The sequence below is a fragment of the Podarcis erhardii genome (genome assembly GCF_964252035.2).
Source record: "Podarcis erhardii genome assembly, chromosome: 3".
In the NCBI taxonomy this organism is placed as follows: domain Eukaryota; kingdom Metazoa; phylum Chordata; class Lepidosauria; order Squamata; family Lacertidae; genus Podarcis; species Podarcis erhardii.
This window is the reverse complement of record NC_138507.1, coordinates 54,545,039-54,617,127: the sequence shown is the minus strand read 5'-3', so window position 1 is coordinate 54,617,127 and position 72,089 is coordinate 54,545,039. Positions and strand designations below refer to the sequence as shown.

Here is a 72,089-nt window from a genome sequence, read left to right as displayed (position 1 = left end):
TGGTAGGGCTAAGCCCTGGTTGCCCTACTGCCTTGGTGACCCACAAACCAAATGCAGCTGCCTGCTGCTTATACAGTAGTGTCAGTGGATTAGAATGAAAAAACAGTGTTTACATCACTTGCATTAAGCTACCTGAAGAGGAGGGGGAGCCCATGGTCCAGTAAATAAAAACGTATGTGCCAAATATCTACTCAGTCCTTTATTAGAAGAATCTCTTTTATACTTTTGTCAAACATGGTGATGGTCAAAGGCTGGTTCACGCTCCCCCCCCCCATTCTTTTTAATGCTTTTTATCTTCTTTCCACTTACAAAGCTTCTGCAAAGGAGTAAAATGAAAGCAAGCATGGCAGAAGACACAAAGGCAAGATATCAATCAGGACAACCAGCCAACTGCGCTCTAGGCAGTTTCCAAGCAATTTCAATGGAAGGCCAGGCAAAAGCAAGATAAAAGACAGTGGAAGCAAGACATTATTTTCTACAATCAAGTGACCATGAATGCTGCCAGTTACCAGGATATAGAGTGGCCATCATGAGCACTTATTTAAGCATTTCTGTGAATACAAATGAAAATTCCATATAAAGGGGGACTATCAAATTTGAGTGAGAATGTTAATTCCAGTGATATGTGTGCATAACCACTCAGTGAGAGAGATTTTTAAACAAATATAAGTCAATGACTTAGAAATATCATAATAACCCTTCCCATATTTTCAATAATTGCCCTCAGATGATCTCAAAATATCAAATTAATGAATGAGGTGCAGGTACCCATTGCTATGGTTTCCACTGAATTGAGTCAGATGTTTGTAAGGAAGATGCACACAGGCAAAGTGAATTTTTCAGCCATACATGTGGAGAAAGGAATTCCACCCATTTACCCGTTTCAGGTTTTCTCTTTATTCTTTAAATTCCCCCACCCACAATAATTTATATATGTCAAACAAAACACATAGAGTAACTGGCTGATTGTTCCTATTAGGTCATAAAGGTGATAAGTATCCCTAGATCCTGAAGGGCCTGGTTCATATTTATCTTCTTTCAGATGTAATTTATTCTACTTATTTGTTTAATTCATACTCCTCCCTCCTTCCATGGAGTTCAAGGCAGTGCCCATGGGAGTTCAAGGCAGTCTTCCACCCAGAAACTGATCAAATTTAGATTTGCTTGTTGTTGTGGTTTAGTTGTTTAGTCGTGTCCGATTCTTCGTGACCCCATGGACCAGAGCACGCCAGGCACTCCTGTCTTCCACTGCCTCCCACAGTTTGGTCAAACTCATGCTGGTATTTTTGAGAACACTATCCAACCATCTCGTCCTCTGTCGTCCCCTTCTCCTTGTGCCCTCAATCTTTCCCAACATCAGGGTCTTTTCCAGAGAGTCTTCTCTTCTCATGAGGTGGCCAAAGTATTGGAGTCTCAGCTTCACGATCTGTCCTTCCAGTGAGCACTCAGGGCTGATTTCCTTCAGAATGGATAGGTTTGATCTTCTTGCAGTTCATGGGACTCTCAAGAGTCTCCTCCAGCACCATAATTCAAAAGCATCAATTCTTCGGCGATCAGCCTTCTTTATGGTCCAGCTCTCACTAAGATTTGCTTAGCTTCTGCAAAATAGCTGCATCATGTGCCATCAAACAATGCCTTTGGGTTATATAATTATCTCCGGCCATAAAGAAGAACAGATGGATATAGTTATTCCATACCAAAGCCATTTCTGCAAACTGGCGACACAAGCAGAAGTATTTCAGCGGTGGCATCAACAGAGTGTTACTTGTTGGCTGATGACAAGCAAAGAACAGATTATATAATAGCAGAAATATTGTATCCAATGCTGGATTTATGGGTTGTATCCAATAAATGGTTTCATGCTGGTGGAGGGCACTTCAGTTGCATAAGGTGTGACACTCAATTCTTGCTGACCCCCTGCTATCTACTGCACTTCTCTGCACCAGAACTCATACTGTTCCAGAGGGTTCCCCAGCCTCCAGGAGCAGTCTGGTACAGGAAATATCATATCATAAGAAGCAACTTTGTCAGTCATCTTTTCAGTTCTGTTGATTTTGTTTAATCAGTACAGGATCTACTATTGAAGTGTGTGTATGAGTAACAAAGCAAACGGGTGATATTTTAAAAACTGGGAAGGCATGCTTCTCTTCTCACATTCATGGACCTCATTTTCTCTTCTGCAGATAAGAAGAGATATTTCTAAGTTAGTCTTTTGTAGCTGCAGATAAAATATCTTGCTCTGACCAGTCAGGAAATATCGATTATGGTGTATTTCCTCTATTTAAATGTTTGATTCAGTCAAGGATTAAAAGAGCTCCAGAAGCTGGCTAGGGTTTTGCTGCACTAATCACCTTCTGCATTCTGAGGAAGTCTTGTAAATGGGATCATATTGTGAGCACAAGAGCTCCAGCCCAGCCAAGAGAGTGATTTCAGGCTCCTAACAGCAACAGAGTGTTTAGTCAAGCCACAGCTGGGCATGCTGTAGAATGAAAACTAAACCTGTAGCCATGCACTGACCTTGGCAAAGCGGACCGTCTAAGCTCATCATCTGTTTTAGATTTACTTTCAACTCCCTTGGGAAATATCTGTATGTAACAGCAATGAGTTTAACGATCTACTGGGCTGGGCTAAGAAATAAAGTTTTAACCAGACGTCACTGTGCTCAAGGACTTCATATAGAACTGTATGTTTTTCCAGAGAAAGAAGGAGCTCAGGTCCATAGGTAATCTGGCAAATCTGTAACCTAGGGGATTAGAACATTGCTGCCAGACGAAAAACTAGGTTTCTGTTTTTGCCGAACTCCTTGACGCACAAATCTGAGTGGTACATAGGCAAGGCAGCAATGCGTCTGAATTCCAGTTTCTGTTAACCACAGGAGAGTGCTCTTGTGCTCAAATCCTGCCTGCTGCTTGCACCTGGCTGGGCCCTATGAAAACAGGATGCTATTGGTCTGATCCAGCAGGCTCTTCTTACATTCTTAAGGCAAGGGTTAAAGGCAATGCAGGGGAACTGCAGGGCTAAGCATGAGCTGAGACATCGATCGAACAGGTACTATGTTCCCCACCTCTTCCTTTTGAAAACTGGGGCAGCCAGAAGCCTTCGTGTGGCAAACAACAGGCATTTCTGCTCCAGTCAAGCCAATGGGTGCTTCTACAAACAGGCTGAGCCTGTGAGATTTGTCCCTGTCAATGCTGACTTCTGCAGGTTCTTGGGGCAGGAGCCGCCAGCACAGCATCTGACTTCCTCTAAGGCACCTCCCCCAGAAGAATCTTCCTGACAGGAGTGACAGGAGGCACTTGCAGTGAAGGCCGTTTAGAAGGTGCCTGACTAGAAGTTTTTATTACGGGGGGGGGGGGGCACTTCTCTGACAATCTACTTGAACCTTGACTCTCTTGATCACTGGTGGCCCTCTCCACCAGCCTCCCTCATCCCACTTGGGGTGTCTCCCAGGTTGGCCAGCTCCCTCCAAGCCTCAGATTTCTTGCTTCACCTCTTTGGAGTCCATGCATCCTCTCCAAGATGTTTTCACGGAGCTCATGACATGGAGGAGATTAACTGTGAACACAAGAAAAGGGTACCTGAGGAATAGAGCTGTGGGAATGGGGAATTTCAATCATTTTCCACATTCTCTATTTTGAAAGTTGGATGAATGTGAAAAGACCCAATTTCACCACCTATTGGCAACTGATTGTTGTCCAGAAATTGGTCCTACCGCCTTAACAATATCATGATGGGAATAAATAGGACAATATTTGGAACGATTGTATACAAAATGTGGTACGATATTAATATTTAATATTAGTGTTAGGATAATAATATCAAATTTATAAAATAATGTATGAGTTAAGGTATTTTGGTATATATTCATTTATATATTTTCCCCTTTACACAGTTTTGTGTCTTTTTTTCTTTTTCATTTTGCATCACTTCATTGCTTTATAATTGAAAAATTTTAAATAAAATATCAATATTAAAAACAATATTATGATTGGTGGATATGGCCAGTGGCGGATCTTGGGGTCTCAACATCAGTGCCCTGTGTGATGCCATAATTTGGCGCCCCTACCTCTCAGGCTGCTTTCTAAATAATAGTTGCAGTGCCCCCAAGGCTCTGCACCCAGTGTGACTGAACCAGTTGCACTCCCTTAAGTCCACCTCTAGATGTGGCCACAGTATTGCAGCGAGAGAAGAAGCCACGCCTGTTAAACGTCCCCTGCCATGAAACTGTAAAGGCAACAATTAACAGTGAAAACATACAGCCAGGTGTTGGTAACCCTGGGATTAGATTGCATTGCATGTTAATGGCAGAATTTACGACTGTACAGTCTTGGCCAGCTGTTAGGCAGTCATAGAGAATGATGCCGAGTCTACTTCTGTTGAGATGATTTTCCATCTGCAATGCATACATGTACTTTGGACCAATTATTTTCTTGCATTTCTTTTTTGGTTCAAGCACTGCTTTAAGGGAAGCCATTTGTTATATACACATAGTACAGTGCTTTGCTCCAGTTTTGTTGTTAAACTCCCCTTGGGCTAAATGCTGAAACCATTGTGAATTTGGGAGAGCTTTAAGAAGTGGAAGAAGGTTCTGAATAGGAAGCACATGAATGCAAGCATCTGTGCTCCCTAAGATTGCCATACTATTCTTGTGCTCCCACACATTATTGTTACCAGTCAGCATGGGGAGGCCAGCAAGCATTCTTCCTCTCATCTCTCTAAGGGCAACCAGAGAGACACCTGCACAGAAAAGGTAGAGAGAGAAGACCCAGCATGAAGAGCAGCCATGCTCATAGGCTCCAGGCTCCTTCATATACATCATCCTCATATTCTGCCTCTCTTCTTTTCCCTCCCCGCAAACTAGCTCCTTTTTAGAATTCTGCAACAAAAATCCCAGAAATGTTATTTTGCTGGAAAACACATACAAATGATAAAATTCCACAATCCTAAGGCAACCTTTCAAAGAGTGGGACTATGACGAGTCCTAACTCCATGATTTTAATATTTGTAAATTTGACATTCCTTTTCTGAGTTGGAGAGTAAATGGGTCTATTATCAGTTCCAAGCCAGATGTTTTAGTTTACTGAGCCTGTTTGATCCCTGCACCTGTCTAAGGCCAGCAGTTGCTGGATTAGCATAAGGGACTGATTTTTTTTTTTTAATGGACAACTGTTTCTGAACAAGTGAGCAGTGTGAAAATGAGCAGACTTTTGGTATAAAGGCTTGCCTGTTTGTGCCACAAGGCAGTACATATCATTTATGGTGCAAAACAGGCATGCAACATTAGCCCCGTAGGCTCATGTGCTGGAATATACATTACAAAGTGACAATTACAGGAACTGTCAAAGAATGGAAGAAGAATAAATGATGGTTGGGCGGGGGGGAGGAGATGTATTACCCACATCCATCTGTGAGACAGCCGTGCATTTACTCAGAATTATGCATTGTTTATGGTGGATTATGATGATTAGAAAAGGAAGAACTGGCTCCCTGCCCCTACAGAGAATTTCATCACGAATCTTAAAGGGAAGCAATAGCTTTTTGTTAAGAACAGCCCATTATCATCTTATATCGGGCATGTCCAAAGTCTGGCCCTGGGGCCACTTGCAGCCCCCGGGCTGGTTTCAAACGGCCCCACAGGCAATTTTGAACAAGCAATCTCTTGTGGCCCCTGAGTGCCTGCCCACCAAAGCCATTTCCTTTTTGTGGGCTCGTCACAAGCTCTCCCCTCTGTGCAGGGGGCATGGCTAGCTCCCACACCATTAGGGAGTCCCCGGCTGCATCACTCCTTGGGTCGACCAATCTGGTTGGCCGGGGGGGGCGTGGCTAAATAATAATAATAAAATAATACAGTACACGTTCAGGACGCTGATGCTGCAGCGATGGCGGTGGCAGAGGGGCAGCTGCCGCCTTTACCCAGTGCCGGATTTATGTATAGACTAAGTAGGCTGAAGCCTAGGGCCTCTAAATCTAGGGGGCCTCGCCAGCCCTCCCGCTCCCCAGCGGGCAATCTCCCTTCTCCCAAAATTGCAAACCCAAGACTTCATGTGAGGGCAGGACAACTCAGGCCTCTAAATCTAGGGGGCCTCGCCAGCCCGCCCGCTCCCCAGTGCTGCTGTCTCCCCTCTCCCAAAATTGCAAACCCAAGACTTCATGCAAGGGCAGGGCAACTCAGGCCCAGCAACTATTAGACTCGGCTGGCCAGTGGGGCCCAATTTGAAGCAGTGGGGTGCAACTTGGATTTTTTTTTTTTTGGTAGGGCCCCAGTTCACAGCCAAAGTCTGCAAAATCTTATAGATATAAATAAAATCCATCTAGATTGCCCTGGTGAGGGGGCCCCCTTAGGAGCGGCACGTGGGGCCCAATTTGGCCCAATTGCTCTAGTTGCCTTATGGTCAGCCCTGATGAGTCTGTGCAGGGGTGGGACTGACAAGCCCTGCACCTTCTAGGTCCCTGGTGTCACCATTTGAGTATAGACTCAAGGACTTGTTATGGAAATAAAGGAGGGCACTTACTGGAAATCAGTTTTGTCACCTCTTCCCTCCCAAACCTCGAGACAATGAGCCCAGCCACCTTTTATTTACAGTCGCATAAGCACTACACTTCAGCATGGCCATAAAGCTGTACGTTCAACCGCTGAAATATACACCAATATGTAGCAATGGAGCAATGTTACTGCTTCATGAATGAACACTGTGTTTTATAAATGGACTCTGTATTTTGTGAATTACCTAAGAGACACCAATAGGGAGCTCTAGAATCTGACAGCTAACCAATTGGGTACTACCAACAGCGACCCCTGTTGCTGAAAGCAGGTAACCGGCAGGGAATGCTTCAGCTCAGCCTTTGCACTGTTGGCTGAACACCCTCTGCTGTGAAAGCTCATAAATTGTATCCCTTCTGGCATCCTGGCCAACTCTATTACGCTGGTGTAAACCCTGGTGCACCAGAAGCCCAGAATAGCAGCAAATAAAATCCACTCATATGTCAGCAACTGATAAGACTTGTCAACCAGTTCTTCTAAAGTCTTCCTAAATTATAAAGCTCCAAAATGCAGGCCAAAAGAGAGCAGGACTTGGAAGAGCGAGCCATACAATGGGCACCACCAGTGAAAAGGCCCTGCTCCGTGTAGCTCCTGCCCTGTCATTTGATAGGGTGCCCACTTGCCCTCCTTCTTGACATGGAATGCTCTCTATTGGAGTCTCCAGGTCCAGTACAAAGACCATAAGAAGGGAGGGCAGGGACCTTGAAGTTCCCAACAGCTGTTAAGCAAGCAAGCAAGCACACAGGTCACCTTTGTCACAGTCAGGGTGCCTATGTCCTGGCCAGGCCTTCACCCAATCTTGTTTCTGTACACTCTTATTTGTCCTCAGTAACCAAAATTATATTATTAAGATATACAAGCAGAAAAGTTGTTTTCCTTCATTTGCAAGTAATCGTACAAAACAAAGTGGCACTAATAAAGAAAAGTTCCAGGGTGGCAACAGAAAGCAAATTAAAAATGCTTTTGCAGTTCATCAAAACTATCCAGCAATATCAAGTTATAGGAAAACTGGTGCTATTAACAGTAATCCTTCTAGTTGGTAAATTGGTTTGGCAACTTCCATGCACATGATGTGTGATGCTAATTATTTCCCCCAAGAATTAAATGATAACTAATTAGAGGCAGCTTCAGTTGCAAATGGTAACAAAATATCTGTGAAAGGAAGAGGAGCAGGTTTGCTCAAGTGTGTTGCAGGTAAAAATACTGTTTGTAATGAAGTGAGAGCAGTAGTTCACTTGCTCGAATTAACAAATAAGAAAGTTTTGAGAATTTAAATTCTAGATTAAAATTGATTACTTAATTGAGAAGGGGATTGTAACAAAAACACTGGGGCCTAATTTGAATAGTAGAGTGCCTAGTATCTGGTGGGCAGACCAAAGCACTCGTCAGGAGAGCTATGAGATTCAGGTGAGGGTCTTGTTAATCCCAGAAGGTATGTAACAGGAAGACCCAGCCTGCCCAGGCCTTGTGATTTTAAATCTCTGCTGAGGCTCTCCCCTCAAGACAATATTTGCCCCAAACCTGGATCTAGGCATCGAGGGAATTGTTCCTTTTATTCTTTATTAAACTATTAAATAACCCACAGGTTGCACTTTCCCCTGCTTCTGCTCCTGACAATTGGTGGTTTTAATTTCCTGTGGTGCCTTGGAAGGCCACCATTGTGGGCACCATGGGAAGTTGGCTGGCTGGTGGTGCCACTGATAGCCCAGTGGCCCAGCAACATAAGAGGCTCACTAATGTAGGATAGGGACCAGAGACACTTTGCTGAAGTGCTCAGTAAAACATATCCACAAGCATTAACACTTCATCATAGAAATTAATCCCTCATTTGTCAGGGAAAGGAAATGAATGCATTTAAAATGTGATCATGGGAGAGTGTTATCTGACCTGAAATAAATATAAATGAGGTATTTATTTACTGACCCTAAGGCATCTGTGCAAATGCTTCCACTGAAGATGAATTAGCCACGTGTCAAACAAGTAAACCTCCATTTGTCCTTATTTTGAGGGACATGGTTTAATTTTTACCATCGTTCTTCTTCCTGTATAGCCTGCCTACTCATGCTTCTTTAGGCCTCTCAATCTCTCACCACTTGAATAGCAGCTGGGCTTCTGTCAAATGGGAGTTGACCCTCAGAGGGACGGAGAAAAGGCAAAGGTATGCAGTGCTGACAGCCACATAATCTTGTTTGCATGAGAGAAATTTGCCATCATAAAAACTCTCCCCCGTCACCCCTGGAGTCTTCATGAAACACTGGAGAATGTGTGTTTTTCACTGAGGGCCCATGGGCTCTAAACATGGCACTTCTTCTCAATGTCTTCAGAGGATGGATTTTATACAGTGCTCTCTCTCTCTCTGTGTAGAGAGAGATACCTCCCATACATGTCTGCTGTGACTGCTACATTGCATCTGGGAGATGGTAGGCTCAGGCTGAGAGAGGGGGGTTGCCATCTTGCCAAATGAGTCCACATCAGAGGCAAGATTTCAGCTAGAGACGACCTGGTCCAGAGTTTACCTGCTGCAGTCCTATACACACTAAGAGCACAATCTAAACCCAAAGTACGCCAGTATGAGAGAATTTAGATTGGGAAGATTTTGGGCTTTTCTGGCTCAGCTGGGCTCAGTGTTAAGTCCCTCACTCTGGCTCAGCCAGCGCTTAGAAAGTGGAACTTAAGCCAGTAGACCTCCTGCCAGTGCAAATCCCCACAAAAGGGGTGTGGTGGAATGGGGCAAGGAGGGGCTTACACCTACTCCAAAACTTGTTCAGTTCAATCATGTGACCTAGGGCCCAATCCTGTAAGCTCTGGCCCACACTCACCTGCTGGTTCAGTCATCATCAGCCCCTCCCAAAGGTTCCTGAATGGAGTTTGGAATTGGGGTAACTTATACTGATGAAATTATGGGATGCTAGCTTCCCATAGTTAGGATTGCTCTTTAACCTGGAAGTAAGTCCCATTGGGTTAAAGCTATGGTTTTCCCAGTAGTGATGTATGGAAGTGAAAGCTGGACCATAAAGAAGGCTGATCGCCGAAGAATTGATGCTTTTGAATTATGGTGCTGGAGGAGACTCTTGAGAGTCCCATGGACTGCAAGAAGATCAAACCTATGCATTCTTAAGGAAATCAGCCCTGAGTGCTCACTGGAAGGCCAGATCGTGAAGCTGAGGCTCCAATACTTTGGCCACCTCATGAGAAGAGAAGACTCGCTGGAAAACACCCTGATGTTGGGAAAGATTGAGGGCACAAGGAGAAGGGGACGACAGAGGACGAGATGGTTGGATAGTGTTCTCAAAAATAACAGCATGAGTTTGACCAAACTGTGGGAGGCAGTGGAAGACAGGAGTGTCTGGCGTGCTCTGGTCCATGGGGTCACGAAGAGTTGGACACGACTAAACGACTAAACAACAAAACAAATCCCATTGGACTCACTGGGTCTAATTTCTGAGTTAGCATGTATAGGATTTTGCTACATTAGCTTAAGGGTTTTTCCCTTCTTGTGGCAATATCATTGCATTATTCTTCCTTACTACCTGCATTTTGAGCTAGGGAAATGTGTTAAACACACACCAACTAATAGAAAGGAATTTCACAGCAAAGTAATGGAATTCACGGTAGATTCTAACAAAATGCCTCTACAGTATGTAACATGCTAGTCTTACCACAGTTGTTGCACACTGATTCGTATCAGAGCAATAGATGAGTTTCAGATTGACCACTTCCCATGATAAAAGGGTTTCTTGTGGGGAAGGAGAGTTATGTTATTTTGTGTTTGGGATTAGGATTTAGAATTCAACGAGTCTGACATTCTTTTGGTGAACTGGAGATTATTATTTTTCTGTATTACTTCTTAAATTATGACTTTATTTGAAGACCTACCTCTTGATTGTATTGCAAAATGAGTGCAGCAGATAGTCACAACTGCTTTTAATGATTTCAGATAGAAACGTGAGGAATATATCTATTGAAAGAAACTGACAACCCATTCCTGTTTCCTAGAAGTCAATTTCTATGGGTAAGTTCTACAAGCCATATTAACCCAGCACCATAATTAGAGAATTAGGAGTAAGTTTAAATATACGCTACTACACAATATAGATATTTTAACTTACTCTTAATTCTCTAGTTATGGACCATAAAGAAGGCTGATCGCTGAAGAATTGATGCTTTTGAATTATGGTGCTGGAGGAGACTCTTGAGAGTCCCATGGACTGCAAGAAGATCAAACCTATCCATTCTGAAGGAAATCAGCCCTGAGTGCTTACTGGAAGGACAGATCCTGAAGCTGATGCTCCAATACTTTGGCCACCTCATGAGAAGAGAAGACTCCCTGAAAAAGACCCTGATGCTGGGAAAGATTGAGGGCACAAGGAGAAGGGGACGAAAGAGGGCGAGATGGTTGGACAGGGTTCTCGAAGCTACGAACATGAGTTTGACCAAACTGCAGGAGGCAGTGGAAGACAGGAATGCCTGGCGTGCTCTGGTCCATGGGGTCACGAAGAGTCGTACATGACTAAATGACTAAACAACAACACAATACAGTGGTACTTCAGGTTACAGACGCTTCAGGTTACAGATGCTTCAGGTTACAGATTCCGCTAACCCAGAAATAGTACCTCGGGTTAAGAACTTTGCTTCAGGATGAGAACAGAAATTGTGCGGTGGCGGCAGGTTAAGAACAGTTTCAGGTTAAGAATGGACCTCCAGAATGAGTTAAGTTCTTAACCTAAGGTACCACTGTATAGATAATGCCTAGAACCCTGCAAGCATTTTCTAAAGTTATGGCATTTTACGAATAGAAGGTACTGTAAACAATATTCACCTGCCTTCATCAAAACAGTAAAGAAAATAAAGAAAGGAATGAAATTGCTTAAATATTGGCTTGCTAAATTACAATATAACAGTTGCTTGCTTCAAGTCAGAGGTCAATGTCTTTTCCCTTTTGCTAAACGCTGGCTTAGGTGAAAGACTATGTATACTGAATTTACTCAGAACAAGGTTTCCATTAGCAGAAATGTCATTGTTTCTACAAGATTCTTTTGCAGTAGTATATGGCAGCTATGCTTACTAGCCTTAGATCTTTCAAAGTGTGTAACTCCCCTTTCAAGCTAAAGTTGCCTTGAACTTAAAATGTCACTGTACATAAATAGAAACTCTTCCTTTTTAACTTGTGGATTTTTATTACTTCCCCCATTTACAGATTCCTGTTCTTCATAATGTCTGTAACACTCTTTACTATCACATGTGGAATAATAATAATAATAATAATAATAATAATAATAATAATAATAGATTATTATCTGTACCCCGCCTATCTGTCTGGATTTCCCTAGCCACTCTGGATGGCTTCCAGCATATATAAAAACATAGTAAAACATTAAGCCTTAAAAAGCTTCCCTATACTGTGCTGCCTTCAGATGTCTCCTAAACGTTATATAATTACTCATTTCCTTGACATCTGAAGGGAGGACATTCCACAGAGTGGGTGGCACTATCAAGAAGGCACTCTGCCTACTTCCCTGTAGCTTCACTTCTTGCAGCAAGGGAAATTCCAGAAAGTCCTCGGTGCTGAACCTTAGTCTCTGGGCTGAAAAATGGGGGTGGAGATGCTCCTTCAGGAATACAGGGATGAAGCCATTTAGGGCTTTAAAGGCCAACAATTTGAATTGTGCTCAGAAACATATTGGAAGCCAATGTAGGTCTTTCAGGACCGGTGTTATATGGTCTTGGTGGCTGCTCCCAGTCACCAGTCTAGCTGTAGGGGCATGCAGATGCTTACAAAGTGTGTATCAGCCTCCTGTATCATGCTGTTGTGGATAAGCAACTGTGCAGACCTAGGATGCTTCTAGACTGTTAGTATTTTTGGGTGGGATGCAATCACATGCCAGCAAATGTAAGTTGCAGAATTACAGTTGATTGGGAGATCTTGTGCATCAAATCCACTTCCCCCGAAGACTGATCTTTCTGCCATTAGGAAGGTAACGGGGAAATGCACTGGATAACATGTAGGATAACATTTGCTTTGATGCAAGATCATCTAAACTCGGTCACCCTGATGGATGACCTTTATCAGGAGGAAGGCGGTGTGTGTTTGTGTGTGAAAAGTGTGACGCTGTTATTCTTTCCTGATCTCTCCATGGCCTTTGACACCATTGACCATGGCATCCTCTAGAACCAGCTCTGTGAGATGGGCATTGGGGAGAAACCTCATTCCTGCAAACAAGTCAGAATGAATGTTTGTTAAGTGGCCAATATCATCTAATCTCCCTACAAGAAAACCTGGATGGAGGCTCAGTAAACAGGTCATCTGGAAGTGCCTTCTGACTGATAACTGTAACTTTCTTCCTGTGTTTAATTGATACTTTCCCAGAAGGTGATATACAGCCAAAATTTAAATGCAGATATATTTTTGGTGGAACTTACACTGAACTGGCAGCTGTACCCACATGTGCAGATGTTTGATGGGGAACTCTACCTGAATAGGGGTGCTGTGCTCATAATAGCTGAGTACACTGCTCACCAGGTGGTCAAATGTTGCTGGCTCTGATAGCGCTGTTCAGCAGACTGACTGACTGAATTCAGGGCATGTGGCTTCTTTGTTCCTTCCCAAAAAGTGAAGAGAAGGGAAGCAGGTGTGCATAAGAGCACCTCTAGATTGTAAGCCTTGTGTTTTCTCCACTCAGTGTTCCCTGAATGACACTTTTAAAGCAATGGAAGCACCAGTGGGAATTGTCACTAGTGTAACTATTTTTTAAAATAATCAAATTCATTTCATACATGAAAGTAAAATCAATTTTAAAAAATTACTAAATAGACAAAAGGCAAGTAGAATTTAAACTTCCTTTGCTGCACTGGAGGGCTTGGGTTGTTATGGTGTTGTTGGGAATCTTTTCTCCTTGGTAACAATGTAAGGGTGTATGTTTCTGACAAAAGCTTTCCCAACAAAATGTGGAGTGATTCAAAGCCAAGGTAAAGGGGTCTTATGTCAGAGGGAGCTTTCTTAGTTGCTAGATCTCTGCAGTCACAGTTTAATTAATTCTTTCCATTGAGAAAAGGATGCTATTCATGTTTTAGCGTATTGACAGTGACAGCTCCAAGTGCAAGTATTCAACACATTGTGTGGGAGACCACAGAATGAGATCTGCTCCACTTTTTATGAAAAGCAGCACAATACCATGAGGATAAAAGAGCTATGAACCTGATCTGTCCTTGTGGATGTTGTTATCAAATCAAACTTGTTTACACATTCAGTATATTTATGTGCATAGATGGTATCCTTTTATAACTCAGACACTAGGTGGCACTGGACTTAGTTGTACCTAGGTTGAGTCAGGAGTTTCTTGTTCTACACTTGTTTAGGAAAGTTATTGTGCAGTTAGTTTCCTGACTAGTGTGCTTCCTAAGCCTTCCATGACTCCATGCATATTTTGTTACCCCACCCCAAATATCTAAGTGAGAGATTCTGGGGGTCCCAACACATACCTTGGGTTTGCTTTCATTGAAATGAAGGTGGCTCTTAGGCTCTGATGTAGCAGGTGGTGGCTTCCTTTTTTCTGTCGCAGCGGATTTGCAGCACTCCAAATCCAGCTCATTTGAGAGGAAAGAATCACCGGGGAGGCCTGTCACACTCCACAGTCCCACTGGCATACCATGAAAGTTCTCACTGCACCCGTGGCATTGAAGAGGTTTCAAGATGGCAGTATGTGCCTTGTTCAAAATGGTGGTATTCTACAGGAACCAATGCAGCTATGTTCAGAATAGCTGCATTGACTCCTGGGGGGCAAACCAGTTGGAACAAGATGGCTCGTTTGTGAAATACCAGTTAGCAACTGCTCTAGGCACCTCCTACCACTCAGTTAGTTTCTTCTGCTTCAACCGCCAAAAAAAGAAAAGAAAAGAAGTGACGGTAGCAGTACAAGTGGGAGGACAGTGGCCAGAGTCAGGAAGGATGGAAGAAGGAGGCAGGAGGACATGAATGGCGTGGCAAAATTAGGGCCAGACTAGCCACGAGGTGAAGTGAGACAGTTGCCTCAGGGTGACAGGCTTCAGATAGCTGGGAGGGGCAGCCGATCCAGCACCGCCGGCCACCTTTCTGTGCTTGTTGGCCTCCTCACCCTGCATGCCCACTGTGTGTCCACTGCCCTGTGTCGACTGCTGCTGCCGGCTGGGAGCAGACGGGGCATGAGACAATGGGTGTGTGGGTGGGATGCAGTGGGTGTGCACAGCAGAGGAGGAGGTGCGGGGCTGGGGGTGGTGGTAAACAGTCCAAGGCCAGCCCTGGATGAAATGTCTCCTTCTGGATGAGTACTGTACTGTGTCAGCGCATCTCAGAAGGGCTCACCTAGTTTTAGAACTTCTCCCCTGTCCACTTTCCTGAAAACATTATCCTCTCACCCAATGAGAGGGTGATTTTCTCCTGGTTTCTAGCAAGGGGAAGGAACCCATCTGATCTTTTCGGGGGGTGGGGGGTTGCTGCTTATTTTCCTGGATCTCGCAGGAAATGTGCGTGTTGGTAAACTGTGGATAGAGAGCCAACTGCACTTCCTGGGCTGCCTCCCTGAAAGAGGAGCTTGCTTCCAGGATACACAGGCTGATGGGAAACTGACCCACAAAACCACCCCTATTTTTTATTACTACTAAAAATTGGCTCAACTCTAGTTTTTAATTAAGCAGATGAGGGCAATGGATTGCTTAATAATAATAAAAATGCTGCAGTTTATGCAAATAACCCTCCCTGATTTCTTACAGTGCAGTCATTTTCAGTAATTCTAAGCTTCCACCATAAACATCTTTTCCTTCAGGTCCAACAATCAACACTTGTTATTGTTGGGTTGTTTTAACACAAGACTTTGCCAAAGAAATCTTCATTTTAGTTTGCTTGTGATAGTATTATTACCCCCTAAGAAAACAAATAGATAAAACAGCAACACAGTTAGTGTTTAGATCTCCCCATACACACCACGCCAATTGCAGTTCAGGTGCCTCAAGGTGTTGAGAGGAGAACACACTATTTTTGTAAGTGGCAATAGCAGGCAGCAGACATTAAGCCAGAGGAAGTCTAGGAAGATTTCCTCCTCTGATCAGAAGGTGAGATAAGCTTGAAACTCTACCTGTCAGGAAGGGTCTTTATCCCAGTAGAAGGATCCTGAATACAAACACATCTAGCTAATGAATCTTCGCCTTTTCTCAAAAAGTGAAAGGTTTTAAAGTGTCATCACTGTGAATAAAGCCAATATGCCAATATCAGAAGTCATGCATTGTTCATTAGACTTATAGGAGAAATAGCTCTCTCCTGACTCTTTCTAAAATAAGTAATGGTGACTTGTAGGGATAGACAAATCTGTTAAGTTTGGTTCTCCAAGTTTCTCATTTTTTTCAGTCTTAAATTGAAGTCTTGGGATATTTGTTCAGGGGCAGTTCCAAGAGTTTGAGTGTTTTTGTGTAAACACAGAACACTTATAACTGAACCCTCACATAAGATGTGATTGTCCAGTAAAATGTATTTTATTGGGTATTTGTGTGCGCATGGTTTCTCTTTCTCTCTGCAAAGCTTGGGCTGATATAACAATGGAGACTGGTGACAGTTCCATAAATTGCATTAGGATTGCAGGGGGAAGCCTTCCTCTTAACAAAGGGATAATAAGGTAGCAGTTTAATAGGTTGCCCTGTGTTCAGAAATACCAACAAGCTTTAAGTACATGCTTAAGGACAGTCCTGAGAATAGCTGGATTTAAGCATGTATTTAAATTAGGCTGGAGTGGAGGAGATGCCGGATTATATAGTGGACAGAAGCTATTTTTATCCTTCTGTTGTGGAGACCAACTTGATATGTATGGCCCATAAATTCCAATGGAATGTCATTTACAGCTCTGGAATTCCAAATGGATCAAAGTGAACAAGGGTGCAACAACTGATACAATTTAAACAATAAGATAGGCAGATGCATTACTGGCTCTAAAATCCAAGTTCTGTCGCTATTTATTTTTTTCTCCTTTCCATGTTCTATAAACCTTAAAGTAATGTTTTGTTTTTTTTAAAAAAAATGATACTGCCATTTTGATGGGGCTCTTTCTCTTGTTTCCCTCCCTGTCAATAGGTTTCATGTCCTATTAACATGGCCGCTAATCTTTCTGCCCTTTCACTAAGCATTGTAAGTAAGTCCCACCACAGCTGTTCCATATAAGTTTAATCTACCTTACTATATATACGTACGGATGAGAAACTCCAAATGCCAGTTTCTGCTCAGATGTTAGCAGAAAGACATAGTGGCCTTGACCTTTCACGTAACTTTGTTGGACATGAAAGGTGGCAATCCCAGATTCTCAGCCACATAAATTTCATGCCTGTTACATCAGCTGCTCTAGTGTAGAAGAGTACATTATCCCTTCCTTCTGACATCTTCATTTGCCTACAGAGCTATCCTAGCCTGGCTTCAGGCAACCAGGCTTTTCCCAAGAAAAGCTTTCCCACATGGAATCTCTTCAGAGAACCTTGTTCCACTGCATTCATCCCATTTGTAGGTTACAAAAGCTACTACATACAGTCTGTATCTACCCAGTACAAGACTCCATGTGGATGTGATCCTGCAAAAACTGGTACTGGGTAAAGTAGTAATCGGTCCTGTATGGGATGAGAGGCCCCTCTCTCTTTACCACATCTACACTTTTGTCCTCCTCCCTTTAATTCTTTTTTTTGGGGGGGGGGAGCCAGCAAAAAAGGCAGAGGTGGTTGCCTTAGGTGGCAGGTGCTAAGGGTCAGGTGCTAAGGGACAGGGGACCAGTAGTAAGTTGTTGGCAGACAGAGCTGGGTTTGCCATCTGGCCCCTAAACCATCCTATTGCCCTTCGCTTTGGTAGTGGATGCTGTGCTGTCCCTAGTGCTGAAGTTAAGTTTCAGTATCAGTCCAGCTGGCTTCTATATGTGGAACGGGGAGGAGTCTCTATCTCAGCCTTTGCCTTCTGGGCTGTGCTTATCTGGAAACTCCCACTTTATGAACTTTCCCGGGAAGACCCAGGCACAGAAGGTGGATTTAGATGATGAACATGTAAGGCAATGCTTGTTGTAGTGATATCTCTCTTTAGAGTGGTGATCTGTTATTCAGTGCTGTGTCATCTACTGCCACAAGGCAAGTATGCAGAGGTAGCTTAGGAAATCTGTTCTAGAACCAGAAAAGTCTAAGCATCCATATGATTGCCCATTTCCTAGTAGTGCCACTACATCCATCACCAACTCTATTATTTATCTGAAACCTTCTTGCAAAGGTTGCTGCTATGCAAAGTTAGATTCACCACCACAACGTGGGCTCCAGGAGTCCTAGGGAGTGTGCCTGCTTCCGAGCCAGTGTGAGCCACATCACTTTGACTGAAGCGCGTTGGGCTTGAGAAGTGGTCAGAAGCCAAGTGCAGTGCCGGATTGAACCCTGTAGAGACCCCTCGGCAGTCAATTATGTAGTTCAGCATGCAATTCTGTCTTATATTTTAGCCCCAGCAACTTGGGGGTATGATATACAAATTACATTAGGAAAACTCATTTGGGTATTTTCTATCTCTGCAAAGTTCCAGGAGCATTGTGGGAGGTAGCAAAGAGGAGGTCTCTCTATCAGAAATTTATTGACACAGCTAAGGCTGAATTCTCACACTAGCCTGTTCTTCTTCAATGGGCATGACAACTGATGCCACATAAGTTAAGCCACACATATATAATTTTTAAAGTATGATCACACATATTTTTAATCTGTGTTATATTTAGATTTTCTCTCAATCCCTATAGGGAGATGCAGTGTGATGCAATTTTATGACGAAGAGTTACTTTTGATTTCTTAATCCCTTGAAATGTAGTACTGTATGTGTTAGATGGTTTACATGTTTGATGTTAATTGAGGGGAAGCAGATGGAATCTGTCAACATCAGAAAAGCACTGTGCTAAAGCCTCTGAGCCAGTAAAGAGATTCTTAGCCTGTATAAAAACACTGCATGTAAACTATTATATCAGGACTGCCTTTCTCTTGCAATTTGACATAACACAGCCTTAATCAACTATGTCATTAATAGCAGCATGTTTAAATGCATTATAACTCTCTTGCTAAGGTGCCAGTCATCAGTAAAACATTGTCAAAATGGCCCTTCCCAGAAGACCACCTGGTCATTCCAACATTATGGTCCTGTCCATGTGCAAGTCATATCTACATTACAGTCTTTTGATTGGCTGTTGTGGTGACAAAGAATCATGCAAATTTTAGTTATGTGGAAGGCTGTGAATTGTCTCTAAGCCACGGTTCCCTGAGAAGTGGGAGTAACCAGTTCAAATCTGTAGTATGGCTATGCCCAAACTGGTTTTGTGGCTTTTCTTGGATCATGGTGGTACCAATGATCACAGGGCATAAAGGGGCTGAGGACTGGGCTTAACATTGATACATCATTGAACCTATTCCTGTGATTTCCATGGGTGGAAAGAATACACCTATAACTGCAGAACAGGCTGTGGACTTTCTCTGTACACACCCCATAAAAACAGTTCCCCTTGAAGTCATGGTGCTATGGTGACCAACACACAGGACTCACACTTGCCAGCATTCAATCGGAAGCCCTTATACCTCTCCCTAAGGCTGAGGCCAAAGTCATACATTCAATGCACTATGATACCATTTTAACAGCCATGGCTTCTTCCAAAGAATTCTGGAAGCTGTAGTTTGTTAAGATTTCTGGGAGTTGTTAGAAGACCCCTCTCCCCCTCCCCGAGTTCCCAGACTCTGTAACTCCCTCCCTTGAGAAGCGTGACTGGCTCCCTCCTTGTTGTCCTTCTGCCAGCAGGCTTTTGGGAATTGACTGTTTTTCATGACAGGGGTGGTGTCATGTTGTTTTATGCAATTATTGGTATGTGAATGCTGCAGTTTTGTTAAGGGTGCTGAGAGTTGTTAGGAGACATATTTCCCTCCCAGAGCTACAATTCCCAGAGTTTGCTGTGAATTGGTTGTTAAACCACTCTGAAAATTATACGTTTATGTATTTCACCTTGCCTTTTAGTCTGATGGGACTCAAGGAAGCTTACAGATAAAAAGAACCACTAAAACATAGAAAAAATAATAATTTTTAAAAATGAAACATTGATAGAAGCTGTAAATTTACTAGGAGTTAGGTACCCATGATACATCATTTTCATATAGTTCTCCTTCAAAGTGTAGCAAGCTGTAAATTTTAAGCCCAGTGAATCATAACTGATTTGACCTGTTCATCTTTCGTTTGCCAATTTAATAAAAGTTTGTACATTTTAGAAATTAGCCTAGTTTTATTTTCTAACAGTTCCCTTTCAAACTGAGAGGTTTAATTTTTTTCAAACCCTTCTTTTTGTCCAACTTAAACACTTCATTAAGTTTGTGATATTGCAACCAATCAGTTACTAATTCTTTTATATCTTCAAACCTCCTTTATCTACTTTTATTAATAGTTTTTATATGTTGCCCAATCATTTCTCATATTCTTTTTTTCCACCGATATTGCTTCAAGTGGAGAGAGCCACTATGGTGTTTTGAGTTCCAATAAATTTTTATATTTGTCCCATACATCATACATTGGTTTGCTCATAACATGATTCAAAAAAGCTTTATGAACTTTAACCTTGTTATACTACAAATAGGCGTGCCAACTAAATCTCTTATTGTGTCCTTCAAGATCTAAAATGGAACGGTTTCCCAACGATATCCATTCCGTTAATCAGCAAAGACAAGACGCCTCAAAATATAATCTCAGACCTGGTAAGGAGAATCCACATCTTTCTTTGGCATCTGTCAGTAATGTATACTTTATTCTTGGTTTTTTCCCCTGCCAGATGAACTATGCCGAGATGGCAAAACTTGCAGGAACAATTAGAAACCAGGAAGAGACGGACTTTAATAAAGAATGGGGAAAGTTTATAATCTATTTGAAAAACAATTGTAAACAATTACACATATTGGTAGAATTGACAGAAAACTTGTAGTAAAAAAATTGAACTATGGAATGATAAAGGATTTATAAGAATAGAGATGCAGAGGGGGAAATCGTTATATTAAGATCCACAATGGGGGGAGGGAAGTCAAAGGAGATTTTCTGTTTATGTTTTTATTTTGTTTGCATATGTAAAATAGAAAATGCAAAACTAAAATTTAAGTAAGTAAGTAAGTAAGTAAGTAAATAAATAAATAAATAAATAGAGTGGCTGGGGCAACCCAGTAAGATGTGTGGGCTATAAATAGTAAAATTATCATTATGGAATGGGACATCCCTATTTTCAACTGAGAAATGTTAGAGGGTATGCATTACCCCCACAAGGGAATGGAAACATATTTTCATAAAATGGGCATTTGCTAATGTATTAAGAAAGGTTTATGTATTAAGGTGTGCATTAAGAAATAAGGACTACACATTACTAAAAAATGAAAAATGCACCGTTAAAAAGAGGACTGAAAGGAACAACAATTTGCATAAAATTTGCATATTATGATCTATATTTACAGTTGCAGATTTAGTAATAATTACCATAATAATTTACAATATAAATGCAATGCATTTTATCCTATTGGGGAAGACTGTTTCTCCTGAGGCTGCTGCCCAGGCAATGGACAACTTCAAGGCCTCCATTCTCCTTCCTTATGGTTCTTTATCTTCAATCTGGACTTGGACTTGATAGCTCTTCAGAGAGAAGACTCCTTCAAATAAATAATGTCCTCTGGCAGCCCTTCAAACAGAGGACGGCCTTTCTGAACACATGACAACCCAAAAGACAACCCAACAGCAGATGCAATATTTAAGGCTGTTGCTGTATGCAGGGACAGTTTGTAAGAAAAAAGGATAGATATGAATGCTCAGTTTAACTATTTTGCCCTGAATAATATTGCTCTACCTCCTTTCTGAATAGCATGGCCTTAGAGACGACTGTTTTCACACCAAATTACAATCTATTATCTCAAAGATGAGGTGCGGTAGGATTGTTTATTTAAACGGAGAGGCTCCCAGAGCTTTTTATAGCTCTTTGAATTCTTGTAAAGTAGACAGTTTTCTGAACAGCGGAGCCATTACTCTGTGGCATCACACAAAACAGCATGTTTGGTAAACAGAAGGAAAGAATGGGAATAAGCTCTCACTTCCTGGGCCTTTTTGAATGCATGACTGGATTTCGCTAGTCCAAAGCCAAAACAAGAGCCTCATGGGTCTCAGAAACAATTTATGCTCTGACAATGTGCTCCTCCTGTGCAAGTCTTGTTCTAAGTGGAAATACTGAAGCAGAAAAAATAGGTCTCAACATAGTTCTTTCTTGACAAATCCCTGCAATTTGGATGGTTTCTTACTAATTTGATGCTGATTTAGATCTTTACAGGAATCACGATGCCAGGGACTGGCAGGCTGCTGATGAGTGTGTGTTGGGGGAAGGGTGGCTTGAGTTTGGCTGAGGAGAGGGGGTTAGTGGTTTCTGGGGAACTGTACTGGCCAGAAGGCAAGAGTCGGAGTCAGAGAAACTTCAGAGCTGGAGGGTGGAGTGCAGGATGGGGGGGGAGGGAAGGAAGAGGAGGAAGGAGCAGGTCAGACACGAGAAGGGCCATGTGCTTCTCCACCCTCTCTTGCACCACTGTCTTCCAGAACCAGGAGGTGTTTGAAAGGGGATGAGCAGAGGAAGTTTCCATGCAGGTGTAGACTCCAGCTGCACTCGTCGGGGGAAGGTACACAAGCTGGTGGAGGGGTTCCCCGTTTCTGCAACTGCTCCATAGAGCGTGGACTTGGGAATGGCTGCCTAGAACCTAGACTGGTGGGCGTAGGTATCCAGAGATGTCGAAGCAACTGTGTCATCTTTGATAAGAAAGAGTTAACTATCTCTCCTGGTGTTCTTGGACTCCCATCAGCTCAGCCAGTGTAGCCAATAGCCATGGATGATAGGAGTTGTAGCCCAGCAACATCTCCAAAGCAACACACTTAGCTTCCGCTGATCTACTGGTGTTCAGAGAGTGGTTTTCCCCACCCCTACCTGGAGATGTCAGGAATGGAACCTGAGACCAGGAGATGCGGTGAAGCAGCAGTGCTCACTTGATCTTTGCTCAGGAATGTTGCTGGTGCTCATCAGGAGATGAGGGCAAAGCCAAACAGTAGCAAGGTTGGCATGGTGTAAACACACCAGCTGAGCCAAACTGGTGCTCCTTACCTCTCCCATTCTACCCCCTGGTAAGCAGCAGTAATACAATGGACTGGTGGTCAAGTGAGCCCCACCAGCACAACACACCATCTGCTACTGCCCAGGGCATCGAAGTAAGCGCTGTACCACTGAACTACCTCTCCCTAAGGAAATCATACAAAAATACATCAGTTAAAACTCCCTGTCATTCAACATATTTTGCCTTAATTCTTGAATAAAATTGTTGCATTTTCATCTTCAGGCATAGATAATAGATGGATATATCACTTCCTTCCCTAAAGATCAGCATATAAAGACATCTATTTCAATAATGTTCAAATCTCCACACTTCAAAGAAAACAAACTTTAAGCCACACTTAATAAGGGTAAGACTAAAATTGGAACAGCATTCTAGTTTCCAAGGACACTTAAAATCATTTTCCTAATTGTCCTTGGCAATCTTTTCATTATAGGTACCAACATTAATTATTGATGTACTACCAGTTTTTTTAAAATCCATTATGCCTTCCTCACACAATAGGCATTTTAATCTCCAAGCATTCTTTGCAAGGGCTGTATCTATAGCAGGAGTAATTCACATTTACAAGTGTTGCCTAGATGGCTTCTACTATGTGGAGCACTCAATTGTTTGGGGATTGGATGGGATGAAGCCAACATTGATAATGCTATAAAATATGCTATAAAATAGTCCTTTTCAAAGGGAGCTTTTATGCCTAGATTAGTATCAGTGTTTAATTGACAGCCTCTTCAGTTAATTTATTACTGGGGTTATTGTGGCAGGAGGGAGAATTTGTACAAAGGCATTTGTGTTATGCCTGACTATCACTATCAAAACAAAGATGGCAGCGTATGGTGCCCAAGGTGGGTGGGTGAGGGGAATCTCTCTGCATTTCCATGTAAGTACATGAATTTTCTTTTATGACTGTCAAAGGGAAAAGAGAATTTTCACAACAATGCAACATTTTCAAAGGAGAGCAGGCTGAATGTGTTTATGTTTTCAGATCCCTATTGAAAGAAACTCTTAGTTGAAGGCTACAGTTCAGCCTTTGTTACATGAAAACACAGAGAGGGAGAAATTGCCAATATGCACTCTCATAGGTGCACACACACAAAGTCAGATAAAAAGAGAAACATTGCTGGAAGCCTGCAGCCAAATAATTGACTGGTTAGTTCAAACTGATTCAACCCATGCTGCTCCCACACCATATTTTGGTCCTTGCCATCCCCTTAGTGTTGCCATGTCACAATATGGCAGGGAGGGTAGCAGACACGACTGGCATATTTCCCTTGCCATGGTTTAAACTGTAGAGTAGGGGTAGACAACCTGTGGCCCTCCAGATGATGCTGGACTCCAGATCCCATCATCCCTTATCATTGGCCCTGCTGGCTGGAGATGATGGGAGGTGCAGTCCAATAACAACTGGAGGGGGACATGGGAGAATGATCTGAATTGCAAATTTAGAGAGAAAGACTGGAATATGGATGTGGCAAAGCAAGCCCTTCACGTCAATCTCAGCAGGATGAAAGTCTGTCATGGATGGTTACTAACACCATGAAAATCAAACATGACATATAGCCAGAGGAGTATCTAGGGGTTAACCAGGTTGGTCCCCACCAAGGGAATCATATAATTGTAGAGATGGAAGGTATCATGAGGGTCATTGAGTCCAACCCCCTGCAACACAGAAATCTCAACTAGTTCATCCATGACAGATGGCCATCCAACCTCTGCTTGAAAACCTCCAGGGAAGGAGAGTCCACAACCTCCTGAGGGAGACAGCTCCACTGTCGAACAGCTCTTACTGCCAGAAAGTTCTTATTGGTGTTTAGTTGGAATCTCCTTTCTTGTAACCTGAATCCATTGGTTTGGGTCCTAGCCTCTGGAGCAGGAGAAAGCAAGCTTGATTCATCTTCCATCTGACAACCCTTGAGATATTTGAAGATGGCTATCATATCTCCTCTCAGTCTTCTCTTATCCAGGCTTTATCCAATTCCCTCAACTCTTCCTCATACAACTTGGTTTTTAGACCCTTTTTATCATCTTATTTTGCTATCATTGCCACCCTCTGTAACATCACTCTGCCAAGCCTTCTCTTACTTATTGGGCAATGCACATTCTGATTATAGTGCAAAGATTGCAACCTGTAGCAACACCACAATGATATTTTTCTCTCGTTTGGGTCTTTTGCATGGTTGGAGAGCAGTGCCGACTTGACTAGACAATGTAAAAATCCTGTCTTTTGCTTCTCCCCCTTTGGCTTCTGATCCTGCCCACCCCGGCATGAGATCCTCGGAAGCTTGTCTACAAGGGAAGGCAGCCCTTCGCCAAAAAGGAAGTTCCTCACCCCTGACTTACACCAATGATTAGAAATAATCCATTAGCTTGGAGGAGCTTGGCATTCCTCCGGAATAACAATTTGCCAGATGTTGAGTGAGCTTATACAGCTTTCTGCCCTGTTCGCCATGTTGCCGGCTCTTATATTATTTGCACTCTCTAAATCTTGCCCATTTTGGAAATGCACAAGATAAGCTTCCCTATCAAATGTAGGAAGAGGGCTGTGCCCATCAATTTATGGGTCCCGTCTATTGCAGAGGCCTAGAATTCCACAAGTGCGTGCTTCTTAACCTGAAATGTGCGGCAGGTCACTCATTCTGTGTGGAGAGTTCCCCAGCAGACATTGCCAGCATTTCTCTCATCAGTGGTAAATATCTGGGAAATCACTCTCCACATTTTTTGGCACAGTAAATCTTGCAGCCAGCTATGTTTTAGAGATAAATTACAGCACATTCAACTGCTATTCAGTCCAATGCATCTGCATTGTATATTTTTAAAGCAAACTTTGCAAAGAGCATTAATGCCAAAGGATAGGCCATATATTAACTGTGTTTACTAATCCAGAAAAGATCCGGCTTTCTCATTCATGGGGATTTAGGATTGTTATCAGTGATTAAAGTAGGTTTATTGCTTGAAATACTAAGCTATATTGTTGACGACTGATTATTTTAGAAAAAACAAACATACCAACATTTCTTCTCCTTATGTATGCACAATTGGTCTTGAAGGACAGCAGAGAAATATCACAGGGTTTGGTAACAGTTTTAACCATTCTGAAAAATAAGCAAGCTTGTGGCCATATGAAACTATTGTGTGATTGTTCTGCCTTGAAATCAGGCTGAATATAAGGTTGACATCTTGCAACATGGACCCCACACATAGACTTGAAAACATGAAGGCTTTCAACCCTTTACAGACCTAAGAACCTATGAGCATAGGCAGGTATGTTACAGAGTCAAACCAATGGTCCAGAGTCAGACCAATGGCTCAGAACTGACTGGCAGCAAAGGTTCACATAATTGTGTGAAGCAATTTCCCATAATATAAAGCATGTTCGTATGTTATATTCACTAATATTTGCATTTGTAAACACACTTTAATAGATGCATCTTTGTACACATTACTTGACTGGAGAACTGCACTGAAAAATTCAGAGAAGTGTGATTTTCAGAAGATGTGTTTGGTTTGTGTGTTATTCTGGAGTGTGTGAAATAGGTAGGTTCACCTTTTAATGCGGACTGAATTGAATTCCCCCTCCCATCCTTAGCTGTTCCCTAGCAATAGCAGAGTTTAAAGACAGATAGAAAAAAGCAGCACAGTAAGCTCACATCTTATGCAAGGGTTTGGTTTCAGGGGTTCACGTGTAAATGCAAAACTGCATAAAACCAGGAACCCCCAGAACTGGGATCCCTGCAAGGTGGAGGGCTGCTTACCTACCTTTGGGAAGGTGGTGCAAAGGCTCTAGGTAAGCCTGGATCACAGTTATGTATTGGTGGGGGTAGTGGGAAGTAAATAAACAGAGAGTGGATTTATTCCCCCCATCCACCCATGCAAAGCTGCAATTGTGTAAATTAAATAAGCATAAGATGCAGGCTTACTGTACATCCTTACTGCCCCTCTTGAGAAAGATGTTTGCACCATGGCACCTGAAGCTAATTTATAGGACTAGGCTGCTGTCCATAGCATGAAGTTCTTTTGAAGCAGGACTACTACAGCAACTCTTGCCAGCCATTTTAGAAATGGGGAGGGGGGGTTTGTTCTCTCATCTGATGCCCTCTTCTAATGCTTCTGTTATAATCTAGCTGAAACCAAGTGTTAATTCCTTTAAAATGTAACTATGTTACAATACAGATCAACATTACTGCGTAATTTGAAATTAAAATAATAGGAGGACAAGCAGGCAAGTTTTGCTTGGCATCTGCTGTTGTGTCCTATTGAATCTGGCAAGCCTTCATCTAAGCAGGCACAAGGCCATCCTCAACAGATGGCCATGAGCTGAGCCTGCCAAAAGACCATGTATGATCATCAGACGTGTTTGCTAAGGGCAGGATTCCAGGCTGGGAATGTTGAAATTGTTTTCTATCCCAAGCTTACATGCCTATGGCTAAAAGAGCCATACATTCGCTGCCATCTCTCTCTCTCTCTCTCTCTCTCTCTCTCTCTCTCTCTCTCTCTCTCTCTGACGGGCAACCAGTCGAAATGATAAAATTGGTTCCATGATCAGAGGATGTGGCAGGTGATTACTAGCATCCTGGGAAAGGATGAAGATAAAAGCTATTAACAGCTTCAAGTGTTCCACTCCCTTTTGGGATCTTTGAAAGACTTCATGGCATTGGTTTCTAAAGCAGCCAAACCGGATGGTCTAAACTTGTTACACAGCTTTAACTACCAGGGCCAGATAAAGGATTGGGGGGGGAGGAGCCAGTAATGACCATTAGGTGTTCTGGAATATAGGGACAAGTCCATAGTGCAGCCTGTATGCTAGCAATTTGGAGTGTCAACACACAGCCAGATAAACCTGCCCTATTGTGAGGAGTCCAGTCCCCGGCTTGATAACACAGTGAGCACAGTGAATTACAAATGATGCTTTATTGTCAAACAAATAGATAGCTCTGGACAGCTTTAACACAGCCTCCGCCATCATCAATCAAGATGACCCTTCCCTGGGAGCTGGCTGCAAACCTTCCCTGGGAGCTAGCTCATTCACGACACCTATAAACCTACGACTCTCCAAATCTTTTTGGACTCCAACTCCCATCATTTCCAGCTAGCATGGCCAGTGGTCAGGAATGTCAAGAGTGCTTGTCCAGCAGTTTCTGGAAACCAACAGGTTAGCCACCCCTGCTGTAAACTCTAGAAAGTTGATTATATAAAGTACAGTATTGCAACTACTTTTCAAAATAAATCCTGCCCGGATGTGCTCTAGATCTTATTCTATCACTCATAAGGTTTGTCTTTGGCTATTCTTAATCTGTTTTTGTCTTCATCTTTCTAGCTGATTCTTAGATTGTTTTGATTGGTAAGGGCTTTGATTAAAAAATAAAACTGGCACAGTAGAGATTGAGGAGAACTTCAGAAAGGGAAGATAGAATTTAAGATCCATTTCCTGCCTGGAGAATCGATTGCATACTTATGCACATGAAAAAAACCACACATCCATTTGTTTAGGCATGCCTGCAGATCATTCTCTGACCAAGTGTTTAGCAAATCATGTGTGCAGGAGTGGGGGGAATGTACATCTATGCTAAGAATTGCTTAACTCATCACTGAAATGTGTAATCACCTCACCATGAGTTGTGGCACCTCTTCAACAATGTGCAGCAGAATAGCACAACAATTTAGGCCAGGAAGTAAGGAATGCCACATTGAATGAAACCCCCTGGAGGGGGTGCTAAACTTGGCCAAGCAAGCACTGACAGTATTGGGGAGAAATCTTGGGAGAGGGCAAAATAAGGGTGAAGTAGATCCTGATGGTCAAATTCCCATTTCACATATTAAACTGTCTATTCCCCAAAAGAATGGTCCTAAGTTATTATCTTCTCCAAAGCAAATTATGCTGAAATAAGATTTAGATCCAGCTAATTATATTCATTGTGCAGTCATCCTTAACTTAAAATTCTAATTTAAAGTTGGATTATTATTATTATTATTATTATTATTATTTAGTTGTAAATGCAATTCAGTGCGAAGGTAAGCCTACCAAATCAAGACTTTCCAAAACAATACATGAAATTCACAGTAGTTTTGCAGTGTCATTCTTCAGCCAAGTAAAGTATGCAATAATGCATGTACTGGAGTAAAGTGTGTAAATATCAAGAGAAAAGGTGTAAAATGTGTATATTAGGCAAAATTACATATAAAAATGTGTGCATTAGAAGAAATTCATACTCAAATTGGTTTAAGACTGGAAAAATAAGAAATAAGTCACAGATTAACCTAACACAGGCTGTGTGTAGGGGTTAGGAGAAGTGAAAGTTTCCCCACCCGTGAGCAGTACAGTGGTACCTCGGGTTAAGTACTTAATTCGTTCCGGAGGTCCGTACTTAACCTGAAACTGTTCTTAACCTGAAGCACCACTTTAGCTAATGAGGCCTCCAGCTGCTGCGCCGCCGCCGGAGCATGATTTCTGTTCTCATCCTGAAGCAAAGTTCTTAACCTGAAGCATTATTTCTGGGTTAGCGGAGTCTGTAACCTGAAGCATATGTAACCTGAAGCATTTGTAACCTGAGGTACCACTGTAAAAATTAATTGGAAGCCTTCCTTATCTGTGCTGTGTAAGTAGGCTTCATTGAGATAGAAATGGTTGACTAACAGCTACAAGGCAGAAATTCAACTGGAGATGCCTTTCCTGGTATAGAGATAAGATGTGATGATGGAATCTGTCACCTGTTTAGTTTTGGGCTGTGACGCAGGAGTTCAGGAGACTGCTGTGCAGGCTTGTTATTTCCCCTTAGCAATGGCTAGGACAAAAACGATTTTAAAGAAAGCAGCAGAAAGCGTATGAGACCCTAGATTCAAAAGCAGTCAGATTCTATTGGAGTTCCTGCTGTGGAAACTTCAGAGGGTCCTTTGCCTCACGAAGAGTTTCTATCTGCACAAATCACATAGCATCCTATCGCCAATGTCCCTCTAGGTTTTCTCGGCTAGGACTCTATGGTCAGAAAAAGCGAGCAGCATTTTGTACCAGCTTTGAACATTTTTCAAAGTTCTGAACATTTCCAAGGACAGCTGCACACATTATGGAAAACACATTCAGATGTGCCGAAGACACATGTAGCCATTGTCCCTAAAGTAAGGATGCATATAGTAAAATACAATGCAGATGTTTCACACACCGTCCTTGTCAAATTGCAAGACCTTATTTCATTGTATTAAGCAGAAATATGTCTCTGTGGCTGCAAGTGATTGATGGCGACTTCTGCTGCAGTGGCTTCCATACAGCCAAGGCAGTACTGCCATCTAGCGGTATGGTGGCTGCCTTCGAAAAGCTTTCTTCCATTTTTTTTAAAAAATAAAAACACCCTATCATTAATGATCTGTGGCCAGGCCTGCATGAACACATTATTGTCCAATCCTCCTGTAACCTAGTAAAAGAAATCAGAGACACCACATGATATGTCTAGTGTGACAGGCAATAGGACATAACTCGCATTGCAAGTGTGGATGGTATTGAATATGTTGCTGACAGCAGCAGCATCTGCGATAGAATAACGGCCGGCTAGACACACTCCAAATAGTTTGAACTTCCTTTCCTGTCTGGCCTGCATGAGAGTCTGGAGCTGTTTATATGGAAGTAATTTCATGTCACTCTTGGAAACAGATTTGATTATTACACACTTCTGAATGAGGAGCTGAAGACATTTCTGCACCAGTCACCACAATGATGATGATGCCGAAAGGATCTTTCCTCAGATCAGAACTGGCAATTGCCTTGTGCTTATTATTTATTTGTTTTATTTTACATATGTGCCCACCACCCCACCTTCCCAGCAGATGTTCTCCAACGCAGCTGGCATGATTTACTTATTTATGTTCAATATTTGTAAACTGTTTTAATAGTTGCTTTTTTTTAAAAAAAAGAAACACCCATGTGATATACAAGAGAAAAAGCATGCAATACATGATACCATGATATAAAAACAGGATGAAATACCTTCTCACAGTTGCACAGTGACCAGTAATATACAGTATGTGACCAACATTGCTACTCTTGACAATGCTTGGGTGAACAAAAACATTTTTCGCATAGGCTGAAAACATAAAATCGTCATGAGATGTATTTTTAAATTTATAAATGCTGGAAATGTATAAATAAATACTGCTGTATAGTAGTTTCCATTTCCATTTCTAGTGACTATTTCCATTGCTAGTGATAATTCATGTCAACTAGATTGTGGGTTGGGTTCCAAACCAGGAGAGGGAGCCCAAGTATTGCTTTGCCCTCTTCCTAGAACAATGGAGCAAATATAGCCCCCCCCCCCACTTGCATGTATGTAGGCACACACCGCTGAATACTCTGCCATATTTTGTCAGTTTGTCACTTGCTTACTTCCATTGAAGGAAATAATATTTGAAGCAATCTGTAAAATTGCTAAAACGGTCTGAAATCTCCTCAGCTATTAATAAAAGCAAATTTCATATTTTAAAGACCACCCCCTTGATATCAGATCCTTGACCAAAATCCACTGGTATGTGCTCTAAGGCCTTGAATAGAAAATGATAAGGTTTTAGGACTAAATCAGAGGGATTTCTCTTAATGAATGCTTATATTTTCACAGATATACACAGATGGTGGTCAGCATCATAGGCTTCCAGTTAGGAAAATGCATGGCTGTCAAGATGCACAAGGGACCACCAAGTGCTTTTTCTCTTGGGTATATGGACTGAGCAGCCAATATTCAGGGCTTTCCTCCCCAGCCAGAACTCGCCAGAACTGAGTTCCAGCACCTCTCCGGTGGGCACCATTTCCAATCGAAGAGAACAAGGGAGGTGTTCATGGTGAGTTCTGGCACCTCTCTTTCTAGAAAAACGGCACTGAGTGCCAGTGAATCTGTGTGGGGAGCCAGTTAGTAGCTGCAGTATCAGCCATTTCCATGTTCTGATCTGTATTTTCACAGTGACAGACGCAATACGGAGGCATGCACTTTGGCTTGTCTCTAATGTGGTAGTAAAGATTTAATAGAAATGTTGATATCTCTGCTACATGATGATTTGAAGTGCTAAAGTAATAGTTGGTGGGACATAGGACAGGTGGCAATATCTAAAAACCCTGCGATAACAGCCCCATTGACATCTGTTTAATGTCTTCTTCGCATCCTCCTGTTGCTAGTCCATTTCCTCCAGCACCTCTTCCCGACCAAGACATTTGGAGAGGAAAGGAAACACGAAAGAACCCAACATGTTTAATTTAAAAACAGATATAAATTTTAATATTGGCCATGAGAAGATGCATTTGTTCAGAGAATGCTTTATTGCAGGCTTCAATAGTTTTGTTGCCAACATTAGCAGAAAGCTTTGCAAACCAAAGGCTTTTAAAACAGAATTATGGACCCTCTACAGCCATATCTCACCACATTAAGCACTTTTTAATGGTTTAAACAAGTCGGTGGGTCATGACACGTTTTGGAGTAAGTGCTTGTTGGATAAACGGAAAAGTAGCAATGATCCACTAAGAGCAGTTCTCCACAAAACCCGGTCCTCTTCTTTTACTCAAGATGTATGAAAGCTAATTCATATGTTGCCATTGCACTGTGGTCAGGTACCACACTGGCCTGGCAATCACAAAGGACCGCATGAAGTGGTTGAATGATGTGATTATTTTCCCTCATAAAGAGCAAAAATAATAAAGTCCAGCAAGAGTACTAAGTGATTAACAGTAGCTGGAATTTTCAGAGAGCGTTTCAGAATTGAGTACATAACCCCCCAAAATGGTCAACCAGTATTCTCCTTAAAAATGATTTGGTTTTTTCTTCTTTCACTGCACTTGCAAGTAGCAGTGAGACTAAGTTTATAGTTAAGTTTTATTATATGTATCTTATTTGTTATTATGTGTTTTTTATCTGGAAAAAAATACTTTTTAAAAAACCCTCAGCTGTATTAATTAAATAGGAAACTATTTAAGCTTGATCTGTGTCTTCCTTGAGTGCTTTTTCCTGGCTGCAAAGTGTCCTTGAACAGCGGCAAACCCTCTTTCCTCCCTGCCTAGAGGTAGAGTTGTGTATTTATTTGTGTGTGTGTGTGTGTGTGTGTGTGTGTGTGTGTGTGTAGAAATCTCTGACATTACTTCAAAGACACATAGACTACTGCACAAATGTAAGAGCCCCATTTATACTCAAGCCACTTTTTTGTTTCTGGCCCTTGCCTGCTTCTACTGCTAGCCCCACCCACTGCCAGGCAGCCCTTGGAAAATCACCCCAAAGCAGTTTCCTGCTTCTGCTGCAAAATGTAACTGTCCTGTCCTCTTTGGGTATCTGGAAGCAGCAGTGGCGCAGTGGCGAGATGGAGGGACCAGCATAGCTGCTGCTTACCATGTGGGTATACCAGCAGGAGTGTTGGATTGGCAGTGACACACCTAGGCAGCCCTAACCTAGCTCCCACCCCAGTCCTGTCCAAGAAAGCAGCAGTTCTGGCAGCACTGAGTGGGCAGCTACATGACTTGACTCCACTACCAACCTGTCACTGTTGTCTGGCAGCAACACTCCAGTGTCTCAGGAAAAGGTGTCACCCAGCTCTAAAATTTAACTGAAGAGGCCAGAGACATCTGTATAGAAACCACTTGCTCCCCTGCTCCATTACAGCACCTCCTCTGAACCAAGACAGTGTTTTGGGTGAGGCCACTTCCCAGATACCTTCGTACAATTGTGCAATGGTGTTAAATGCTGCCCCCGTGCACAGTGTTTTTGGATGGAAGAAACCCTTCCTTGTCACAGAAACAGGAAGTCATTCTCATCTTCCGTGCAACTGGCCGAGGATTACGTGCCGAAGAACAGGGATTGTGAAGTCCCCAGAGCTGCGGGTTAAAAAACATAACGCAGGGGGTTTCTTTCGGCTTTGAAAGGAGAAAGTCAACCCCCAGCTATGGACCAGATGGTTTAAATATGGTGATTACCAAATCCTGAAGTTAAAATAGTTTAATTACAAAGTCAATACTGCGGCCAACCTCAACTAAGCCTTTAACATAAAAACAACAGACGGCCTAGAGCAAACGGTAAGGCAATGTTTAACCAGAACTTTGCATTAGCTACTGCAGTTGCCTTTTCCTGAAGATCAACTCATTTCCCAGTTTATGTTTGTTAATCATCCCTGTTGTGGTCCCAAGTCGTCATGGACAGTATGAATGAAGTGCATCTCATGAAAACAGTCTCCTGCAAGTACAATGTTATGTTCTATCTTCTCTAGCAGTGGAAAGGTGGCTGTGCTGCATCTGCCAATAGGGAAATTACAGGTTAAAGCCAGCTATGTTCTGCCCAGAATAGACCCACTGAAATTAATGGATGCAGCTAAGATAGATCCATTAATTTCAATGAATTTGCTTTGAGTAGAACTTAGTTGGACGTATGATTTTCTTATTAGTTGAAAAAGCACAGCCACCTTTGCACTGGTATAAAAGATTCTCTGCTACTGCTCTCCTAGTCATTTGATCACTGAGAGCACCTCTGCTGGTACATGGTTCCATGAAGGAATTGGTGGTGAGGGATATGGATGGGAGAGAGGACTATTTAATGGCCCCTGCCACTTGCCAGAACGACCCCCTGGCTGGATCCAGTTCCTCAACCCTGGTTTACGGTAAACCTTTCCTTTCTGTTGTGATAGGAATTTTATGGTCTTAGATATATGGTAATGTTCATAAGTGTCCCAACCAAGCACATACATAGATCAGCACAGGAAAGCCAACCTGGAACCATTTTGATTCCTAAACTGACCAAATGTTTTCTCTGCAAGGTCAAAGTGGGAAACCTCCCCATTGTCTCTTTCCTCACAAATCCTGTCTTAAGGACACATTTAAGATATGAATACGATGTGGGCCTGTGACCTGGCCCAAGAACTAAGTATTTATCACTACAAAAGAATGGCCGGGCTCCCTAGGCAATCCAATCAAGTAACCTGCCAGACAGGAGATAAACAACAACAGGAGAAAAACAATATTCAAATGTTCTGTTTTAGACCGCCTTTTTGTGATGTAGGTGTGATGTATCTGAGGGGTGGTCTTAGGTAACACCCCTTCTGTGAGGTATGTATGATGTTTCTGGGGGTGGTCTTGATCTACAGGGTGGCAATTTCAAAAGTCTTTACAAGGCCTTGCACACCATTTTTCTAGGTCCCTCCTCTCTCCTGAGGGTGAGGGGAGCACCCTGTTACAACAGATACATAAAGATCAAGCTTACTAGCTGCTTTGCTTCTCAATATTCTCTGGTTGGCCTCTGTTATTCTCTCCTACCAATAGGGAACCTATGTAAGGACTCTATATGGGCTCTTTTTTTTTTTGCTCAAAGTTTTCCTTTCCCATGACTGCTTTTTTGTTTTGTTTTTGCAGGGAGGAAAAATAAGGGCACACAGCAGCCAGCCAGACACCTATGATTCCTAGGCTGCAGCTGGCAGCTTCGGAGGCTGCTCCCTGTTTTAGAACAGGCAAGGACAGAGAAAGGCTGCAAGCAGCTGCAGCATTTGGCCCTAAGAAAAGATGTGCATTTTGAAAAAGGTTCTGAAATATGCTGAGGGGTGGATAAGTCAAGCGTTCTTTGTGGTTGCACTTTAACAAATTGCCTCTCCTTGTGTTTTATCCTTTTACATTGTCTGGTACTGAAGCCGTTCCTATCAGGGCAGATAAAATTGGGGGAAATCAGATTTGGCCAGTGGTGCGTGCCCATGGGTATCAGGTATCCAATTGTTCTCCCCACAGATGTCATAGCCACATGTAACACAGAGAGAACTCTGCTTTGATCTCTCCCTCCACTGCTTGTTTGGCTTTTGAGTCTCAGGAGCTCTTCTTGAGAAGAGCAGATAAAGTGGTGCTTAAGGGAGACAGGCTTTTTGTGGGCAGACAATGCAGGTGTTAAAGTAGAAATCCTAGACATTCATGATTGCCCACGGAGGGACACACACACATCACTGTTAAATCTTACCCAGACTGCTTCATGTTCAGATCCACTTTGCAGAATGCCGACAAAGACGAAAACAAAGTTTTTTGGGACCTGAGGAAAAGGTGAGCAGTGTAACCCAAGAACGCCGTCTTTAAAATCCCGCCCAGATGAATGGCAAAGTTCAATCCCTCATAAACCACAGAGGTGCCACTCTGGGTTCCTTGACAGGCAGAGGAAGATTAACAGCAAGATTCAAATAACTGTTCTGAGTTAAACTTCCAAAAACAGAAGCAAAAAGCAGCATGTGTGGAGATTTTTGTGCCTACATTTTTGTAGTGATTCTTACCAGAGATGAATGCAAGTGGTGTTCCCCTCCCTGCCATCACAGATGTAATGCCAGTTAATAACACTTGCCGGCTTTACAGGACTATTGTAAGAGTGGCTAAGTTTGTATACAAGAATTGCTTTGAACACTCGAAATGTGCCATATCAATGTCCATCATTTAGTTACTTCAACAAAATGACCATTGTGTCAGAGACACATGCCTTGGAGATATCCAGCCTGGATCACTGCAATGTTCTCTACATGTGACAATGTTCTCTACATGTGACTGTCCTTAAAAATGACCCAGAAGCTTCAAGAGGAGCAGAGTGCGGCATCAAGAACACTTGTAGGACTTATTAGCACACCTATTCTCTGCCAGTTGCTCTGGCCGACTCTTGGCCGCTGAGCCCAATTTAAGGTGCTAGCTTTGGCCTTTAAAGCCCTAAGCAGTTTGAGATGAGGCTATCTGAATGATCACCTACACTCATATGTACCTTCCTTGGCTTTAAGAATGCCATCAATCTCCTGGGCCAGGCTTGCTAAGTACCAGGGACAGCGCCTTCTTTGTGGTGGCCCCATCTATCTGGCCTGTCCTCCCCAGGGGAATTTGTAGACTCCCTGCCTCTGTTGTCGTTTGGAAAACCCTAACATTCCAGTCTGCATTTAGGTAAATCTGTAGCTATTATATTTAAGAATTAAGGATTTTAATTTTTTTAAATTGATTTTATTGCAGATTGCAAGATTTGACTCTTGGGATTTTAACTGAATTTGTTGTAACCCACATTGGGAGGGCACCCACTCTAAAAGGCAGGTAGGTTAGGCTAACAGGCGGTGACTGGCCCAAGGTCACCTTGTGAGCTTCAGGACTGAGTGGAGATGTGAATCCTGGACTCAACACTCTTTGCACGGCACCATTCTGGTCACTACTACAACATCACTGAGATTTTCTTACAATGAAAGATACGCAAAAGCCTATTAGCATCAGGTAGGAATGATTCTATGGCATTTTATTATAAACACCATCATCATTCCCAAAGATGGCTTGGAATAATAAAAATTCAATAAAATTACACAGAGTACAATGGCAAATGTACATTATTCATTTTAGTTTCAAGCGTGAAAATTGACTCCATATTAGTTTCCTGTCAGAGCCTGATGTTTGTTTGACACTCGGCATATAAGTATATTTGTATGTGTATTTGACAGGGTTTTTTTTTCCTCCTTTGCCTTATGAGCTGACAAAGATGTGAGCCTTTTGTAGAGCAAATCTCCTGAGTAAAGCTTCTCATACAATGGGAGAAATACTCCTATTAACTTGCCACCACTGTGGGGGTATACAGCGCATGAAGGAGACAAAAAGACTCTCAATATCAATCTCTTTTTAAATGCAGAATTTAACTGTGTATCTACCTTTACTATAGCAACCAGGGCATGGGGCAACCCGAACATGTGGCCTTTTATTTGATCAGGGATAATAATCAACTAAGCCAAGAGGAAGGGAAGTAGATTTTCCTATTTCAACTGCTTACTAGAATCTTTCTGCTATTTCCAGGTGCCTATCTCAAGACCATTCTAAAAAGCATTTGGATGCTAAATAACTTGAATTCTAGAAGGAAGGTACCCAGCAGCTTGTAAAAATCTCATGTTCTCCTAAGCAGTTCCCTAGCTTCCTTGTTTTGTATTGGGAAAGTGTGACCTGCCCTGATCTCACCATTCTCCCCCAGTATCTAATGAATGGAGGTGCTAACACTTTAATCTCCTGGCCTCTGCAATACTTCCTCACATCCTAGCAAACTTATTCCACTGGTGTGAGAAATATTTAATACTGTTGGAAGATTGTTATTATTGGAACAAGCCTACTGGGATGAGGTAGGATTATAGAGGCCAAAAAAGGAAGAATAAGCCATCTGCCTCAGACTGGAAGTTGGAGGGGCATGGTGAGATGATAGCTGGGGCAGCTTGTGGCCATCATAGGACATGTGTAACACTGGCAAACTCAGTCTCTATCTGCAGAGATCCATCTCATGGTTCACCTCCCATTAATCTGAACAACACAGTCATTCCTTACATAAATACACACACATACACAGGTGTTTCCAGGCCCTCTCTCCTTGGATCTCTCCAACACACACACACACACACACACACACACACACACACACACACCTTATCATGATGATGACACTCCATTGGCTTGTACATAAAACCTCAAAAGATTCGGTTGACACTGATGGGCTAAGAACAGAACAGAGCATGGTGTTCAATATGTACTAGATGCAGGACTTAATTTAAAGCCTTTTAAAGGGGATTCTAAATTTAATGTTTGCAGAGCTAGGGTGATCTATCTTTGCAGCCTTACACTATGGATAAAACAGATGTAGTGCTGTGTGTCAGAACATCTGAGGATGAGGCAGTCAACAATTCATCCTTTGATCACATGCGCTGCAGGCCATTAAGCAGGTAAGGAGCTTGCCTTTCTATTCTAATGCCAGAGATAGGCAGGTGCATGTGCCAGCAGGATGCTGCTGTTTCTTTTCAGGGTAATAATAATAATAATAATAATAATAATAATAATATTTATTATTTGTACCCTGCCCATCTGGCTGGGTTTCCCCAGCCACTCTGGGTGGCTTCCAACAAAAGATTAAAAATACATTAAAACATCAAACATTAAAAACTTCCCTAAACAGGGCAGCCTTCAGATGTCTTTTAAAAGTCAGATAGTTGTTTATTTCCTTGACATCTAATGGGAAGGCATTCCACAGGGTGAGCACCACTACTGAGAAGGCCCTCTGCCTGGTTCTCTGTAACCTCACTTCTTGTAGTGAGGGAACTGCCAGAAGGCCCTCGGAGCTGGACCTCAGTGTCTGTGCTGAATGATGCGGGCAGAGACACTTCTTCAGGTATACAGGGCTGAGGCCATTTAGGGCTTTAAAGGTCAGCACCAACACTTTGAATTGTGCTCAGAGGTGTACTCAGTAGAGAGGTATGTATACACATCACAACCATAAACTATGGTGATACCATGTAAGGCTATGAAAATATTGGCAAGGTGACTTAGGCATGGTTCAATGCAGTCAGGATTTTAGACTCTAACAGTGTTTCTCAAACTTAGGTCCCCAGCTGTTGCTGGACTCTAACTCCCATCATTCCCATTAGCTAAGGATGATAGGGTGTCTAAGGTGACTAAGGTCAAAGGGGCCCAAAGGAAGACATGTAGAATGCCTGGTTTGGACAAACCCTAGATACCCTTCATTTCATGCAGCATGTGGTAGTGCAGCTGAAAGATTCAGAAGTGAGGAATGTTTTCAGTTATGAAGGAACTCTGAGATTTATCAGTCACTGGAACTGAGAGACAATTTAACACATGGTGAATCCAATTGTACCATGAGGGATTCAGAAGAAATGCTGAGCATGAAAAATGATGGCTAAAGATAATTTTTCCATGTGAAATATATGCTCAAACAGCCTGCCCTGTTCTGGTGCCCTCTACAAGTTCTGAAGTACAACTTATGATCCAAAACACCTAGTGGGCCTCAGGTTGGAAAAGAGTTAGGTCTGAACCAATCAGAGAACAACAAAATAACAAATGAGGCTGCCACTTGATAGCATTTGAAATAAACCCTTTAATCCACAAGATGAGAAAATGCAAGTTTGGTCCAGATAGGTTTGAAGCAATAAAACGAAACGATGAACTTGTGGCTCTGCAGATGTTATTGGACTACAACTCCCATAATCCCCAGCCACTGCTCTGTGTTGTCTGGGGCTGATGGGAAGTGGAGTCCCACAACATCTGGTTGACTACAGGTTCTCCACCCCATAATAAAAAATGACCCTGTAAACATTTCCATAGGAGGTAGAACACATACATTTGACAATCTGCCAAACAGAATTGCAACTTGCAAAGAACTCTGCAACTCCAATAAATAAAGGTAAATAACATGCATTAAATAATGTTTTTTTGCTTTTACAAAATAAACAAAATGTATGTATGAAGATACAGGACAACTGCTTTTTAAATATAAATTAGAGGAATAATGAGGCAGTGGATTGTTTCCCCCCACAATTCATTGGAACTTATCGCTGGTTTTTCTTGCTTCAAAGACATGGCACAACAAAGCAGAGCAGAAAGACAAAAAAAAAACAAGCAAATATTTCAGTGCTTTATGGAGAAATACTGTGAAAATTTCATCTGCTCACATGGATCATGGACTGGCATTCTGATTTTATATATTGAAAGGCTGACTCATATGATAGGTGTGTTCATGTACACATGGGATGTTACATAGGCAAGCACTACAGTTCATGGCTGCTGTCACATTACTCAGGCACCAGATGTTTCACGTAAGTGCACCACTGTCACAGTCACACTGCTTCATGGACTTTGTGGTGTGGGAACATAGGAAGCTGCCTTCTGCTGCATCAGACCATTGATCCATCTAATTCAGAATCTTCTACTCTGTGCTGACTGGCAATTGTTCTTCAAGGCAGGGGTTGTATCCAGGCCTACCTGGAGCCAGTAGTGGGCAGAGTGGTGGGGTTGTGCTGCTCACCTGACCTCCTTCCAGTTCAGTTGCTGGATGCCAACTGTGAGCAGTATGTACATACTAAAGATAACTAGGGCCGGTGCACAAAAGCTAGCAGACCTCCAGGTGTAAAATAAAGCTACTCTTCACTATGCATGCAGCAAATATAAATTACAAAGCACTTGGTATAATACAGTAGTGAACAAAGTGCATATTGGCACATATCCAGTGCCTGTACAAAATTAATTAGAGAAAGGATGGTAACTAGGACATTTAAGTTGAACAAGAGAGTTCACTCTGATTCTGCCTTCTTTATAGGTTGGAGAGCAGCAACTGCTGCCTCAGAGCAACACCAGAACTCTGTGATTTAGGGGTGTTGTTGTTAGATGATCTAGAACATCATAATGGTGCAGCAAAGCTGTAAACCCATTGTCAGGTGTGAACCTGCACACTGTTGTAACCACGAGGTGGTGCATATGGTACACCATGCATCAAGGGGCAGCAAAGTGATCACCAAGAAAGAACAGCATCCTGATTACAGCAAAAAGCAAGAATATTGGTTATAATTGTGACAAGGAGAGAAAATGCAATGGACAATCTCTTTTCCTATGTTTAAGACCAGAGACACTTGAGACAGGATGGACTCTGCAACCAGCTGTAGTTGCTTTTTCAGTGCATCGTAAAATCTTGGTAATCTTAAAAAATTATGTGTAATACTTTTTCATTCCTATTCGCCATCAAGTCCTGGGACTGAAGATTGGGTGTGGCCACTTCTGGAAGTCAGGTGCCTCCAGCAGCAGTTCCCATGAAAACAGTATTGATTGGTGGCAAGGTGGAGACCATCTCACTGTTACCTTGCCCAGAAGAGTCCATTGCTTCCTGAGAAGGGCATTGTCTAGAATGCCCATACATACATTGGGAGGAGGATGCAGATATAGCAGGCTGCAGATCTGAAGCTACAAAGAAAATGGCAACAGTTACTATTTCCAGTGCTTAATTTCTAGGGGAAAAAGGAGACATAGGCTATGGCTTTAGTTTGCTTGTAAATAGCACCCTCTGATCTGCATGTTCCACCCTGCTATGGGAGGACTTGTTCTACTTAGTAGAGCAAGAAATACAATGTGCGTAAGTTCGGGAGCACTTTCATCTATTACTTTCAAGGTGCAGTCCTGGCCCTATGAACGATTCTGGCATAAATTAAGCCTTCTTCATTCTTCCTGCCTTAAGATTAAGTTAGGAACAGGGAGTTAACACCCTTGGGTGTGTGTGATGGTCATGAGGCCCTGTTTGGTTCCTCTGCACCCCAGCTTTTATTAAAAAGACATTTCCAACCATAACAACATTTCTGAAGAATGTTCGTGAGAAAATGTCCAGCATTTCCAAAGGGGAGCCCCAGAGGACGTCTTTGAACAGAAAAGTGGGAGTGGGTGTGATGCAGAGGAACCACCCTCCCACCATAGCTTTCCAAATCACATAATCAATGGGCCCTACTTAGAGCTTGGGGGAAGGGGAAATCAACCATTCATTAGTTGTGATTAATTTCTAAAGAGACGAATGACAGCATTTCAGCCTTCCTAGACATTACGTCCTCTGAGCTGAAAGTCTTATGTCTGAGATACATGGGGATGGGAGAGGAAATGTACAATGCCTCCATTCTAAAGCTGGGGTCTGGCACTGGCTGCAGGTTTTGCAGCTGAGATTCCCATGTAAGTTAAAACGTAAACCCATTTTTCATGCTTGGGTCTAAGGCTTGTATCCAATGCAGCACTAAGAAGGCATCCAGTCAGTGCAAAGGTTCTTCTACAATGGGACTCTACCCAATCACATCTGGAGTTTTGGAGTTTCCCCGACATTTAGGTGCAGATTTGGGGAGGGAGTAGGAAGTGTATGTGGGGGAGATGGGAAGTCCCATTGCCGAAGTGAGAACTGTTGCACTGATGATATGCTTAGAGTTGCACTGGATACAAGCCCATACATGGAGACAAAGTAAGTTTGTACTGACCGACTCCATTCTTGACCTCTACTTGTCTGCTGGCATTACACCTCAACTTTGGCATTTGGCCAAAAGTGAGAACAGACCCAACTCATATACTGTTGTATGTGCGCAGGCTTTACCAGTGCAAGTGGGCTGCACCATTCCAAGTACTACAAGTCCTATGCGCATACAGCTGTGCATGCACAGAACCTGCTCTCACTTTTGGTCAATGTGCATGGCCAGTCAGCACTATTCTACTCCCCGTCCAGGTGTTGGCCCAGTCCAAAACATGAGAAGATTTAGAGTTCTTGTTCTGCCATCAGACCTACTTACTTAGCGGGTTCTGACAGGCTATCGAGGCATCTGCATAATATGACGCTCCCTGTTTCCTTCCAGCATCCTCTAAAATGCTAAGTGGATCGTGAATGTCACTGTATGGAGGCAATGGTCGAATGCTGCTGATGCTGCTGATGACCGAAACATGCTGATCCACCATTGACCCGAGTCGATGGGATTCCGGGTAATTTATATTATTCCCATAGAACCCTGTTGACAGACAATAAGTGTACATTAGGTATAATAGACAACTGTTATATGAGCATTATATCATCTAGAATTCTGCCTTATAGCACCCAAATAAAATTAAAGTTCCATGTCTACAGTGAATGTGCACAAATATGGATATGGAGATATAGTTATGGATAGAAGAAAGACAAAAAGATGGACAAGCTGCAGAAGCCAAACAGCATCACCCCTCCATCTGGTAGCTGCTTATGTGAAGTAGCATCCCTGTGATTTGCAGCAGTTTTAACTAGGGAAACTTGTGTACCAGTAACTTCTAAATACTGGAGCAGCAATGGCTAGTGAGATGATTTGCTGGAAGATACCAGCATCTGAATGGGGGGTGGGAGACCTGTTACCCTTATCGGAGGGTGACCAATGGTGACAGAGAAGAAATTGGGCATAGGAGGCTAAATTAACACCGTGAAGGTGTGTGGCTGTTGAGAAGCTACCATAAGATCACAATTGGGCATAAGATCAGAGAGCTGTACTCAATTATGCTAGTCTCCAAGCAGCTGAATGCTTGCTTTCTCCATCATCTCATGATGCTGTCCAGTATTACCACCTAGTCCCCCTACACCATGCTGGGGACTCAAAGGCAGAGGCAGCATGCCTCACAGTCCCAACTGCTTGGGAACAACAATGGAAGAAGGTGATTGATTTTATGCCCTGCATTTTGGCTTCCTGGAGGAGGCTTTTGGTTGGCTGCTTTGAGAAACAGGATGTTCGACTATATATGGACTTTTGCCCTGATCCAGTTGGTCTCAGCAGCAGACAGTGGTATTATCTAGAAATATATCCTATGAGCTCCTGCTACATAGAAATCAGGGACCTTTTATTCATTTCTGTTTTGTTTTGAGCAGAGAACCATGAAAGAGTATTCTTGTCCTCAAAAACTTACTTTACAATACAAGCCTGGAAGATGCCACAAGACTCACTGCTGTTAATGCTGCCAGAGGCTAACAAAGCAATCCAAACCACCCTTTATGCCAGGCTGGCTTGGACTGAGCAGAAGTGTCCCTCCACTGAGCTCTGTGGGCTAAGATGGCCTCTTGTCAGCACTGCTCTCCCTCTTCCACCCAGCAAATGGGCAAATGGAAGGTCTACTGGAAGACTCATTGCCACCAGGACCCAGAGGACAACCCAAAAACGGGTCCCAGGGGCAGGGAGAAGATGGGGCTCAGCTGGCCCAGGATCCACTGGACCCTGAGCTCACTGCTGATGCACAACTGTGTTAGGTGCAATCGTCTTGCCTCCATGAGCAGCAGGGTTGCAGATGCCATGGTGGCCCCACCACTCCACTAAGACCCACCAGCAGGGAGGTCAGGTTAAGTATGTGTCCCAACACTCCTATCGCTTCCAGAAGTTGTATTAGAGAGAATATACATAAATTCTGGAGCACTAGGGAAGAAGTACAGATCAATGGAAATCAATAATTTAAAAAATCTGAACATTTTAGTACCATTGGAAGCATTTGAGGAATATGATGATCCTTGACCAGAGCTAGCTGCTGGACTGTTCATGAAGTTGTAGCTCCCACTGTTCAGAAATTGCATGCCGTGTGCCTCCTGTACTGTCGAAGAGGACCCATAGTTAGGGGGTGACCTCGTGCTGTATGGAGATACAGCACAGCTGCTGCTGAAGTAGTCTCTGGAGAAGCGCTGCTGCTCATTGCTGGCTGCAAAATGGCTGGCCTCTGCCCTGTGCTGATAGGGTGCACAAGATGGGTGAGTCTGGGTCCTGAACATGACCGGGTAACCAGCACTGACTCCATAAAAGTTTTGGTTGGTTTGTGGCACAGTCTGGTACAGGGGCTCCGGATAAGATGCACAGTGGGAATGAGATGACAGCGGTGGACCTACACTAGGAGGCCTGCCTGCCATCGGTCCCTGGTTGATGACGCTTCCTCGGCCAACCATGGCTGGAGATATGGGTGGAGTCATGAGATGACCCGTGCTTTGAGAGAGCTCCGTTTGACCTGGGAAAACAAACAGTAGAGTAGAGGAATGGTTTGCATGGTGTACAGCTCCTTTCCATAGCACTGCCCACTACTACTACACAGGGAAAATATGAGGGAAGGATAAAGGGTGGGTGGCGGGGATTTGTTTCCTACCTGTTAGCTGCATATTTTCAGGGTTCCCCACGGAGAAAGGATTCAGACCAGAGGACATGCCGCTGTGCTGATTGCTTGGCAGAGGGAAATAGGCTTGCTCCACTAGGCATTCATTTTTTACTGAAGCATCACTGGAAAGCGTACCAGCCTTGCTGCGGTTTGCTAGGAAGCAAGAGCTGGGGGATGCAGTAAAAGCAGCTTTACTGGCATCTGGAAAAACAAGATGGGATTCAGAACATGTGAAATAAGAGCATGCACTGCTGCATAGGCGCCGACTCCATGGGGCCTGAGGGGGCCCGAGCCCCCTCAAAAATTCATTTGGGGGGGGCTCTGCCCCCCCAATAATTTAAGAAAATTATTAGTTATATTATGCTTTGTAAAATCACAAAATTATGTTGGTATTTTTTATTTTCCTTGTTTGACGATAGTTACCTTTTAAAATACATTCAGTAATGAGTTAAAACAAAGCCACTCCCGATCTAGAGAGGGGGTGGGGTTGCGGGCTCTCGACCCATCAACAATCTCGCGGGGCTGGCGTCAGCCCCGCGAGAAGCGGGGATTCCCCCTAGCTCATTAATATTCACCGCCCACGGCGGCAGCCAATAGGCTGCCGCAAAGGCCGGCCCCTCACAGGTTCACTTAAGGTCAGGGCAGCCCGGGGCTCGCCCCTTTCGTTCCCCCAGCAGCAGCGGTTTGGAGGTCTTGGGCCCCCCCAATATTTTTTATAAGTCGGTATGGGCCCCCGCCCCCCCATATTTTTTATAAGTCGGCGCCCCTGCACTGCTATGTGTGTATACTGCTATATATTTATATGAATTATGAAAATGTAAGAATGGGTTGATCATTCAGGGATGCTTCTTAAATATCTGCTGTAAAAGAACACACACTTGAAGTGTACAGTGGGCAGTGTTAAGTGAGGTTTTCCCTTGAGGGGAGATGCATGAGCAACCCTGTGTCTTTGGGACTCAGGCGTATCACCAGAGAATCATAGAATTGTAGAGCTGGAAGGGATCACTAGGATCATCTAGCCCAACCCCCTGCAAAGCAGGAATCTTTTGTCTAATGTGGGACTTGAACCCACAACCCTGAGATTATGAGTCACATGCTCTACCAACTGCACTACACAGCTAGTGGTGAACCAGAGCGGATTGTGCACAGTAATCAAACGTAACAGGAACAGAGTTGTTGGACAATATAAACTGGTTGTTGTTGTTGTTGTTTAGTCGTTTAGTCATGTACGACTCTTCGTGACCCCATGGACCAGAGCACGCCAGGCACTTCTGTCTTCCACTGCCTCCCGCAGTTTAGTCAAACTGGTTAGGTATGTTTAAAAAGAACCATATCACTTGGTACCTGAATATTTTTTAAAGTACTCTTTTACATATCATATAGTACTTTTTCAGGGTTTACAATGGGTACCTATTCTCCTCAGGGTATTATTTAAAGGCTCAATATATTCAAGAGATAGCCTTCTTCTCTATGACCAGCTAGGATTATCAAGGTGACCTTTCTTGATTCATCATCCCTCTGCCATTTCCAAAAGTTGTTTTCGGAATCAGCCTCTGCAACTTGGAACTCCTCCCACCCCCAGGGGCTCACCAAAGCCTTAGCTCATGCACCAACATGAAATTTTGTAAGACCTTTTTAGGGCTGGCATTTTGTGACTGAAGGTGAATTAATAAGAACAAGCGGGGAGCAATCTGTTTTAATTTTAGTTTAGCTTTATAACAGCACAGTCCTATGCATGCCTGCTCAGAAACGTGTGTGGACACTGAGTTCAGTGAGACTTATGCCCCAATAAGTGTGTTTAAGACTGCAGCCTTAATCTCTCATCCATCCCAAGAGAAATTTAAATAAACAAAACACCCTGCCAATATTAGGTATGGAAGAATAATTGTTTAAATATGTCAAAACAACCAATCAGCTTGGCTACCATTGCCTAACCACAAACAAGTGTGAACATCATCAAAGCTTCAGAACTCTCAGGGACATAAACAACCAATCCTAGTTACCCAGATTCTTCATATACTTGTCCAACAGATTCTGGAGTTCTTGTTCTTTGTCGTTGTTAAACTGGGTCTCCATGGCAAGCAAGATGTATTCGTCTAAAAGCATGCGGACCAAATGAAATGAACCTTTGCAGCGGGAGAAAAGAGGAGAGAGAGAGTGTATGTCATAAAGTTATCTTGGTGACCATCTCTCAACACTCTACAAGAAGCAAATGAAACAAACAAATAATTGTTGGACTTTCAATGACCTGCTAAGACCAACAAGAAGCAGTGCTTAACTTCGCACTCTAATCTTGCTCTGCACTGGCCCCCCAAGCTCAATATGTTGACTGTCCTGTAGGTTATTTGGCCACTAATGACATCAAAGTACAACACTGATGAAAGTGAGATATGCTTTATATTTGAAGAGGGCATACATTAGAGTAAGATAAAGCTGAACTCTGTAGACAAGAGTCCGCGTTTGCTATATTTCAGTTTCCCTTATACTAAACAACAAGAAAGTAGTTCGCAGAGTCTTGCTAGCAGACTTCTGCACAATAAGAGTAAGAAAATGAGCACATTGTCATGAAATCTTGACTTAGCAACACTTTAAAGATAATTCCCAGCAGTGGCTAGGGGCTCTTTGAGATGATAGAGCTGTCATTAAAAAAACAAAAACAATCATTTATTCCTGGTAGGGATTGAAGGATCTATCAAGATTGGTTCTCTCAGTTTCTCATTTCTCCAATCTTAAATTCAGTTCTCCAATTTTGGAGCAATTTTCAGTTTAAAAGTATGAAAAATTAATCAGCAATTTCTTCTTATAAACACGTTGATTCACAGTTTTTACTAACATGCAAGCAATTTTCCCTAACATGATTTATTTTTGTATTTTGTGTATTATTTGTATTCTTTTCACTAATATATTCCTTTTTGTGCATACATTACATGCACCCAAATATATGCATATTTTTTTTTTGTAAACGCTGGCTTGTTGCAGAACTGCATCACAACATTCAGGTAAGTTTGAATTTTGAAGGGTAAATGAATCGAGTTTCTCCATCCCTAACTCCAGGGTTTGTATAAGAATTATAAAGGAAAAAGTGCCCGTGAACATGTAGAGAATAAAATGCTCTCTGAGGTGAAATCACCTCTTCTCTATACACTTAGGTATATAGGGAATGATTGAGGCCCATCTTGGCTGGGAGTCCTGGAAAACCTGCTCCCTGCCTTGCAGGCCTTATCCCACCTGGACTGGGAGGGTGGGGCTCTGACTGACTCCAGCTACAAAAGCTGAGGCTGCAGGGTGTTGCTTACGGCTGTTATTTTGTATCTTATTATTTATGTGGAAATTATTCAATTGGGTTGTGTAACATTTGATGTTTTGTTTATTATTTATGACTACTTTTGCTATGTTTGTAGTTATTTTTTGGATATGTTGTAAGCCACCTTGAGCATGGTTTTAACTTTGGAAAGGCGGCATACAAATAAAATGATTGATTGATTGACTGGACCTAGAAAAAACACAGTATATGGTTTTCATACAAAAGGTGACAGGTTTCTCCAGGCAGGGTTGGAAAATGCTCTTGCCTAAACCCCCGGAAAGCCACTGGCTGTCATTGTAGACAATATGAACCAATAGTCTGACTCAGTCTAAGACAAATCCTATGTACACATATGTAGATAGGGAGGGACTTCCGTATGAGAGGTTGTGAGCACAAGTTCCAGACAAAGCTTAGTCCCATCACCTCTCATGTAGAAATTAAACATGGCATGAATCCTGGCATCTGTGCCTTTTAATGGAATAAATACAAACCCATTGCCAAAAAGCAATAACATAAGTACACCAACAAAAGCATCAAAACTTGCTTCTAGTTACATGGAGGTAAAAGAAAATCACTTAGCATCTCACATTTTAGCATCACTTAGCAAATCACATTTTCCTCTAAAATTAAAAGAACCAATTATATAAACCACACAGATAAAGACAAAAGTTTGGTTGGAGCCAGGGCCTACCAGAGCCTAACATTAGAAATTATTTTTAATGCCATGGCTCAGTCCTAGAAAAGCAATGTAAGAACCACTGACCATGTGTAGAAAATACTTCTCACCACTGAGTAATCACAACTAGTCTCTATATGTCTGGATTCGAGAGAACTTCTGTTTGGCTTCTGGGAAAATAGGCTCATCTGTGTGACTTTGACACCGCCTAAATGGACGTCCCACCTCATTTCATTTGGTGGGGCCCCTGGTTACACCTTGCCATAACTTAAATAGGAAAACAAAGAATTTGAATAAAATCAAATACCAAAACTTGATGCGTTGTTCAAAGTGAGAGTGTGCATTACTCGAGCTCCAAAAAAGCTCCATTTGAGAAGAAAGTCTTGTGCCCTCTTCTTTAGGGATCGACCATTCTGCTTACTTGCCTAAACAAAATGGCAGGGAGGTGGGGGGGGGGGGAGAGAGAAAAGAAATGAAAACCAAATCCACATATAGTGGAAACTAGAACATACCCATCCTGTTGTGCAGTACAGTATTTCTGGAGACCAATGCTCATGCATCTTGCTTGTAGTGAACTTGCTTGAAGACTGTGTATTGACAACTGGCTTTATCAAAAACCAGTTATTGTTAGTATAGACCAGGGGGTAACCACATGGTTGCCCTCTGGATGTTGTTGGACTCCAACTCCCATCAGTCCCAACCAGTAAGGAGTCTATGGTCAAGGATTATGGGAGATGTCATTCAAAACATCTGGAGGGTACCATGGTGGCTGTGCCTCATACAGGCCATAATTTTGTAACCTACTGCTGCAAGGTGAACATCAGTCAAGAGTGTATTCACTTGATGTTGAGAGAAAACAATGTTTTCTAAGAAGAAGTGGAGAGCACAATCCAGGCCCCAAACTAAGGACCTTCAAGGCTGTGATCTTACACACGTTCATCCCACTGAGCACAGAGGGATTTGCTTCTGCATAAACCCCACTGCATCATTAAGGCTGCAACAGCCTAAGCACTTTTACACTCCATTCAAAATAATGGTTGCAGCATCACCGATGCGCCCGCAGAGACACTTAATAGATATTAGGGCCTGCTTCTGTCTCTTGTCATGCATGCATGCATGCGTGCATATATACATATATAATTTTATTTGTATCCTACCATTCCACAGTTCAAACCAAGCTCAAAGAGGCTTGCAACATGAAAAAATACACAACTACAACATAACAAAAGCAGCCATAAACAATAAACAAAACATTTAAAAATACAAAACAACCCAAATAAATCACAACAAAATCTAAAATAAAGATACAAAAACCCCACAGCAACAACCCCTGCCCAGCAAAACCCCACAATACCCCCGCAAGAAATTGTGCTATCAATCTGTCAGTCCTTTCTGTGTCCAGGCGTTGAAAGACGCTCTGACACTACCTCCCTTGCCAGGACCCAGCAGCAGCTTGTGGTAACATGACGAGCTGCCCCTTTGTCAATCAGCAAACAAAAGGAAGCCATTTGGTGTGACGGAGAGAGGCCCTGCACTTTTAACTGAACAGAAGGTAGAGGGCAATGGAAGGATTACGTGTTCTGTAAATCATTACCTCTTACTCAGCTAATCTTGATTCATACAGTAAATTGTTCAGCATTTTTTTCCAGACGTGGGAGTAAAACACTGGAAACGATACCTGTTTGCCCTAGAACAATGTTCTGCAACAGATGCTGAATGGTGGACAATTCCACCCCTCCCTTGCTTCCTCTGTTTAACAGTGATTATCTAAAGATTAGCTAAACAGAGCTGAGAATGCCATTCTACTCTGCAATATTTCAATTCGTTCTTGAATCAGAGGGCTTAATGATCATTTGAATTGTATAGTGATTGTGTATGGATTTCCAGGCCTTAAGGTCTTCTCACAAAGTACAGGCATACCTCATTGACCCTTATGAGGATGCTGGTGCAACTGCAGTCAGCCCACCCCCCTGCTGCTATTGCCCCCCTCTGACCATAGGGCTGGAGGTGGATAGGGCTGAAGCTGGCTTTCCCCCCTCCTGCCCCTGCAGGCAGGGAGGCCTGGCTTAATAGACTACAGTATAGTGTAAACATAAAATTTATATGTACTGGAACATACACAAATAATTGGGTGACTTGCTTTATTGAAATATTTGGCTTGGAACCAAACCTGCAATATCTCTGACATATGCCTGACTTATTTCTATCAAGTTGAAGCCTAACAATACATTGGATTCAGTTCAGATGTAATAGTCCCAGTCCAACAAACTGTTACCTTGTGTGCCCTCATCCAGTGTGTCTTAATGCATTGCTTTCTGGTTTGTTAAACCCAGGGCTTCCCCCCCCAAAATGTTTAGGGGTACTCTCATTTTGGCTGCTCCCTATCCCCTCTCCCCTTCCTCTCCCCAACTCCCGGATGAGGGACTCAAGGTGGCAGCAGCAGTGCTGAGAGGACAGGAAGGCCCCCGGCAACGGCGGGGTCGGCTTGAGCGAGGAGGGGCAAGTGCTCGCTGGCTGGCTCTAGCCCTGCAAGAGGAGGAGGAGTGCCATTGCCTCCATTGCAGCCACCCCAGACTCCCCTCCCTGGGCACTGGTGGGGAAAATGACGGAGCTCCAGTCTGCGTTGCTACTGAGGAGACAGCTGGCATGTCAGTCGGTCAGAGCAAGACAAAATGTTTAGGGGTATGTACCCCTGCATCCCCCCAGAAAAAAGCACTGGTTAAACCACAGTTTCCCATTGTATCCCCACCCCCAGGAAGGGAAGGTGCCAATTGGCCACCATGAGAGGGAAGAATGCTGTTCACAAGAGGAATAGACTTTAACAGGAACAATTTGATTTCAGTTGGGGCTTACCTTGATAACCCTTTGCTCAACCACAGTATCCAGCCATTCAATAAAGGACTCCACAGTGGCATTCTTCTTTAAAAGGTCCTTCAGTTCTTGGAACACTGTAATAGAGTCATCTACCATGTAAAAAGGAAAACATGTAGTTGCATTCTACTCTGAACAGGAGAGAAAGCCACTCACCAGTCATTGATAGTTTTGGAGCATGTAAAGGAAAGGAAAAGGAAGAATTAGAGCAGCAGAGGTGAAATGAGAAGACAGCATCTTGAGTTCATCAAAATAAAGTCCATTGAATTCAATGGGCCTATTTTGAGTATGTCTTAGCTGGATGCAACCCAGTAGTTTTAGCTGTTGCTTGGAATACACCCTTATAGCAATTTTGAGAAACACAGGAATAAAATACCATAAACTCTTAATGGTTTAGTTGTACCCAGTCTTATACCAGCTACCGTGACTAAGTAGACTTTAATGCCTTGCCACTTTGGCATGTGGTCTCCAGAGGGTTTGTAACATGTCAATGTGACCTTCAGACCAAAAATGGCTAGGGCACTCCTCTTGATTTAGAGCAAGCTACCTCAGCAGTCAATGGTGGGGCTACATGCACCCTGTGGAATTTTTCTCCTGTTGATTAACCAGTCTTTTCCTGTCTCACAGCAATGATAAAGCTATACAAGCAGAACAGAAGAATGGAGTAAAGAAAGAAGAGGAAAAGAAATGGCACTGAAAATGTAAACGTGTCTTAAAACAAAACAAAACATTACTTTAAAAAAAGAAACAAAAACCAGTTCATTAACTCTGAAACTTATTATTCCTTAGTGAAATACATTTAACGACCACACAAAGATCAGAGTGTAGACAGACAAAAGGAAAAATTAGCCAGGTCATCATAACAAGCAATCACCAGGGATAAAATCAGGATGCCAATGATCCTGTAACGATTTCAGCAAAAGTCTGAAATATCAAAAGTGGTGGTTCAGGAATAGAATGAAGCTGATTTTTTTCCAGATAATATTTTCAGTTGTATACAATCAGCTGTCTCTATCACATTCCCAAACCAGGTTCTTCAATATCAGTGGCCACCATGTGCATGAAATGAGAAAGAGCTTCTCCCAACATTTAAGTGAACTGAGAAGCTCTTGCTTCCATGCAGCTTCAGGCATCTGTAGTAAACATCTACAGGTTAAGGCCTATTTTCACACATGAGACACAAATCACCTTAGACTTAAGCTGTTGGATAAAGCAAAATTAAACCTATATTGCCTGGGAATCATAGCTCAGTTGGTTAGAGCATGGTGCTGATAATGCAAACGTTGCAAGTTTGATTTGATTTTTCTTCTGACTTCTCTCGGACATTATTAACATCATTAATAGTATTTCTTTCTTTCTTTAAAACATTTCTATACCACTTAAGATTTCAAAAACTCTTAAGTGATGAAACGATTGTCACAGGACAGAAAATGTGATTTTTAATGTAACATATTTTAAAAGAAATTCCCTGGGTGTGGGGAACAGCAATGATTCCTCCCTTGACCAGCAACTTACATTCAACGTAGCCCTCTCCCTCAGAAACCATGCTTCCTGAGACTGTGAGCAATGCCTGAGATCCAATGCTGTGCAGATCTACTTTCTCAATATCAGCAACCATGGCGTTCACTATATGTTGATCAAAAAGAGCTGGTCGAGCAATCTGTGAATAGGCAACAGGGGAAAAAAAACTATGCTGAAAATGCTAATGGAGATGGGTGGGGAGATGGCACTACTGTTTTTCTTTATGTTCATGTTCAGAAGACCATACAGAATCAGTATTATTGTTTTTGGCCCCCTTAATGTTTTCTGACATAGAAAAAAAATGGAATGAACACTGAAATAGCAAGCACAGTTCTTATAACTGGTGTCTGCTCAGTTTCAAATGCAATGAAATTAGCTGGGGGTTAAGCTGCACCATCAGAAAACACAGAGCAGGTCTGGGCTGCCTGAAAGGACTCAATCAGTGGCAGCAACTGTTCTCACCAGCTCTTGCTTATGAATCTGCAGCCCTGAGAGAGGTAGGTGGGTTGGTAAATAGCAATGTGTTAGTGAAAATGGTCAGTTGGCCAGGACCAATTCAGAGGGGAATGAGCAAAGAGGGCTCCCCTGAGGGAAGAGGGCCCTAGCACCTTTGCCACAATGGTTTGTTACCCTTTCTGCCTAGAAGTGTTCCTTCCTCTCTTTGCCATCATTGCACATTCACCAAATGCATGGAGAGGAGCAGTTCTCTCTTAACCTACAGATATCCATCTCAAGCTTTGTATAGAATCCAAGCACAAATATATAATGGGTTGCAGGTTGGCCAACCTCTGATGCCTGCATGCCTCATCACCCATTAAACATAACACTACACATTAAAAACGTCCGAATACAGGGATGCTTTCAGATTTCTATGGAAGGTCGTATAATTATTTATCTTTTTGATATCTGAGGGGATGGCGTTTCACAGGGTGGGCACCATTACTGAGAAGGCGCTCTGCCTGGTTCCCTGTAACTTCACTTCTCGCAATGGTCCATCACCACCACTCAATGGATCCAAATGGTTTGCAGAGAGTGGTAGGGGATATATTATCCCATATGGATGGCCTCTGCTGATTCCCTGGTAGCCCACTGGAATGTGGAGTTAACCAGGGGCATTGACTGTCTGGCTCCAAAGTGCCCTCTCAGATGGAGCCTAGATGGAGCCCAGGTGGCCCCATGGTTTCCCCCAGGGCTGAGGGCAATGAAGCAATTGTTGAGACAACTAGAGCACCAGTGGAAAAAACCAATGTCTTTTGTAAAACTTTCAGGTCACTCTCTTCATCATGCATGCAGTGCTATGACCTTTATTCTAGATTTACCTGAGCTAAGTGCAGAAAGGAGGTTTGACGCTTCAGCGAAGATACAAATCTTCGTGCTATGGGTAATTTCTTTGTTGCAAGATCTTCTGGTAGATTTTCTAGTGATGAAACAATCCAGTGTTCCCAGTTTTTAGCAAAATTTCTTATATCAGCCAACAAACTAATGAAAAGGAAAATAGTAGATTGGAATCAACTTCTGTATTGATTTTTGTCATAATGACCGCTCCCCACTTAAAACGGGGGGCGCCTTTTGCGTGGACGTGTGCAGCCCTGGATCTGGAGTGGCCCCATCAGCATAGGCTTTGCCTTCCCTCAGGTGGGATACCTGGAGGTCCCCGCCTACCCCAGTGAGTTGTCCAATCCCACCTGGGGGAAGCGTTGCCAGGGAAACCAGGCCAGGTAAGGGGAGGGATTACCTGCCCACACAATAGAGGGTGGATCTTAATTGTTAATCCTCACTTGGCTCCAGAGCTTCTCCCACCCTACCCACCCTCAGTTAATGTCTTCTTTTGCAGGTTAACTTTTCTTCATAGGTTTTGCAGGTTAACCTGTCTCCACAGGTATGCGGGCGCTGCTACGATAAGGTCGCTGTTAAAGGGCCGGAAAGGAATTTCCCTGCATTGGCAGGTTTCGCCTTTCCCGTAGCAAAACGTCACAACTTTGGCAGTATCAGGCCTTGGGCAGAATCCTTTAGTCCATCTTCCTCTTTGCGGCGGCGATACCAGGGTTCCCCGTTAAAGGGGTTTTTGAAGGGAGGCTTTGGCCGTACGCCGAAAGGTCGTCATTGCTCTCCCCTGCGGCGGCGTAACGGGGGCGGCTATCTCTGCTTGAACATATGTTCTCCAGAGCCGGCCCATCCCCCCCCCCCACTGGATAACCCTGATGCTCCCTAGGTCCCCGGCTGGGGACTAGGGAGGGAGAATGCCCAATGCCTGAGCCAAGGTCTACCCACATTTGAAATTTAATAAAGTTGTGGCCAATTTAATCCCATAGCACGTTGTCTAGAGTCGTTATTCCACATGATGGGGGGGACCACTCGGGATCTGGGGACTCCGCCTGTCCACACAATCAGGAACGGCTGAACAAAAATGTTGGACAATCTAAGCTGCATACTTGATAAACCAACATAAGCCAAACTAGTTGCTTGAAGTCTCAAAAGCCATGTGGCCAAAACTCGAGACCCATTGCATTTGCAAATAAATGCACAAGACTAGCAACACTGTGGGAAGCAATGGCAAGTGTCACATGGTGTAATTCTGCACCAGCATAACAAGATGGGCCAAATCTACTGTTCTAGCAGCCCAACTGCTATTGCCTGACATGGCAAAGTAGCAATGTGCAATGGGTTCTGGCTTTAGCTAAATCAACATTTGCCACTGCAATCCTATCCAATCAAAATATATTAAGCCTTCAACCATACTTGACACTGCATTAAACAAAAGGGAATGAAACAATACAAAACAATTCAGCCTAAACAAATATATCCAACAGACACCATTAAAAAAATCTATATTAATACTGCATATCATGGTATAGATAATGAACACTGAGACAGCTGTTTAGGAAGGGAAGGCTGAATGAATTTTTCCTTAGCTAGCAATCAGCATTGGCAAAGCTGAAAGTGCTTTGTTTTGTGGTATGTGTACAGTCCAAAACTAGCAAGGGGGAACTTGTGTACAGCCCTGTCTGCTGATGGCGGAGATTCAGCATAAGGAACCACTCACATACTGCCCTTTTGTACATAGAGAATTTGATTGTCCTTGCTGGATGAGAAGAAATAAATGCAACTGAAATTAGCAAGTGAAACACTACTGTCCATCAAGCTGTTCCCTGTTCAACTACAATAATTCACGTCATTGGGTGTTGAAAGATCAACGTTTTTTAAAAATGGTAATTCCTCCCCACCTTCCATATCAGTTATCAAAATGTCCACCTTTATTATTCAATCAACATCATCTTATGCAAGTAATTGCTCACCTTTCTGGCATTTCTTGCATAGTTGCAGGGATGAGTACATCTGTAAGGACCTTGAATAAAACGGCAGGAAAATGAAAAGTTCTCAAACACCAACGCATTCTGATGTAGGAGGAATAAATTGGTGCTTACTAAAGCTTCCTTAAAATTGCTTTGTCTACACATAAGAGATTATTTCAACAACCATTCACAATCATTAAAAGTTAACAGACTGAAGAATTTGTAGAAACTTTAACACTTCACTTCCCTCCCCATCAACCATTCCACTATATGTGGTACTCCTAATAAAAAACTAGAAAGGAACCCTGACACTCCTGTTTTCTATCTGCGGTGATTTTAATGATTTTTGTATGGAGGAGTATTCAGTCACATGAGCCCTGTATGGATACTGAAGCTTCTCACTTCAGTGAGGACTTAGTTTGGGACAAGATTTCCATTCTCCACTTTAGTTAACATGGAACACACCTTGTATAGTATTGAGTCGCAAACACAGAAGATGTCAATGATCACAGGGTTTTCAAGCAGGGGGAGGAGGTGGTCAGGCATTCCTTGCCAAAAATGTAATAGGAAATGTTGGATCTATGGAAGAGCAAGCAGAGCACAGTTATGAATGACATGGTGGCCATGACCTTGTACAGGTAAGTGCTAGGTGCGTACTCAAGTGAGCCTTACCTCTTCAAAGTTTCCATTAATGGCATTGTCGAGGACACACTGACAGTGGGTTTTGTACATCATGATAAGGGTATCTACCTATTTAAGGAATTTTTTAAAAAATAAAAATTAAAATCAAATGAAATTCAGAGACTTAAGAAGCCACCTTATACTATCAGCCCATTGGTCCTTCAATCTCAGTATTGTTGACACCGAGTGCCAGAAATTCTCCTGGGTTTCAGGCAGGAATGCTTCCCATTCTTCCTTGGAAATGCCAGGAACCTTCTGCATGCAGAGCATGTTTTCTACCACTGAGCTATGGCCCTTCACACAAACATTCACCTCTTCTACAGGAATTTAGTAAGTATCATAGTGCATTTATGCATTAACTGTGAAAGCTGATCTAATACAAAATAATAATGTATGGAATTGAGCATTGCACTCAAGCGAGGTGATCACTTAGTTGTTAATTTATGCGATTTACCATTTATGTAAGATTTTCAAAGTGCCTTGGAAGCCTCATTTGACCTCACAGTGAACCTATCCAACTATCATAAGCACATAGGACATTGCCTTCTACTTTATCAGACCATTGGTCCATCTATTGCTAGCATTGAGTGGCAGCATCTCAAATGGGCTTCAAACACAAATCTTTCGCATGGAGATAAATGACTTAAGAAGGCCATGATTTCAACCCAGCACTCTCCACTGCAACACACAGGCTGGAGCTAAAGCTTTGCCATGCTCTGTCCTTCTGCTTCTTGATGTAACACAGAATAGAGTTAAAAGTATACAGCAATAGTGTTTAACATGCCAAGATAAACTGTCCAATCAAAGGACCAGAAAGTGACTAGCATTTGAAACTAAACATTCCAAGTTGGGTTCTTCTGTTAAAATTCAAATGCTGATTTCCGACTTTGATCTCCAAAATGGGCATTTTGGTAATTGAATTTTATATATCATCTTGCTGTAAAGGTTGATCTGGACCACCCAATCAAACAGAATCATGAAGATTTTGTCAAAGCTATAAAATTATTTTAAACGCTAATTTGCCTGGCATATGCAGACTGTATCTTCTACCACAAGGACATGTTGTATGCTTTAGGTAGAGCACCTTTCCAAGCTAAAGTGTCTCCATAGAAACCAGTGTCTACATTTTCATGTACTCCTGTGGGATCCAAAGCATATCTCAGGCTTTTAATGAAGATTGGGAAAGTCTGGGAGATCCCAATGATCAAATGGACAATAAGCCAAAATTGTGAAACATTTTCAGTGAGATTGTTCATAAAGGTCTACATTTTATGTGATTGTTCACAAAGGTCTACAACGAAATGAACCCAATCTGCTAGCTGAAATGCCCAGTGCTCCTTTCTGTCATGTAAACTCCACATGTACATAATTTAAAAATAATCAGTAAGTACAAGTGTGCTATCTTCTGTTCATTGACAAAACTAGGCAGGAGGAAAAATCCACTTAATAATTTGCCCTAATCGTTTGTTCCTATCTTATCAGTGCTAAATTAATCCATTGGTATTTGGAATGGATAGTACTCCTAACTATTTCTTTGTTTTGCCCTTCTTAAGGCAAATACCACCTGTTTGTAAAATATTAGGCAAGTTAATATGTAAATAATTTAACCACTTTCCACCGGAGAGCCAGTTAGAAGGAGATAATAGAGGTTTGCTCCCACTATAAATCAGTCAAGTTTGTTTGATTATAGATATTTCTACTTGTTTCATGTCACTACTACTGTGAAGCCTTCAAGGGAAGAGACAGAATAAAAAGGAGCTGATTTACTTCAATATATTATCACTTTACATTTTTACCTTGTCTTTGGAGATGCACCCATCCAGTACAAGGTGTTGGGCGCTGGGGAATTCTGGAAGGAGAGTTCCAGTTTTGGAGCTCAGTGAATATTTCCGAGTGAATCCACCCTATAAGATGGAAAACAATATTACATCTTCACGCCAACAACCAGCCGCAATTTTAGCAGGATAAAAGTTGGCCATACTAATTGGCATAAATTTACTGACCAGAATTATGAAGCTGGCATTATGAAACTTTTTGCTTTTGTTTTGATCAGTATTTTGTTTTTATATTTAGATTCTATTTTTTTTAATTTAAAGTATGTTTCTCTCTCTCTTATTTATTTGTACTTCAGATTTTGGGTTTCCCCTCAAGTTTCTACTTTGCAAACCACTTCAAGATTGCTTATATTAAGTTGTGAATAAATCAGTTAAATTAATAATAAATCTATGCATATGAAGACTAAATCAGAAATATATATATGGTGGTGCTTTAGCACACCGGAAAACACACACACACACACACACACACACAGAGAGAGAGAGAGAGAGAGAGAGAGAGAGAGAGAGAGAGAGATTGAATTACAATAATAAATCTGCCCAGGCATTTTCTGGATCAACCAGATAGCTCCAAGTTCCCCACCTGCCTATGTTTCTACACTAACCCTAAGCATTAAAAGGACAGAAGGAGAGGGAAAAGGGGAACAGATTTTCTAAAGAAAACCTGGATGCTTCTTCCTGAAATGATTCCAAAAACTGTGTTTTCTCCTTGTTGCCTTCTTTTTCATACCTGCCCTTTAAAATGTTTGCATTATATTTTTATTTGTTTTTCTTTCTGTGTTTTTTTTTTTTTAAATAAAATATTTTGAAACTGAAAAAAGTACTTTCCACAGCAAGGAAACTCATATTCTCAGGATAAATGATCAGAATCTGTATATTATGTGTAAATTATTCATTTTGTAGCTTTTGCAGACTTTTTAATTTGTAAGAGGGATTTGGGTGGGATCAGAGGTGGAAGGATTGAGAGCCATAGAGGAAGGCTCCCTTTGATTTCTGGGCCCTTAGAAGATGCTGGGATACAACATTTGTATGGAGTGTGGGTAACTATGTGTTGGTAACTACTGAAAGCTAAATTTATTTGGATCCCATATTTTCGATCCTACAGTTTACAACATGGAACCAGGAGCACAGAATGTGAATAACGGCAAAACATTGAAGAAGTGCAACATTAGTCTGGCTTGAACATTGCATCCCTTTATATTTATTCCAGGGACCCCAGCTTTTGAATTTGTTATATATCGGCACTCTCAGAATTAGCATGCTGGGTGACACAAATCAGGCCATCTAACTAAGCAGTCTATCCATGGCCAGTCTTATGATTCAAGGATAATAGTCAATGGATATTTTAAATAAGAAATTCCCAAACTGTAGTCTGAGAACTATGAGTGGTCAACAAGCTTCATTCAGGTGGTCCATGGCTTGTCTGTGGATTTGTGGTTTAAGACAGGATATGGCACATCCATCACATTAAATATTTTTATTTTATTTTTAATGGTTTATTATTGCTTCATTTACTTCTTATATTGTGTTTTATTGTGTTGCATGGAATTCAAATTGTAATGCCATAAAATGCAATATAAAAGAAATAAACAAAGCTCTAAAAATACTATTAAAGCATCTGGCACATTACGATTTCTATGAGAGGTGGAAAAATCAGGAAGTGGTCTACCAAGACCCTCAGCAATTTTCAAGTGGTCCATAGAGGTAAAGATTGGGGGACCATTGTTTTAGATTTTCAACAATTTAAAGTAAAATAAAGTGAGCAAGGATAGAAATATAGATAGTCAGGCTGCACCTCACCTAAGAATCAGGCTACACAAACACAGATAAAGAGCTAAATGAAAGAAGTGATGTGTGTTCACATTCTGTATTGACACAAACATTAGGTGGTTTAAAAGACTGTCATGAGTCAACATGGTTGCAGTTGAACAATTACCTATCAGCATTTGGAGACTTTTTTGTGTTTTTTTAAAAAAAACAAGAGTAATTTGGGAAACATCATGATGCAAGTACCCATCAAACATTCAAAAATGAGGGGCAAGGGGAGCTGAGGGAGGAGGTGCGGTGTGTGGGTTTGTGTCGAATGCAGAGAAAACATTGGCATGATGAATTCAATAATGAATCTGGAGACTTGGGTCTCAGCCGCACATTTGCCATGGGTGTCTTTCCCTTCGAAGGAACTCGTTGTAAGCCCGCTTAACGTGAGAGTCCATGACAGCAATTATTTGTGGCTCAATTAATCACAGAGTCTTGAATGGCACAATAAATGCTTTAGATAAAGGAGTTTGCTGATACTGCTGCCTTTGTGGTGAGTGAGGGGAGCCAACCATTTGCAATTCTGTGTGCTGCAGTGAAGCAAAAAAGGTTGTAGACGTGGAAGGCTTGGGAAAGTTCTGCCTATAATCAATTAGCATAATCTAATGAACATTATTGACTGTAGTTCTGTAAAATATTCATACCTTATGTTACCTAGGGGACATATTGCTAAACAATCTAAAATTTTGGTCCTCTCCAAACTTGGGGAAGCTGGCACTGGGAAGAGCTTCGTTAATGCCCCACATATATGGATTATGCTATTGTACAGTTTAGTTGTTAGGTCACCTTGAACTTGGTTGTATCTGAGTGGAGTCAAAAGTTTCCTGTAGCTGTTCTGTTCTTAATTCTCTAATTTGAGTTCACTCCCCCCTCTGGATCAAGAGCCTGCATTTTCTAGTCTTCTTACAAAGTATAAACAACAGGCCACAACTACATGAGGTTTTGAAGTAGACATCAAAAGACTGTGGAACTTCCACTATGGGATCAGCGGGGCTCAGTGTATCTGATGTTCCCACCACATTACAAAAGCATATGAAATATTACTCACCTCATTTTTCAACTTGCTTCCAGAAAACCTTTGAAAACCAAGATATTTCACATTTGCATTAGGATGTAAAATTTAGGAAATGTTGAGAAAAGTACTACCACCCACTAGTTATCATGTTTCACAAAAGGGAGGGTGGTGCTTTTTTGAGGAGAGTGAAGCAACATCTATTTCCACTTGGTTAGTAATAATAATAATAATAATAATAATAATAATAATAATAAATAATGCAGATATATATTCAGCTATACTGAAATTCTGGTGGTGATGGAGACTGAAACATTATGTGACAACTTGCCCACTCAAACCAATGCACTAGCTTGCTTTCATACCACTGGTGACTGCAGACATATAGAGGTCTGTTTTTCCTTAAGAGATTTTCTGCAGTCAGAGGAAATTTGGATTAAATGCAACAAAAATTATGGCCTGGCATTTTGATGTGAATGTTGCAAAAAGCTTCTGTGCATGAGTAGCAGTGGTTCCACAATAAATTCCTGTCTGCAAGCAGCCTAACTCAGTCCCAGAATAGCTAAAAGGTTGCCACTTTTTTGATGACTGTGCCTTTTCTGTGGTGGCTCCTTGCCTTTGGAATGCCCTCCCCAAGAGCAACTACTAGAGACCTCATTTCTCTCATTTAGGTGCTAAACAACACAATTCTGCTTTCCCAGGCATTTAAGAGCATGTTCCCCAAAGTGTCCCCAATAAGGGGTGTGTTGTAGAGTTATGCAATTATCCCTGTTGGCTTCAACCCCACCCACTGTCAGGATGTTCCTCCCACACACAGACTGCCCACAAGGCAATGAGACCATAAACCACTTGTTCTCAAAGGGTGTGACACATCACACTGGTATGGCAGGAGAGGGTAGCCATTAGTTATATGTTACTTATAACATATAACACAAATAGGGTCTGAATGCACACCCCTCTCCTGTCCACACTTTGAGCATTTGCATGTTAATCAAGCGGTGAAAAATCAAGTGTACATGTGTGAACTAGTCCAAGGTGATTTTTGAACATCATTCAACACTATATCAGTTATACTTCAAATGTTATTTTACCATACCTTGTCAAACCTTTTCCAGAATACACTGAGTGATAGTATGCACTGCTTTCTTTAATGCCAATTCCATAATAGTGATATCTGTGGCAGGGAAGAAGCCAACAAACAGATATAGAGATAAATAGATAGATGATAGATAGATTAGATAGATAGATAGATAGATAGATAGATAGATAGATATAGATAGATGATAGAGATAGATAGATGATAGATAGATAGATAGATACATAGATAGATAGATGATAGATAGATAGATGATAGATAGATAGATAGATAGATAGATAGATAGATAGATAGATGATAGATAGATAGATAGATAGATAGATAGATGGATGGATAGATAGATAGATGATAGATAGATATGCTGTTAAAAGGGGCACAAAAAGTTGAGGACAAAGCAGAACTCAGACTTTCAAGTTTTATTTTTTTATGTTCATTCAGTAATCCTGTCCCCCAAGACAGGACATTATTAAAAGCTAAGATTTGAACTTAGGACCATGACTAGTCAAGGTGATGAAAGACCCCAAAGTGTTATCACAATAAGAAGTTTCACCAGTGTCCCTGAAAACAGGGTGCATTCCTTTCCTTAAGACTCATAAGCAAATAAGAGAAAAACAAGACAGTAGTTTATATGATGGCATCCATTTTGTCATTAGGTATTGACATTTAAGCCAGGAACCCAACTTATTTGGATTTTTAGAAACCACTTATTTCCAGCAGTCTGAGGTGTGCAGAAGCGAGCTCACTCGCCATAGTGAACTTTAGCTATTGAATAGTTTACTATCTGTAATATAAAAAGTATTTTTTTTATATAAAATATAGTATGATAGAAGAGGGAGGATCAAGAAGAGGGAAACTGATTTATAGGATGGATAAGAGAAATGGGATAGGTTTATTTTAGTGTCTAATTGTTTTTATTGTACTGAAAATAAATAAAAGCTGTGATGACAATCTTCATATATGTATTTTTTGTCAAAATTTACTGTAAGAAGCACAACAATCTTTCCCCCTCTCTCCCTCTATTTCTTCACTCTCCCATTTTCATGTGCATGGACATATGTTCCTGTGCGGCAAGTAGCCCTGGCCTGAGCATATGCTGACACAAACGATGGCTGATAAGGGCAATGATAGGATTAAGCTGCTCAGGCACTTGCAATAACTCATTATCGCAAGGCCAGCTGCCATATCAGTTTTATTAACCCACTAAATCACTTTTAATAAATAAGATAATGCCTTTCAGAAATGGCGCAGGGAAGCTAAGATTTAGCATTGATCAAAGTCTACAAAGAAATTAAACTGTAACTCGAGCTCAAACAGCCCACAGCATCTGCCCTCCATGACACCTACACAGGTCATCCCTCAACAGGAACCGCAGCTGCACAGCAGACCTTGGCCTTGGTCCAGAGGAAGTTACTTGTGTGGCTAAAACCCTATGGCTTAATTTAAGCACAACTAATTTATCTGTCACGTTGATTTCAATAGGGCTTATGTCCAACCGGCTTTCTCTGCGCTGGGCCATTTGTTTAATGGTTCCTACTAAGTTAACTGCCTGCGGGATTTCATGCACAGCAGTTGTGTGGAAGGGCCTCTTCCTCCTGGGCTTTCCATCACTTTTGCCATTTTGCTACACTTACTCTAACCTCTTCCATCTTTCACTCCCTCCCCCTCTTGTTCACCCAGCCCATTCATTCTGCCTTTTGTAAACCACTTTGTGGTTTTATTACAGTCAAGAGGCATATAAATGTTGGGAGATAAATAAATAAATTTTTCAGCCTTTTCATCAAACATCAAAGTAAATAAGGCTCGGTTATAGGAAATCAGTAGGAAATGAATCTCACCTGGGCTCACACAAGGGTATTTATAAAAGATCAGACCTAGAGTACATGGATCTGGCTGCCAGTTAGTTTCTGGGCCTAATTCAAACTGCTGGTTTTGAGCTAGAAAGCCTTAAATGGCTCAGGCAGTGGCAGAGAACAGGCGGGGACATGGCTGGCACGTGTCCCGGGGCGTGGTGCACCACCTGCAGGGGGCGTGGTGCGCATCCTGGGGGCATGGCGCCCACCGCAGGGTGGTGGTGCTGGGGGCGGTGCGCTCTCCCCGCCCCCCTCTTCCTCCGCCTGTGGGCTCAGGACCGCAATACCTCAAGGACTGATTCTCCCTATATGAACCAACCCAAACCTTGCGATTATCATTGGAGGCCCTTATTCTGGTGCCCCCTCCATGAGAGGTCAAGAGAGTGGCAATATGAGAATGGGTCTTTTCTGTGGTGGCTCCCCATTTGTGGAATGCTCTCCCTAGGGAAGATCATCTGGCGCCATTTTTGTCCAGTTTTAGGCACCAGGCAAAAGCTTTCCTTTTTACGCAGACTTTTGTCATTTAATCTGAAGGTTTTTAATTGGCCTTTTTAAGTGGGACAGGGTCTGCCAATGATATGCTTGTGAATCATCCTAAAGGCATTTTGATTTGCTAATCTGTTGCACCCCAGCATTTTCCATGTTGATGTCCTGGTTGTTGTTGTTGTTTTTCCTTCAGACCTCATTTGTGCATATTTTAAGAATTGTAAAACATAATTGCTATAAGTGTGGACAGGCCAAGTGCTACTGAGGCTTTGAGGGGCCTTTTAATTAATAGCTTTCTTCTTGGGGGTTGGACCCAGCGCTATCATTCTATCATTCATCTTCCCCATTAATAATGCCCAGTTCCACAATTAGGTTTGGAGAAAAGCCTCCTATCAGCTCCAATAGGAGGCTTTTTTCAAACCTAACTGCTGTGTGTGACTACGAGATGTGTGTGTGTGCTTATTTTGGCGAGTGCGGCTAGGCCCTTTGGCCCTGCCTGCTTTTTATTTGGCCCTATCCATGCAGCCCCTGGAAGATCAGCCACAAGAATACAGTACATGGCCCCATATCTGAAATAGATTCTGCACCCTGTTTTAGAGACTATTTATTAATTCATCTCATATGAGAATTCCCGTTGTCTGATGAATGATTTTACGGCTTAACACACACATTTATAGATTGAGAAATCACAGCTCTGAAGCGCTAGAGGTGGAATATCTCTTACTTTGAGTGGCCTCTGGTGCCCAGCCGCCTTGTGGTGAGAAGAGGAAATTTCTGACGAATAGTCTAGAGTGAAAGATCAGAAATTAAATATCTATAATGGGAGGGAAAAGGCTGTGGCATTGTGTTCATCTCCCCTGCTGCTCTCATTTCCCACATTATGAAACCTGAATGTAAAACCTCCATAGCTTAAGATTTACATCTAGGAACACAGGAAGCTGCCTTAGGCCAAATCAAGCCAATGGTCCATTTTGCTCAGATGTGTCTACAACAGCTGGTAAGAGATTCCCAGGGTTCCAGGCAGATGAATCTCCCATCCCTACCTGAAGTTTCTGGGAATTGAACCTGGGAGACACTGCATACAAGGCAGATGTTCTTCCACATTCTGTGCCACAAGAACAAGAATCAAACAATTTTGGACAAGTGACACAAGAAAAGCCCAGTGTAACTTTTAGCATTCCACATGAATCGCCCTGGAAGCATCAACAAGACAACTGGGCAATATGAGTAGCTGGACAGTTACCAAAAAGCCAGGTGGGTTTTAAAACAAGGGGTTTTTTTTAGCTGGGAGAACCAATTTATTCAATGTGGTTTGAGATAAGGAACTCTGAACTTGAGATGTGCAGATACGGGGTTGTTGTTTTTCAGTTCAGCAGCATAGCTAATCTTGTTTTGAAAAGGCCCTTCTTGGAATGGACTTCTGCAACGGCACAACTGAGGGTGAGCCGAGCTGCCAAAAGTCACAGACACCACAGCTCAGCAGCCAACAACAGAGCAAATACCCTGGAGCCGGAAAGCCCCGCATTTAATAGAAAGAGATAATCCCACTGTTGCCAAAATTCGGAAAAGGAAGTAATGTAGTTGGGGGTAGGAATTAAGGTTAATTCACTCTTGTTGGTACTGAAGTCATTTAATATCATTGGGAGACATGGACCCCCTCCCCCATTTCATTAAACTAATGTGTTTCAGCTCCACAAAGCAATTGGGAGATATCATGGGTGTTTTTTGAACTCTGAAGCTTTCTTGGTATTTAGTTTCGCTAGTTCCTAGTAGTTTGGATTTAATTTGGAAAGCCCACCTCTCACTTTGATTAAATAAGTTCAACATTAAAGCGTGGGTGGATTTTTGTCAATTGGGGGTAGGAGGGAAGAGGAAAGATCTGCCACCTGCAACCCTATCCTTTTCAATCTCTTTCATTAACTGTGCCCTATTCTCACAGTAATTATTACAAAAGTTAGATGCCTTTCAACTTTGCCGACTCCAGCAATCCTTTTCCTCTACCCTGCACCTCTTCAGGTGAAGGACTGATTCTATCCTCCTGCAAATCCCCAGCTTCTACTACTGCCCCTTCTCAGTCCCATGTTGCAAAACAAAGAAGGACATTGAGCATATCCTACCAGGAGTAAGATTTAAAATAACATTTCACTGAAAGCACAGAGGGCTTTGCTCAGTCCTGTTATCATGGGAGAAATCAGAGGCGCAAATCAAACACCTCTTGAAGAAAATGAGGGAACTGGTTTTGTTTATTTCAAAAAAGCAATGAAATGAAAACAGGTGAATCAAATGCCTTATTTACCTTCCCAAATGTGGCAGCACAGGCAGGTTCAAGTTTCTCCTTCCTGCAGAAGTCCAGGTAATGTGCATAGAGGATGCACCTCGGCAAACAAACCCCTTCACATACAATATAATTCTCGTCCAACCTAAAGGTGGAAAACAAGCCAATAACATGAAATACTCTGTCCTATCCTTAATCCTAGTTTATTTACCTTTCTTATTATTATTACTGACCAGCCCAGAAATTAGAAAAAAAAAGTCCTGGGCCTTTTGTACTGTGTGAATACCTCCACCACTTTCTTCCAATCATTTTTCCTAAATGCTAATAGCCCTGTCTCTGACCTAAGCCAAACCATAGCCTAGCATGAACGCAAAGATGTGCTGGCTTCCAGGGAGCATATAACAACTGCCTGGCTGTCCTTTTAGCTCAGCAGGGCACAGCAGTTTGCCCAAGCTTTGGTTTACTGTGTGCCACCTGCATGCAGGATCGTGGTTAAGATCACTCTTCCTCAACCATGATTTGTAACCAGGGTTTGTTTAACCACAATCCTGCATGTGAATGACATGTGAACCCAAAGCTTGGATCAGCTGTCACAATGAGCTAAGAGCCACCCAAAGAGCCACCCAGAATGACTGGGGCAACCCAGCCAGATGGGCAGGGTGCAAATATTATTATTATTATTATTATTATTATTATTATTATTATTATTATTATTACAGTCCTGGTAATCCATATTTAGGCCTACAATGACATGGAAATCACGCTAGCCTAAAACAATTAAAAATGGACACATTAAATGGGGAAAAGTAACAATGTGTACCATGTTGTATACCCCTGGAGTAGCAGGAAAGGGGCATTGCGTGTCTACTCCAAAGCCATTGAGTTTAATGGGACTCACTCCTCAGTAAGTGTGCAGAGTTAACCAGCACTGGAGTGGCCAGTGGTCTTACCATTGCAAGGTGAGCTGCGTCTGCTTCTTCTTATCCTTCATCATCTGAGTGATCGTTTTCTTTGGAGGCGAGTGTTTGTTCAGAGATTTTATCTTACTTTCATGGCTCTTCCCATCTTCCTCTTCCAAGGAAAGGGGTTCACGGTTTAAATGAATTTCTGAGCACAAGGGAGTTTAAGAAGAAAACACAATGAATCAAAATGAACCGTGGGCTGTTGGTTCATTTTATTTTGCTATGCCTGTACCTGGGAACTCCACACAATTTTGAACTTGGATTTCTTGGATGGGAGCTTTTCCCTCTTGGTGCAAATCAGAGCCACATGGGGAGAAACCTAATCCAGATCAGGTGTGTTGCAAAGGCAAAGAGCCACATCGTGCATACACACAAGCACATCCCATAGTCCCAATGCAACAAGAGCAACATCCCCATGGCTGCAGCGGATGACTTCTAGTTTCGTCTTCTTATCATAGAGCTATACAGAGTTTTAAAAGGTGTGAAAAGAATGTTTGGTAGGCATATGAGAAGAGGTGAATATTTGGTCCAATCAATGCTGTTGTTTTAGCTATTATATTCATATCTCACATGCAGACTGTTGAATTTTGGGTACCTCGGTAACAAAACCCCAGGCACCAATAGAAATCACTCCAGTAAATGTTCCCTTGCCAATTTGGAATCTGTAGATACCCACCTGAGGGAATGTCCACCTCAGACTTGCAGACTTTAGCACCAGCAAACACTACACCACTAAAAGACACCATCTTGCACATCTGTATAGTAAACTGAAGCCAAGCTCTGTGACTGTAATTCTAAGAAGCCCAGATAAAATCAGGGAGACTCGCATTCCAAGCCTATGTATTTATTTAGAAGGAAGTCCCGCTGAGTTCAAGGGGACCTCTTGCAGCCTTTCGCTTTCTGTAAATATGTTTAGGATCTGGGTTTCAGAGAGAGAACGGCAGCGAAAGGGAGGGAATTCAGTGGGAATGAAAGCCTTTGTACTTTTCTCACCAAACTGAGGGTGTGACGTGGGGTGGGGGTAGGGGGATGACCTGTGCGTCCTTTTCACTGCGTACTTGGAATGCAATGGAAACAAGATAAACTCGGCATTGGCTCCGTGGCATCTTTTCCCACTGCAATTATTTGGAAAGACGTTCCCTTCGCATCCCTGGGCGGGAGGGGAAGACAAGGAGTTTAAACCCGAGCATCCTCCATCCTGGTCTCTGCTCCCAGTGCCAAAGGCAGTACAAACGGGAGCAGGGGGTGGTGACAAATCCCCGGGGCTGGTGCAGAGTGCGCAACGGCATTGGTCCCAACCCAGCAGGAACACACGAGGAAGGGCTCCCCGATCCGAGGCTGCCCCCACCGGCCCTGAGGGATTGTGATCCCCTCTCTCTGGGCTGCCCCTTCCCGCTGGCCGGCGTGCAGCTGCCCCCTCACCTGCCTTGATCCCAGCGCGGAGCCCCGGCTCGGGGGCCCCGCGGCGCCGTCCTCCGGGCAGCGAGCCGGCCTGGGGCGCCTCGTCCAGCAAGCCTTGGGCCAGCAGTTCGGCGTAGCAGTCCTCGTCCTCCTCTTCGTCCTCGTCCTCCTCGTCGTCGTCCGCCTGCTGCGGAGGCTGCGGCTGGCCCGGCGCAAAGGCGCCCCGGGACGGGAACTTCGCCAGTTTCTCCATCCTCAGGGCGTGGCGCCCGCCCCGTCCATAGGTGGTCGGGGGCGCAGAGGGGCTAGAGAGCACGCGGGGAGGCGGCCACCCAACCCCACTGCGGCCCCAAGGCGGGGTGGGGAAGGACAGGTGCGCGATCTGGAACGGAGCAGGTGCTGGTCAGGTTGGCACAGGCGGAGCCGAAGGGGCATGAGACGTGAAGGCTCTCTCCAGTCAAGCTCCTTTATGGGGACAGAAGGAGGAGGAGGAGGGCCGTCGAGAACAAACCGCTCTCCCCCTTCAGCACCGCCAGGCCGGGGAGAAAGGAAAGCCCTGCCCACCCATTGTCACGCACTCTGCCCCACGTCAGATTCGCGACCTCTTTCCCTTTTAAGCCATGGGCAGGTGCCCCTGCAGCAACTCCTCTTTGCTCAGATACAGCTCTCGTTTGCTCTCCAAGGCTCGTCCCCAGAGGAAGGGACGTTCTGATAACGGTTCTTTTGAGCGCGTGCAAAGTGGAGTCACCGTAGTCGCCTCCTACTGATCTGGGCACTAAGATCAGGCTTCCAAGCCAGAGGGCGCGATTTTATAGAGTTGCAGGGGACCCTGAGGTTCAATACCATGCAATCAGTGGCGTAGCGTGGGGGGGGGCAGGGGGGGCAGCCGCACCGGGCGCAACATCCGGGGGTTAAGGTTAGGGGGCGCAAATCCACGGGTTAGGGGGCGCAAATCCACAGGTTAGGGGGCGCAAATTACTTGCCTTGCCCCGGGTGCTGACAACCCACGCTACGCCACTGCATGCAATGCAGGAATCTTTTGCCCAACGTGAGGCCCACGGCCTCATGATTAAGAGGCTCTTGCTCTACCGACTGAGCTATCTAAGGGCAAAGACCCCCGGGCAGTTCTAACTAAAGTAAGGATGCTGACCTCTGATGAATTAAAGTGGGTCGGTTGATGCTGGAACTTTGATAAATACCGGGAGCAGACAGATGATCCCCAGGCACTTTGTAGACAGGTGCCCTGCAGTGATGTTCACTGCCAAGTCAGATTGGGTGGGGGGGACTGTATCGTCCACTCTGGAATGTCCACTGCTGGGGGACATATTTTTAAAATATAATGTTCCCCAATATTAAAAGCAACAAGCAAAACCCACCACCCACAACTATTTGCCTGCTTTTGGAAATCCAACCAGTACAGTGGTACCTCGGGTTACAGATGCTTCAGGTTACAGACTCCGCTAACCCAGAAATAGTACCTTTGGTGAAGAACTTTGCTTCAGAATGAGAACAGAAATTGTGTGGCAGTGGTGTGGTGGCAGCGGGAGGCCCCATTAGCTAAAGTGGTGCTTCAGGTTAAGAACAGTTTCAGGTTAAGAACGGACCTCCAGAACGAATTAAGTTCTTAACCCAAGGAACCACTGTACTAGTTTTTCATCTCTTTGGACATTATAACAATAAAACATGCACCTCTTTACCCTCAGTCTAGGAAGCTGCACAATTAACAAAGGATTACTACCCCCCCCCCACATGAGGTGCTGCACAGAGAGTGCAGCTGCACCTTGCTAGATCACCTGCAGAGAACAGGTGGACTCAGGTGTCCACACAGACTTCAGGCTTCCCACCCTCACTCTGTATATTGTGATCTCTTACATAGGTACTTTGTATGACGC

General features: G+C 42.8%; 1 protein-coding gene across 2 annotated transcripts; it reads right to left on the bottom strand.

Moving 5' to 3' along the window:
• Window positions 1-39,541: 39,541 nt before the first annotated feature.
• Window positions 39,542-70,908, bottom strand: RFX6 (regulatory factor X6). Of its 2 annotated transcripts, none has more exons than XM_081855927.1 (19): window positions 70,219-70,908; window positions 68,785-68,941; window positions 67,856-67,979; window positions 66,284-66,345; window positions 63,224-63,301; window positions 62,164-62,191; window positions 59,262-59,369; window positions 57,457-57,534; window positions 57,250-57,363; window positions 56,788-56,837; window positions 54,811-54,970; window positions 53,486-53,630; window positions 51,953-52,062; window positions 49,407-49,524; window positions 47,123-47,245; window positions 45,111-45,320; window positions 44,460-44,975; window positions 42,770-42,982; window positions 39,542-41,417 (listed from the first exon to the last, which is right to left on the bottom strand). In XM_081855927.1, the coding sequence occupies exons 1-19, from the start codon at window positions 70,448-70,450 to the stop codon at window positions 41,242-41,244; spliced, it is 2,802 nt and encodes a 933-aa protein (XP_081712053.1). In that variant the 5' UTR covers window positions 70,451-70,908; the 3' UTR covers window positions 39,542-41,241. The 2 variants fall into 2 exon arrangements, with proteins under 2 accessions (XP_081712053.1, XP_081712054.1); XM_081855928.1 differs by having other exon boundaries at window positions 51,953-52,047.
• Window positions 70,909-72,089: the final 1,181 nt, after the last annotated feature.

Coding starts and splice junctions, on each gene's coding strand:
- RFX6 (XM_081855927.1), bottom strand. CDS start 70,450: ATGGAGAAACTGGCGAAGTTCCCGTCCCGGGGCGCCTTTGCGCCGGGC. Junction 47,246..49,406: donor GAACAACGCATCAAGTTTTG/GTATTTGATTTT, acceptor CCCGCTGCAAAG/GTTCATTTCATTTGGTCCGC. Junction 42,983..44,459: donor TTCCTCAAATGCTTCCAATG/GTACTAAAATGT, acceptor GTCTGTCAACAG/GGTTCTATGGGAATAATATA.